This window comes from Citrus sinensis, chromosome 4 (genome assembly GCF_022201045.2).
Source record: "Citrus sinensis cultivar Valencia sweet orange chromosome 4, DVS_A1.0, whole genome shotgun sequence".
NCBI lineage: Eukaryota > Viridiplantae > Streptophyta > Magnoliopsida > Sapindales > Rutaceae > Citrus > Citrus sinensis.
In genome coordinates this window covers 14,771,090-14,843,178 of record NC_068559.1, presented here as the reverse complement: position 1 = coordinate 14,843,178, position 72,089 = coordinate 14,771,090, and the positions used below count along the sequence as shown (strand labels likewise).

The 72,089-nt window shown below is 32.6% G+C and overlaps 5 protein-coding genes across 14 annotated transcripts in view; 4 read left to right on the top strand and 1 right to left on the bottom strand.

Moving 5' to 3' along the window:
• The window catches only part of LOC102607083 (tobamovirus multiplication protein 2A), a 7,215-nt gene extending 1,904 nt beyond the window's left edge, over positions 1 to 5,311 (top strand). For both annotated transcript variants that reach the window (XM_006485343.4, XM_006485344.4), the window contains exons 3-7: positions 1 to 27; positions 434 to 514; positions 605 to 709; positions 3,715 to 3,924; positions 4,954 to 5,311. The exon at positions 1 to 27 is cut by the window's left edge and continues 73 nt beyond it. In XM_006485343.4, the coding sequence (XP_006485406.1) occupies positions 1 to 27; positions 434 to 514; positions 605 to 709; positions 3,715 to 3,924; positions 4,954 to 5,061 (531 nt within the window). In that variant the 3' untranslated portion in view covers positions 5,062 to 5,311. The remainder of the gene's footprint in view (positions 28 to 433; positions 515 to 604; positions 710 to 3,714; positions 3,925 to 4,953) is intronic.
• Positions 5,312 to 14,396: 9,085 nt separating this feature from the next.
• On the top strand, positions 14,397 to 21,464 carry LOC102607565 (type I inositol polyphosphate 5-phosphatase 2). Of its 6 annotated transcripts, XM_015532430.3 has the most exons (12): positions 14,397 to 14,748; positions 15,416 to 15,527; positions 15,627 to 15,732; positions 15,829 to 15,921; positions 16,580 to 16,667; positions 16,760 to 16,864; positions 17,582 to 18,428; positions 18,966 to 19,150; positions 19,464 to 19,572; positions 20,078 to 20,226; positions 20,327 to 20,562; positions 20,973 to 21,464. In XM_015532430.3, exons 2-12 carry the CDS (start codon positions 15,498 to 15,500, stop codon positions 20,996 to 20,998), a joined length of 1,974 nt encoding a protein of 657 aa, XP_015387916.1. In that variant the 5' UTR covers positions 14,397 to 14,748; positions 15,416 to 15,497; the 3' UTR covers positions 20,999 to 21,464. The 6 variants fall into 6 exon arrangements, with proteins under 6 accessions (XP_015387916.1, XP_006485411.1, XP_006485410.1 ...); XM_006485348.4 differs by lacking the exon at positions 14,397 to 14,748 and having other exon boundaries at positions 14,859 to 15,547; XM_006485347.4 differs by lacking the exon at positions 14,397 to 14,748 and having other exon boundaries at positions 14,860 to 15,527; positions 20,327 to 20,550.
• A 580-nt stretch (positions 21,465 to 22,044) lies between these two features.
• LOC102623466 (peroxidase 20-like) lies at positions 22,045 to 23,167 on the top strand. The gene is made up of 2 exons (XM_052439883.1): positions 22,045 to 22,299; positions 22,982 to 23,167. The coding sequence occupies exons 1-2, from the start codon at positions 22,045 to 22,047 to the stop codon at positions 23,165 to 23,167; spliced, it is 441 nt and encodes a 146-aa protein (XP_052295843.1).
• Positions 23,168 to 28,211: 5,044 nt separating this feature from the next.
• LOC102608653 (uncharacterized) lies at positions 28,212 to 31,030 on the bottom strand. Of its 3 annotated transcripts, none has more exons than XM_006485350.3 (7): positions 30,775 to 31,030; positions 30,550 to 30,639; positions 30,237 to 30,391; positions 29,370 to 29,490; positions 28,912 to 29,031; positions 28,756 to 28,826; positions 28,212 to 28,660 (listed from the first exon to the last, which is right to left on the bottom strand). In XM_006485350.3, the coding sequence occupies exons 1-7, from the start codon at positions 30,880 to 30,882 to the stop codon at positions 28,417 to 28,419; spliced, it is 909 nt and encodes a 302-aa protein (XP_006485413.1). In that variant the 5' UTR covers positions 30,883 to 31,030; the 3' UTR covers positions 28,212 to 28,416. The 3 variants fall into 3 exon arrangements, with proteins under 3 accessions (XP_006485413.1, XP_024957250.1, XP_024957249.1); XM_025101482.2 differs by having other exon boundaries at positions 30,237 to 30,300; positions 30,775 to 30,832; XM_025101481.2 differs by lacking the exon at positions 30,550 to 30,639 and having other exon boundaries at positions 30,237 to 30,300; positions 30,703 to 30,842.
• A 30,325-nt stretch (positions 31,031 to 61,355) lies between these two features.
• Positions 61,356 to 67,406, top strand: LOC102622757 (putative ubiquitin-like-specific protease 1B). 2 transcript variants are annotated; one of them, XM_052439228.1, is made up of 16 exons: positions 61,356 to 61,623; positions 61,785 to 61,869; positions 62,195 to 62,330; positions 62,398 to 62,458; positions 62,602 to 63,135; positions 63,387 to 63,593; positions 63,685 to 63,822; positions 63,927 to 64,433; positions 64,535 to 64,719; positions 64,837 to 64,921; positions 65,059 to 65,151; positions 65,271 to 65,366; positions 65,507 to 65,641; positions 65,742 to 65,927; positions 66,467 to 66,703; positions 66,859 to 67,406. In XM_052439228.1, exons 8-15 carry the CDS (start codon positions 63,933 to 63,935, stop codon positions 66,692 to 66,694), a joined length of 1,509 nt encoding a protein of 502 aa, XP_052295188.1. In that variant the 5' UTR covers positions 61,356 to 61,623; positions 61,785 to 61,869; positions 62,195 to 62,330; positions 62,398 to 62,458; positions 62,602 to 63,135; positions 63,387 to 63,593; positions 63,685 to 63,822; positions 63,927 to 63,932; the 3' UTR covers positions 66,695 to 66,703; positions 66,859 to 67,406. The 2 variants fall into 2 exon arrangements, with proteins under 2 accessions (XP_052295188.1, XP_052295189.1); XM_052439229.1 differs by lacking the exon at positions 63,387 to 63,593.
• The last annotated feature ends 4,683 nt before the right edge of the window (positions 67,407 to 72,089 follow it).

The window sequence follows — 72,089 nt, the reverse complement described above, 5'->3', positions numbered from 1 at the left end:
ACACGGAATGGATGTTGCCTGACTTGTGTATCCTTAGTACTTTAATAATCCTTTTTAATTGTAATTATAGGGATTTTGATTTCCATCATTCATCTGTTTCACATGGCAATGACAATATTATATTGATATCACGCACTGCAGTCTTTCATCATTTTAATAAGAGTAGTGCCATATATTCCAAAAGTTATTGCCGAAGTGAATCCCAATTGGTGTGATTGGTTGATTTGTGCAATAAGGTACATTGAAAATTGTGAATCCACATGATGAATGCTGCAGCACATGCCATCTTATTTGGATGCATTTTTCCAGATAAATTTTAAACATGTACTAGTAATCTTTTAATTATTCTAATGGCTAATTGTTTCTAAATGTCTTATGTTGCTTATTCCCCTCTTTTTCCTTGGTTATTAATGATTTCCTTAAGCCCACATAGTATTCAGTGCTGGTGATCTTGTTGATCTTGGTTGAGTTGGGATGTGCAGCCTTCTTTTACTTTGACAAATCCTGGAGAGAAGTGAGTAGTCTTTTGACTGGATTTTTGAATCATAACGGTATTCATTGTTATCTGAACTGTACAATATATGTTTTCTTTTGTTTTCTCCAGGAGATTCCAGCTGACAGAACTGGTGATTTTAACATGATATATGATTTTCTGAGAGAAAACTGGAATATTGTGAAGTGGGTCGCTCTGGGAGTTGTTATTTTGCAGGTAAGATAAACATCGAGTCATTTGCTTTATGAGAGGATATAAGAAAAAGATACTCTCTCACTTGCACCCATCCTGAATATTGACAAGCATTCTGATGTAGTGAGACATTGTTCATTTTTTAAAATGTATCTGCAGAACAGGTTTAGGATGGGTCGGGTAGATCTTACATTTAGATTTGCCTTGGTTGTAGAGAAATAAAATAAACCTCTAATATGTGCATTTTCTTTTTCATTTGTGCTTTATAGATAGTCTTTATTATTCTTTTGAAAGTGAGATGTGATTTTTTTCACATAATTGGGCCTAGAATATTTGGCAATTCTTGCGTTCAACCCACTGTGTTGGAACCACTTATCTTATTTATCATTAATAGGATAAGGGTTTACCATTCTTGATTGTTTAATTTTCTGTTATAAGGCCGATTTAGGACATCCTAAAGGTGCGCATACCATACATATTCTAGACGTAGGCAAAATTTGCTCAGATCATTTTTGTAGCTGTGTTAGGATTTTCTGGGACTTATTATAATACTAATATATCTTCACGAGATATTTTATTATAAGAAAGTTATTTTTGCTTTATTATTATGACAATGCCTTTTCTTATTGATTAAGGTTTTATTATTATAATATTACTGTTTGGATTAATATGTATATACAAGAGCCCTTAAGGCATGAATGAATTTATTTTAAATATTCCTTCTCTCAATGAATTCTTTCTAGTTCTTCATTTCTTGTCTTATATACTTTGTAAATATCCCTCGTTTCTTTCTAAAGTTCTTTATTTCTAATAAGCTTCAAATCCTACAAAAATTTTGATGCATGGAAACATACAACCATATTTGATACTTTTATTCCATGTAAAGAAAAAAAAAGTGTGAGCCAGTGAATGATGGAGGTAGAATATGAATGTCATAGCCATATCACCGATTATTAGGTTTTAGCTTAAGCCAGAACCTCATCCTCATCTATTTACTGTAGCTTAGGTGGCTAAGATGTCCTTACACTTCAGTCACTGAGAGATGTCTTGTTTCTCTCAAATTCGGTTCTTACTCTAAGGATATCTATCGTGATAGTGTTCCTATGGACGTCACTCATATTCTGTTAGTCAGGTCATGGATTTTGATCACAATTTTAAGAATTTTGGATGAGATAACATGTGTGTTCTCCTGTACTTGTAAAACCATTGCCCTAAAGCCTGCTACACCTGATGACACAGGGAGTTAATCACCGAAGTTCAAATAATGGTGGAGGTGAGTACTTTTTATTAGGTGATTTTGAGGGGTGTTTTATGGGTATACACTTTGGAGACAGTGATAGAACTAATTAGTATGGTTAAAATTGTGGTGGCAGTTTGAGTCACGGCCAGTGGCTGGATGGTGGTAGTGGTGTTTAAAAAAGGATATAAAAGAGAAGAAATGGAGGGAAAACTAGAGAGAATTCATAGAAGGAAATATTCAAATTCAACTCGTTCGTGTTGTGATTTATATTAAGCACTCGGTCCCTGTATAGAGGGGAAAAAGGAAACATACCTAAGTAGAAAAAAGGGATATAAAAATATTAAACCAAAAGGCAATATTATTATAATTAAACCTTAACCATTAAGAAAACGAATTATAATATCAAACCAATAAGTAATGTTATTATAATAAATTCTCCCATAAAAATACATTATTATAATCATACAAGTCACAAAAAATCTTGATATAACCAGGGAAAAAAAAAAATTCTAGCAATATACTAAGTCCTATGCCTATGTCCGGTGTATGTACGTAGATCTCTAGGATGTCATACATCAAAAGCTTTTGGAGGGGACGAAAACTATAGCACTTATTGGAGCATTTGGTTGAGTATAATCCAAGATCCAGAGGAATCTGTGTAGTTTTGGTTTCATATGTCTTCAACTTCTGGATTTACTTGTTTTTAGGCATTCTTTTCCTACTTAAATTCTGCTACTGTCTTCCGTAGTGTGATCCATAGCACCCCATCATTTTGGTGTTCTTTGAATATGGTTATTTTTTATGTGGATGTAGCTATTTTTTATGTATGTATGTACTTCTTTCCTTACCAATTGAAGTATTGCTTCGTGGCGAATCTGTTTATGGGAAATTGTAATTCTACGTCTTATGTTTCAGCTTTTCCCATACTTCATAAGACCAATGATATAGGTCAGAAATAGTTGGAAATTTTCTGTTGAAGTTATTGAAAGGGAAAATCGGTAGGCTTTTGAAAATTAGATGCTGCTATTATCTAACATAATAGTCCTGCACTCCTGTGAACTTGTAAAATCAGGCTGCAACTTGGCTGAGTTTTATGAGCTCAAAGTATCTGTTTCACCTCTTTGCCCAAGACCTTCCTCATGTTCGAAATCAATTGAACTAGTGTTTGCCAAGCTGAGCTCCACTAATTGATATATAGAGATTTGGTCATGGATTCAGTTGTTTCCTCTTGGGATGAGAAAAGGGGGAATTCATAAATCTGATTGAAGATGAAATCTACAATTAAACACTATTTTAATTTGTAGCCCATCAGACTGCAGAAATGAACCTGAAAAAAACCTGGAAAGAAGGGGAGAGATTTTTTTTTTTTTTTTTTTTTGTGTGTGGGGGGGGGGGGGGGGGGGTGATTGTGCTGTGGGAAGAAAGAAAAAAGAAAAGGCTGTCAATTTGGCTCTCTTTTTTGCACCCTTTCCCCTCTCTTTCTTGGGGTGATTACAGTAGTGGAGCATCATACCTAGTTTGTTTTCTTATTCAAATACACAATTATGTTCTATTGACTTTAAGGGCATGAAGGCAGTAGGATATGCATTCCAAGATGTATGTAAAATGCAAAACATAATACTATGGATTTGAGTTGAGCTTCTTAGTCCATTAATCTAAGTCTGGTCGTATATACCACACTGCTTTTTTCTGTAAGTGCAGTGTTGGACTGGACTAGTCATGGAATTTTTACCTTCTAATGCTCCCGTATGGCAGCTCTTATTAAATGAATGAACCTTGGAATTTGTAGGCTTTGATTTTCCTGTTAGCTATTATAGTCAGAGCAGCAAACAGACCAGTGGAGTATGACAGTGATGATGAGCTCATTGCCCCAAGGCAACAGATTCGGCAGCCTTTGATCAACAGGCCCACACCTCCTGCCACAGGTGTGCCTGTTGCTGGTTCCCTTGATCAGCGTCCTAGCAGAAATGATGCTTGGAGTACCCGTATGAGAGAAAAGGTGTGTGTCCTTTTCTTTTCTTTTTTAATTTTTTAATCTAGCAATTTTTTTTTAATAGTATAGTAAAACCTCTGTATAGTGATACACTATATAGGAATAACCTATATATAATCATAAAAAATATTGGTCCTAATTTGGGCCAATTATAAATAAGAATAAACCGTACATTGTAAAAAGTTATATATAATTTTTTTTTAGATTATGTCTTAAGGAATTTGTCTCCGCAAAGTAATAATTATTTTGTATATTCCAAAATGTATGTGCTATTTTATATTAAAGGTTTAAGATGAAAGAAAATTATTTTTTTGAAGTTGTTTGGGGCAATGATTTATACAATGTACAATAGAGAAAAACATATCAAAGAGATAGACTTTTAAGATGATTTTGCATAACACTACATAGATACATATACCAGTTTTTTGAAACTATGCCTATCTCTTTGATCCATACGTTGGATTTGACATGTTCCTCTAATTATTTATTAATGTAGTGCAAACTTTGTATCACTTGCATTTAGGATAACTAAGTCAAAACATTAATTTTTATAAGTACACCTCTGTTAAGTTATAACCTCTTGTTAGTAATAAAATTAGTTTGGTCCCAACAATATGACAATAGAGCGTTTTTATTGTACATAGATCATACAAGTGCTTCATCTGGCTGTAATCATGAATAACTTTCAAGAATGATACTTGATATTCAAACTCTACAAATGAACTAACCTCTGCCAACTGAGGCAGCTTAAAATTAGTGAATTGAAAACACAAAGGTGAATGAAACAAGTGAGAATAGATGATGGGTTGATAATATAATAATGCCACATCAATTCATATGAAAAGAGATTTGTTGGAGTGTTTGTAGTTGTAGAATTATTCAACTGGGGGATTGTAGCTTATCTAGGCGTTATATTAAAATATAGAGTGCACATGATAGGTGGATATTCAGGTTGCTATTTATCATTAAAATGAGTGTTATGGCCAAGTTCTGTTTCTGACACTGTAATGTTGTTCTTGAATTGACATAAACCAGTACGGGCTTGATACGTCTGAGTTCACGTACAACCCGTCTGAGTCACACAGGTTCCAACAGGTGGCTACACAGCCAGCAGAAGAAAGGAGCCGCTGCACCATCATGTAATGAGTTTCTGGATGTCCCTCAGAATCTAAACTGAATTGCTTTCTTCGAGTATTGCAGAAGACGGTCTTTTCGTTTTGTTGAGTTTGTGTAGAAAACACATTGTTCAGGAGTTATAACCATTCCCCCACCTGTCTTGTTCCATTTTTCTTCGACAAAACAAATCTTGATCAAATGGACTACCGATTTGTGTGTAAAAGTATAATGCTATATTAGGGTTTATTATGGTGTTAAAAGTCCGAGATTTAGCTTATATTCTTTTTTCCACAGATTGGATGATATTTTTCGTCCACAAACAAGAACACGGTACAAAAGCACGATATCAGCAGATATTTTTACATAATTACCAAAAAATGTGTAATAGAAGTTGATTTTGATGATACATATTTCATTTCATGTTATTTTCTTTCAAAAAGGTTAGAGGGTGGATAAAGGTTAAATCTACTTTTTTCTTCTATAAATCCCACACTATTCAAATTTAGCCTGCTTGCTTGAAAACTTGTTTAATCGCTTGGATGAGACGGCCCATGATGAACCAATACAAGTAACGTGTGTTCATTTTCCATTTCATTTCCCTAAGTACTATTACCTTAGTGGGAGTCATTTTCAGTGCTTGGTTTGGTTTTGATTTGTTTAATTTTTGTTCTCTATCATCATCTATCTGTTTGACATTGTGGTTCAAACGCGGAAAAGATAATTGATATATATATATTTTTTTTTGAGTTTCTTGTTGGATTACAAGTAGTTGGTGTTGGTGAAGAATGATCTCATATCCCTTTTGTTGGAATTATAATTTGTTTGGTGACAAACTCTTTCTCCATTGCTCTTCTTCGAATCATTGACACACGTTCGCACACTTGACACTACAACAACAAGAAGACAACTTATTATTATTATTTCAAACAAGAGGGTATTTCTTATCTTATCTCGAATCCACTTAACTTTTATCTTAGATTTAAAATTTATCCCAAATATTTAATATTTATCGATAGTTAATGAGATAATATAATTAATTTACTTAGATAATATAAAAAATTATCAACCATCCAATTATATAATGATACATGTATAAATTTCTTTGTATAATTTAAGATGACAGGTCATGTGACCTGGAAAAATCGGTTAAAAAGTAAATGCACTTACCAGAAATAATGATGAGTATCTTAGGACAGTTTCATTTAACCACCTTTTGGCCACGCAAGTCGTTATAATGGATTATAGGAAAAAAAAAAAAAATCATACGCACAGATTTGTACATGTATCATCATTTTTCAGACATTTTCTTGTACCCAACTGCATGGATTTACAGTGGGGAGTCAAGTACCTATATAAATCGAGCAGAAAGATCTGTACTTTGTACCTTGTGTTCACGAGCTCAACACTTGTGCTCCAGCTCACTGTTACTTCATGTCATACTTTCTAGACAAATATAAAATCGAAATTGAATAATAGAAAATTTAGTTTTACATATCATTCTTTTTAGGACAAGAAAAAGACACCTACACTTTTTAAGTTTAGGAAAATGGTTATAAAAATTTTTAAATTTTTAATAACGGATATTAAAATCCTCTTTTAATCATAATATTCTTTAACTTTATAAACTCTAAAAAAGTTAATCCAAAATTTTATAATAAATAAAATTATGACATTAAAATAATGTAATAATATATATTTTTAATATTTTACAATCCACTAGACATATTTTGTTATATTAAACTAATTCTTAATAATAAATAGAAGCATAATATTAAAAGAAATTAATTAAAGTTAAAATAATTTTGAATATTATGTAGAAAAATAATTTTAATATTATTAATGGGAGATATTTTTTTAATTGTAAAATCTATTTAACCCAAAGATTTATTTAAAATCTTTATAATAAATATAAATATATTATCAAAATAAATATAATAATTTACAATTTTAATATTATTTTTAAATGTTAAAAATAATTTAATATTATTAGTCTATTGGATAGATTATATTATTTATATTATATTTGTATTAATTAAAATTTTTTAAAGTCAATGTTCTAATTATTATATTAAAAAAATTATGGTAAAAAAAGGTTTTTGGTATATATTTTTTTTTAAAACTTAGGGGTTTTTATGATCATTTCCTCAAATCTTAGAGGTGTAGGTGTCCTTTTTTCTTTTGGGACTAATACACAAATTTATCATCAAGATTTGTACATAAAATTGAATGACATTATCAAAATTTCATATTCTTTTGCTCTATATAAACCATAAAGTAGTAATATAAAAACACTAAGCATTATTACTATACACTTTCGATAATCAATTGGCAAAGCTATCTTAAGTTGATGCAGGAGGCCTAAGGTTCCAAATCATCGGATGGAGAAGCATAAATTTAAATTGGAATTTTTATGCTTTGAATATATATGTTTATTCAATTAAATTATCTTTGTGTAGGTTGCATAATTAATCACGCTGTTAATTATCAGAATTATGTTGATAAGGCAGACTTATATGCCTTTTTTTTAATTTAAATTTACTCTCATTTTGTCCAGATTTATGTCGATGAGGGAAAGTTATACATTATTAATTCAAGATTTTATCACTTTATTCAGATTTTTTAAAAAAAGAAAAAAAGAAAAAAAAAAAAAGAAAGAAGGAAAAGAAAGAAAGAAGAATCATATTAATTTAGCCACAAATACACAAACATCAAGCCGCGTGTGGCAAGGCGGCAGTCAGCCAGCGTGCATTATTAGTATATAGGGTGGTGGGCAATTTGGCGTTTGCTTAATTTGTAGAATCGCCAATCTTCGACTCATATTTATTCATATATCTTGTGGCTTTACATTGACCTTTCACTTTCAGTGCCCAAAATTATTTTATTAATTATAGAATGTGTAAGCTGGCTTCATGATCTACAGCTGTTCTTTAGATATTTACATGCCATTTTATCCAATCTAATATGTTCTAGGAGGTATGCGAAAGAGCGTTTCAAATACGCCTAATTTGAATTTTTGGCGTCGGATTTGGATGTATAATATGATTTCTTTTTTTTTTTTTTAAGGAAGTTCTCGATAAGTTACCATTTTGTTGTTTTCTGGCTCAAATTCAAAGTTGAAGCGATTTTTTAATGTCCCTAAAAGTTAGAAAAAATTTAAAATTTTTTTCATCATTTGTTAGGAAACTGATTTGATTTGTTGCCGTTTTATTTGTTATTATTATTATTGGATTAGATTACAAATCCAATTATTGTGTCACATTTAGTAGTATAAATTAAAAGCCTAAAGGCCTTAGGTGTGCCGTTCTTTCTTCAAGCTATAGCTAGCACATGATACCATGCAACATATAAATATTTATAGCATAGAAGATCGATAAAGAGCATGTTAGTTTGTCCAATGTATTTAAACAAAAACTTTTTCTTTCTTTTTCCCCTACTTTTTCATGTCTAGCTAGGTCACTTTAATGTACATAAAACTAACCCTAGTTCTTTTCATCTTCAGTGTGTGTGTGCCTATATATATATATTTGATACTAATATTACAATTAAATTATTGTTAATATTACATTAGATAACTATTGATATTTATAATTAAATAATTATTGAGATTAATTTACATTAAATTTTATAAAGTATTATTTAAATTTTTAAATATTTGAAAGATATCTACTTCACTCACATTTCTATAGAGAGAAAACTATCACCGGTCAACCATTCAACAATTGAGAGAGGAATAATGTTCATACTTAATAAACGAAACCAATAATGGCTGTAAAGGGTTACTTTGAGCTAAGATATCGGCAGCTTTTTGCAGATGCAAATTGGAAGCACTGGTTAATGCAATGGACATTGATGATCAGTTAGTAAAGAAAATTAAAGTGATTCTACCTTTATTCAGTACCATCTAAATCCAAGTCATTTCATGTGCCTTGTCTTTAATTTGATCTCAACTTTTTGTTTGTGGGCACCATGCATAAAAAATCAAAGAATAGAAGAATATAGAACTCAAATTAATTATCTATATATACATACACACACACACATAGGAAGTTTTCTTTTCATACACAAATTTTGACATGCGATCTTACCCATTAATTACAACAATTTTGATGGTTAAGGTTATTTTTTCATAGGTATTAGTTTGTGAATAAATAAAGTCAATTAATAATGGATCCCACAACTATTGTTACTACTCTTTAAGTTCTCTCCCATTTACTCTTAACGAATCTTTTTATATTCACTCCCTCGTCTTCCTGCAGTGTTGTCTTCTTCTCTGTTCTTAATGTGCATGATAAAAAAAAATAATGATGAATCGTTTTTTTTCCAGTTATTATTTCTATATATCAGAAAATTAAATAACATGATACAAAAGATTAAACTTTTTTTTTCTCTATTTTTCACCCAAAGGATCAGGATCTGAGCTTCATATTTCTGCAACTATCCTTAACCGTCTCGTCGAAAGCTACCTCATCAAATATTGTTATAATCGTTGATAAGATAATTTTTATGTTCAATATTTTTTTTTTCCTAATGTTCATGTTCTATATTGCACTTGGCTAGACTTGGTTGTTTCAGAATTCATAACAATGGCTCATATATATCAAGCAAAGGGCCTGCCAAAATATAGTTTAAACCAATGCCTCTGTAACGATCGTTAGCACACAAGTCTATAGTATCACCTACTAAACAATTCTGAGAAAATCCCATCATGACTACTCTATTTGAATGAGAACAGAACAGTATATTCGGTTTAAAAACCAGAGTAATTATCTGTGTTTACAAGATAAACTCCTATATTGGTAATACTAGAGTCGATAGTAGGGATAATCGGAGTATTAATAATAGCTGTTGTGTCCACCAGTTGACTTTATTTTTTTACAAAATAATCCTTATCCGTAATAATTTTAGCCATCAAAATTAGTGTAATTTAACGAGTAAGATCTTGTGTCAAAATTTATATATAAAAATAGGGGCTCTAAAAAGAATCTTTCCACAACATTTTTTGATTTAGGGGACCAATTGAACTATTATTAAGTGGAAGAGAATTAATTGGGTGTTAGAGTAGTGGAAACACTTTATATATAATCCATGGAATAAATAATAATATCCTAGAGCCAAAACCAATAACACCTTTCCTTCTTTTCATCTTAATTTTGTTTCTTTTCTTTATAAAAAAAAAATGAAAAGAAATTAAGCATACATAACAATATTACAAATTAGTCGTTGTTAATTAATTACCATGTTTTTGCTTCTAATTAAAATTAAGCATTAGATTGCGCAAGTGGTCCCAAAATTCAAACACTCTCATTTTGAAATTAATATATACCACTTATTCTCTAACTATTTTTATAATAACCAATAATTTCCCTAATAGGATAATTTTGCAGTATTATCTTTATTTTTAAATACAATTTTATTCATATTTATTATAAATTAAATAAATGATATTAATAGAGATTAAAATAAAAATTGAAGTACTGAAAATAAGAAAATATATGTTTTTTTGAGTGAATAAAAAATTACTAATATGATATTTTTCTTATAATTTTTTTTATTTTTAAATTTTTATAGTAAATATATATATTTTATATTTCCAAGTTAAACTACCAAGCAAATAACCCATTTACTCCTCTTTTCCATTAAATTTATAGTGCCAGGAGAGTTTTTGGCTATTATGAAAATTGTAATAAGTAAGTAATATCTATTGATTTTAGTAGGAAGAAAATTGACAATCTCCCTATCAAGGGTGACATTAATTGTGTGTAAATTATGTGTGATCGTTTAAGTTCTGTTTGTATCATGCCAAACAATGGTTGCATAATAATATTTAGGACGATACGAATTTAAATTTCTTTATTAATCAAATCACGAATATTAAATATATACTAACCTAGCACAATTATGAAAAAAACCTACAATCGCATTGTTACTTAAATATATCTTTTAAAAATATTTGTGGTTTTACTTACCGAACTCAATTTTAGTCCAAATATATAACTAAATACTTCTTAAAATACAACAAATGTAATATAATATCATTGCATAAAATACAGGTCGACAGAACAGGATCAAGAGTCAACAATATAGAATTATAAGATTGTTAATTATGTCATATACATATTCATTTATTGAGAACTAAACTCCAGTCCGACATTTTATAGCTCTAACTTATTTAACTTCGTGTCAAAAAATACAAACCCTAACGTTAATAATTAATTCTCAATCTCTCTTTTTTCCACTTACCAATTTGTCCAGTTGATCAAAATTCACACTAGATTTTTTTTTAAAAAAAAAACCCACTTGCTTAAACTTATATAATATAGCTAGTAGCCAAATGTAGTATGCAATTAATCATCATGCAATATTTTAAAAGGCTAAGAAAACTCTTGATTTGTGGTCCATTCCATTACGTAGGTATAACATTGGCATGCAATGAATAATATATCATTTTTTTTTCCGGTATCATATTAACTTAACCATCTAAGCATCAGATCTGCTAATTATATAAATATGTATATTCATAGAATATTCAAGTGGCATAAATATTCTAAATACTCAAAGGCTTGGTGGGTTTATTAGCTTCCTCGTCATCAACACAAAGAGATAATAATGTGTACAATTTATTTGTATTAATTAATTATGTGGGCTACAATGGACATGTGTATTATTATATAGATAAGTCAACTTAGCATATAAAAAAGCCAGTAATAATTAACCAGCCATGCATGCACTAATCCCATCTTTTTCAATCAAATAGAGCTGCCCTTTTAGTCTTTACACTTACGTCTAATCTTACGTTATATGCTAATTTATACATGTGGATCACGATTTTTGCCATTAATTGTATTAAACAAAAATAAAATAAAATTGCAATTCGAATTTAATGATTGAAGTGAGAGATAAAGAAGAAAAAATCAATAGTCTCAAAAATGAAATTAATTTTTTCTTAAATTATCAAAAACTTGACAGTGACTAAGGTTCTGACTCCCTTTTCTAGGTAAATCGTGAATTATACAAATTTATTTATCAAAATAGGCCAGTTCAAATTATTTTATCATGATAAATTACTACTGATTGGAATAAATAAAGGAAAGAGACAATTTAAAATTGATTATAAACTATTTCACCTTTATTATATAAGCTTAAATTTTGGACTTTGACAATAGAAGTTAGAGAGTTTTTTTTATTTTTTTTCTTAAAAAAAAATAAACTGTTTAAAATACCCTTTGTTTCACAATTTTGTCCCTTTATTTATTTCACAATTTCGTAACATACTTTAAAAACTTAAGTAATTTTACAATTTTGACTAAAAAATCTCATTGATAACTAAACAACTAATTTTTTTAAAATAAAAATTCTACTTAAATAAACTCTATTTAAAAAATTATGGTGTGTGTATAATTATTCTCAGGTGCATACTCCCTCATTTTTTTAAATGCAAACACGCTATTAAGCGTACAGTTTAATAGTATTAAAATCTGACTTCACTAAGCTCTATGACTTAAAATTATTTTTGTATGAAAAAAAAAATAAGAACACCCACGTTAAAGAAGGACTATATATACACAGCTTTTTTAAACTTTCCAAGGTTATGCGAATTTTGGTAAAAAATTAACAGAGATCGCAGCAATATAAGCAGCATGTTTCAATCGTCTCGTCTGGAAGTTTGACAAAATCCCACACGTCCTCGTGTTATTTTCACAACCTATTGAAAATAAGTAGATTGGTTTAACTTGGAAAACATTTTGCATGAAACTTTTAGACCCGATACATTTTGACCAAATCATTGCAATCAAGAAAAAAAATAAATAAATAAAGGGATGGTTTTGTATCAAAATGATTGACTTAGTCAAATTAATTAGGCTAAATTTTAGAAACAATCCTACGATCCAGCAAATTGACCCATCATGACCCAACTCAATAATGTAAAACTCGACGATTATTTATTGGTGGTGAATTTTTTCACTCCACTCTCAAGAAATAATTACAGCAAATTTTTATTATTTTAAAAAATACAGATAAAAAAGAATTTTGAGATTTAATCATATAAAATTAAATACTTAAATTAAGCATATTTTTAAGGATAATTTAGTCCTTTTTATATTTGGATAAAATGATCAAATAGAACTTAGAGTGAGACTATTTAAACCCATTAAATTTCTCTCTCCATCTATTTTTAAAAATAAATTCGTTATTATAAATTTAAAATTTAAAAAAATCATAATTACCCTTCACTAATCTCTCTCTCTCTCTCTCTCTCTATCCTATAATTATATATTTTTTCTCTACTCTCACATTCTGCAAATTAGATACTCAATTTCACTCTCTTTTAAATTATTTTTGATAAAATTTAATTTTTTGATATTCATTTATTTTTATGACCGGTAAAAAATTATTAATGTTCATTTCTAAACAATAGGTTTTGTTCCTTTTAATTAATAATACCAATTATTTATAGCTAATATAATATATTTGAATGAATTGATGAGAATATGTGAAATTAAGAAGAGAAAGTAATTTTTTCAAAAATTATTGAGATAATAAAATTCTTAATTAAAAAGAGGGTGCAGAGAGAAAATTTTGTGGGTTCAAATAGCTCCACCCTAAAACTTATTTTAAAACAATTTTAATGATCAAGAGTACCTATATAAAAAAAACTTATAATAAGAAATTAATTGATTAATTGTCAAAAATTTTATTGGTTTGTATATTTTAAAAACAACGGGAGTTTGTTTTGGTATAAACTTCTACAAGACATATACTTTTTTTCATACAGACGTATAAAGGAAAAAAAAAAACACAAATTAAATTTTTATTTATAATTAAACACACGTGTTGTACGAACAATTCAAAAATCAGCAAAGTCCGCACCAACAATACAAAAAAAAAAAGAAAATCATAATTCAGACATGCAGTGTAATTGAACATTACTCTGTTCCCTCTACAAACAGTATACCTTGCCGTACACACTTCCAGCTTATCCACATCTTTAGAACTTCCAGCTGGTTCTGGTTAAACCAGTTTGATTTTTTTTCCTAATTAATTGACATACATTAATAAATCTTCAATAGGTTAGTTTGTTAGCCCTGAATTGCAATATACGTTTAATTGTAATTCAGTTAATTAATATTCACTTAAATAATAAATTTTTATTAATTTATCGAGATTATACTATAATTCGAAAGGTATTGAAAAATAAAGATCTTGCTTGCATGGTTTTCTTATAAAAGAAGTCTTCTTTATTCTCAAAATCAACTTCTTCAGTCACCTCACCACATCATCCAACAATTCATAAACAAATAAAAACAAAATACATATAAAAAGTGGACTTTTTATTATTATTTTTTTTATTTTTTCAACTGAAGGCAAGTCATTTACTTTCACATATAGTGCGCTGAGCTTGAACCAACCTTTTATTATGTGAAGCTGGTCCCTTTGAATCAGTTCTAAATTCATTAATCAATCTTTTCATGCACATATTTTAGTATTATTTATTTATTATACATATTTCCGTTAATATGATAACCGTCCAACCAATCTGTTCACAGCTGTCCTAATTCTTTTTTAGTCCTTTGTTTTCTTTCTAATTGTAGTTTTTTTACTCATTTTGATTACCCCTTTGACTTGAACTTCCATTTTTTAGTGTCAACCTTTGGTTAGTTTAACTGGGTAATTACCTGTTTCAAGCATGGTGGGGTCTTTGCCAATCTTGTAATGGTATGTATGATCATTTAATATTATCATTATTTTTTTACACTTTGTTTTTCTTATCTTTAAATGATTGTGTCGTTTTCAGTATTTGATTTGTCTTTAGTTGTATATAACTGTGTAAGTTCCTAAATTTGCTTTTAGACATCTGGTGGGGATGGATACCGACTTGTTTAAAGCTATATATATTTTATTTATTCGGGGTTTCAATTTGTGTGATTGTTAATAGCCCGGTTGGATTTTCTTAATTCGTAGGTGTAATCAGCTTCTGGGTTAACCCAACTTTTGTTTTTCTTTCTTTGCATTGCTGAAACTAATAATGGCTGTGGCATCTTTTAATTTTTGGATTAGACTTTACCATTGTGTGACAATGATAGTGATATTTTTGATTTTTTATGGGTTTGTTTTTATCTTCAGTTTTATTGATTTTTCAGTGATAGTGTTGCTATGATGTTTTGGATATGTGAGAGGGATGTCCCTTGGGTATTTCTTTTTGAGCAAGTTGAGGCTGTGCGTGTATGTCTGTTCAATATGTCCACACTTTTTTCTCTGTCCTTTCTATTTGGTAACTTAGTGTGAATCTTCCTTGTGTTTGGCACCAAACTTGGCCACCGTTAGATCTTGTTTTTTAATGGTCTCTAATGCCTCTTATTTAAACATTAATGCCCTTAAATAGTCAGAGTTGGATTCCAGTGCCTGGTTCCATATTCGAGTAGTTGTTAGTTGGATTCCATTCGGAAATTTGATCCTGTGAGACAATGAGAACCCAGAGAGGAAAGCGTTCTGAGGTGTGCCTTTTGGCTCTCTGGTACTTGTTCTGATATAACTTTTTGTGATTTTTAGGAACCAGCATTTAGACTCATTCGAAGATTCACTTTCTGTTGCAGGCTTTTTGGCCTTCCATTGTGATGAAGAAATGGTTGAATATAAAGCCAAAGGTGTATGATTTTAGCGAAGATGAGATTGACACGGAAACTGAAAGTGAAGATGATGGTACGGTTGCGAAATGTTTACATTGGTTGGTTGTTTCTGTGTTTCTGGTGCTTTTTTTGTTGTTGATATTGTTTTCTGCCAAAAAAAATTTTCCAGCTTGCTCTGTTAAAGATGCAAGGGTGCACATACGAGAAGATCATCTACATAAGGCTCAGGAGAACCATTCAGATTGTCAAAGCCAAATTTCAGGTTGTATTCTATATGTCTACTTTGGTCTTGCTAGGATCAAACTCTTTTTCTTTCTTGATTATTATTATTATTATTATTATTTTTTACTATCAAAAGCAATTATTTTATCATCTCTACTATTATCAGATTCCTGTATCTTTCCTCCAGTGTTCATTCCTACAGAATCTCGATATGAAATTCTCGTGCCTTTTTTTCCTTTTCTTGTTTATAAAACATTTTTTTTGTTATTTGGTGCCTTGCTATATAAATTATCTATCTCTTTTTTCTTTGCTCTGTTTTTCTTTTTAATATCTAATTGTTTAAGTATCAGTCGCTCTTAAATTTGGGTGAAATTCTAGAATTTTGGTGTGACCATGAATTAGTCTAGGACTTGAAGATGAGCTCAGGTATTGATTTTTGTGATGGAAATGAAGAAAAGAAGCCATTTAGAAAAATCCCTGTTCTTGTTTTATTAGTTTCTGGGTGAAAGACATAAATATCCTTCTTAAAAGTGTTTAAAAAGTTTTTGTTTCATTTAAATCTCTGGACCTAAATAGAGTCCAGTTCCTGCAAAGTTTTTAGTCAATTCCATGAGAAGTTTAATTATCTTGAAGACCTAATCAGTTTTTCACTTGATTACTTGTGAGTCTCAAATTGCTTTGGTGTTTCTTTGGTCCAGAGACACCTTCTAAGGGCTATCACTTAAGACACAGGAGAGGGAAATCAGAAACACTGCGTGTGCAGTATATAAATACCAAGGATGTGAGGTTTGGCTGTAACTCGCTTAATTAGCTAACTCAGCCATAACTATCTGTGTGATTCTGACTGAGAAAGCTTCTTGATACTCGGTTGTGTGCAGGGTAACAATAGGGACTTGGAACGTTGCTGGAAGACAACCATACGAAGATCTTGATATTGATGACTGGCTTTGCACCCAAGAGCCAGCAGATATTTACATTTTTGGGTGTGTATTTCATACTTTGGTGAACAGTGAGTGCATCCTGTCTGCCTTTGTTATGGCTGTCGTGTCAATCTGTCCATCGTGCTATTCAGTTAGCAACATCTTGCTTGAAGTTCCAGTTTGTTTTTCATAATAGTTCCTTGTGCATGTGCAGTTAAATAGATTGGAATAGTTCTATCACATCACAAACAACATTGTAATGCTTGAGTTAATGGAACGCGCAGTGTAAACCTTAAGGCTGCATAAGTTTGAACAATGAGACTAGGTTAGGTTTAATGACCTATTGATCTGTCTTGGCAATAGATTCCTCATCAATCAGATCAATCGGCATTTTTAGAATTGGGTCTTATTTTTTTAATGCTGCTATGAGGCACATACATCCCTTTTTAAATCTAGCTAAACTAAACACATGTTTTAGGTAAAATGATTGGCTTAATGCTTATGTCATTTTAAGGGAGTACTACTGGTTTCAGACATGAAAACTCCCAAAATCTAGATGCAGATGATGGATTGGTGTTGATTTGAGGTATTTTAAAGGAGTTATTCTACACGTTCAAGCTATTTATTGAAACTGACTTGGCATAAATTCAATGGAAGTGTCAAAAAAAGAAATAAACAAAACACAATCTAAAATAAATGATATTGTAGCACACAGCTGTGCCATATTATTATATGCATTGGAGGTTTTAATCTCATGTTAATAATATCTACTTTTCGCAGCTTTCAAGAGGTAGTCCCTCTGAATGCTGGTAACGTTCTGGGGGCAGAGAGTAGCAGGCCAATTCCAAAATGGGAGGCAATCATTCGCAGAACCCTGAATAAATCTGCGGAACCTGAAAATAAATACAAAAGCTACAGTGCCCCACCTTCTCCAGTGCTAAGAACCTCCTCTGTTGCTGACGAACTTGCTGATGAACTTGCTGACGAGATTGATGATCTCCCTTTGGGGATTACTAGCGAGGAGTATGCTAGTATTACAAATGGTTGCAATGTTGGACGAGAAGATTTGAAGAAAGTTATTAGTATTGGTAAAAACTTACATTTGAGTAGAATATATGGTGTCGACTACGATCGTAGATTAGACTGGCCTGAACATTCATTGGATGCAACCCCTCAAGTCATCTCATCCAATTTGAAATTGCGGAGGGTGTTCAGCAGTTCTGCAAGAATCGGCTTTACTTTGGTGGACAATCCGCCAATGTTGAGTCCTCAACATTTTGCAATAAATGGAAATGGATTGAAAAGGTCACACCACAGCTATGGAAACCTAGTCTCAACCTGGATGGAGCAGCAGGAGGAGCCTGAAGTTGTTGAGTCCGTATCTGATGTGTCCGATGGTTTTTCTGATGAGGAGTTTGATGCCTTCTCTGAGACACCAAAGGAGAAACATAATGATGCGGCCATTAGAGATACTGCAAAGTCACGTCCTAAGTATGTCCGAATTGTCAGCAAGCAAATGGTTGGGATATATGTGTCAATTTGGGTGCGTAAGCGGTTGAGAAGACACATAAACAATTTAAAGGTCTCACCTGTTGGAGTTGGTCTTATGGGCTACATGGGAAACAAGGTAACACAATTCTTTCATGCTAATAGTGCTCCACCTTACAAACTAGAAATTATAGGGAAGTTAAAGTATTTGTGGTTGTATTTTTTCTGAAGCACAAAAGCATGGATGCATTTTTTTCCCCTATAAACACTAATATAGTAGTACATTTGTGTCGTGATTGGGACATTTAACACCTCCTAAACATTAGTGAATATGACTTTTGACAACCTGTCCCAGGAATTACATTAATTGGGATCGTGTTATAAGCAGTTATAAAGTGAAGATAAACTAGAAATTATAGGGAAGATAAAGTATTTGTGGTTGTATTTTTTCTGAAGCACAAAAGCATGGATGTATTTTTTTCCCCCTATAAACACTAATATAGTAGTACATTTGTGTCATGATTGGGACATTTAACACCTCCTAAACATTAGTGAATATGACTTTTGACAACCTGTCCCAGGAATTACATTAATTGGGATCGTGTTATAAGCATTTATAAAGTGAATATACTTGCTGTCACTGCAATTTACATCTAAGTTGAGGTTTCTGATGCAGGGATCTGTTTCAGTCAGCATGACTCTGTTCCAATCACGGCTGTGCTTTGTTTGTTCTCATTTGACCTCTGGTCAGACAGATGGGGCCGAACAAAGGCGTAACTCTGATGTCTCTGAAATCATACGACGTACCCGTTTCTCATCAGTCTTCGATACAGATCAACCACAGACAATTCCATCTCATGAGTGAGCATTCTTGGGATTTGAGTTTCAAATAATATATAATTTATTTACACAAGCTCCATTTGAAATTTCTGTGGGGCGCATAACATTAACTTGATCAAGAATCCATGTTTTTGTATATTAATATGCTTTCATGGAATTCAAGGTAATTTTGTATGATATTTATTGCGGATTATCTTATTCAACTAAATTATACAATCAACATCATTCTGGTAATCTGGTACTCAAGTATTGCTGATAAATTTCACATTTGTACCTGAGAAATTTTATTAGTTGCATGGAACATGTGTTTACTATTTTCCCCTTCTTTAAACAGTCAGATATTCTGGTTTGGGGATTTGAATTATCGTCTCAATATGATGGACACAGAAGTTCGGGAGCTTGTTGCTCAGAAGCGGTGGGATAAGCTTATCAACAGTGATCAGGTAGACTTGCACACAACGTTGACAAAATTATTCACTTTCCCTTTTTGTACTCACTAAGCTAGCAGTTCATTTTTAATAAACCTTTCCTGTTTATCACATTTTGGTATAACTCGGATGCTATAAACATAATCAGATTTCACTCACAGTAGAACACGAATGACCTTATCACTTATTAGGTAAAGAACTGTTGTGAATTCGAAGAACAAATTTATTGCCTCTAAGCATTTTTGCTCTATAGCCTCTCAACCAAAAAAGGAATCATTTCCGAGGTGAACGATTTTTTTTTAACATATGATTTTTGTGATTGCCTAGCACAATTACTTGTTAGTGGGTTTTATATTTTATTAGACAAACCTGATTTATAATCATTACAGATGATTTACCAAAATTGTTTGAGTTTCCATGTAAGTGATGTCTGCCTCTAATTCATTTCAAAATTTTGTAGTCGCAAACATGCCTTATCTTCTGATGGTAAAATTGTTTAATTGCTTTGTTTTTTTTGCAGCTAAGCAAAGAACTCCACAGTGGGCATGTGTTTGAGGGATGGAAAGAGGGAGTGATAAACTTTCCACCAACTTACAAATACGAAATAAATTCTGATAGATATGTTGGTGAGAACCCAAAAGAAGGGGAGAAGAAAAGATCTCCAGCATGGTAATATATGTCAGCCTTTTTGTTGTACTAGTGAATAGACCTTTATAATTATTATATCTTGAATGATCAGGCTAGTTCCTTTACATGGAATGTTATGCAGGTGTGATCGTATACTTTGGCTAGGAAAAGGCATAAAACAACTTGCTTACACGCGGGCAGAGATACTACTCTCTGATCATCGGCCTGTTAGTTCAACGTTCTTGGTTCAAGTTGAGGTCTTAGACCATCGAAAGTTGAAGAGAGCACTCAATGTCAGCTCTGCAGTAGTACATCCTGATATTTTCTTAGATGAAGATGGGGAACTAGAGCTTCAGCAATTACCAGGTAGAATACCAGGTAGAATATGTCGACTTTCGTTTAACATAACTTGGGACCATGTTCTTCAACTTGAAATTAAGCAATGGTTGATCTCATGTTGTGACTAAGCATCAGAAATCTTCTTTCATCTACGGTTTTTCAAGAAGCTGTTTGTCTTAATCTTAGATGTGACATGGGGGATTTGTAACCCCCTATTTAGACTATTGGGCCCTTCATCTTTCTGAATCGAGGCCCGGCCTGGGCCCAGCTTGCGTTGTTTCATAGTTGTAGAAAAGTCAGAAATTGCATTTTTCTTCGTTTCTATAGTTCTCTGGTCATAGTTGTTTTACCAGAAAGGACATAGTTGATGCCACTTTATATAAATCTACTTACTCTTGCATACATATGATAACACTTCTTTTTTTCTTTTCTCCCCCTTCTTTCTGTAGCAGGGGACCGCAAGTTGTTTGGCTAACATTAGAAGTTGACATCAAATCGATATACGGGTATCGACATCCACCTTCAGGTTGAAGCACGAACAAAATCAAATCCTTGTGACAATAGCAAGGAAAAGAAGTGTTCTGTATAGCCTTGAGTCACATAATACTTGATACATAGTCAATATATAGATATAGCAATGTGCCAAAATACTTGTTTAGGGCAGGTGAATCTATAGACCGTAAACAACATTTTTTTTTTCTCTTTTTTGGCTCTTCTTCAGATAGCTCTGAAAAAGAATAATGCTTCTAGTGGGGTCTATCAGTTTTGACTGGGATGCTTGTGGGTCTGTATGTCGATAGCTTTGTCAAGTATTAAACTTGTAAATTTTCTTCCCTTTTTGGGATGGTGTTGGAAACTCATTTTCAGTCATCTAGTTTACAGTTCTAACTCCATTGTGGTTCACAGACAATACAAATACCTGATGTGTTTTTTTCTTTTAATTTGTCCAGTTTTTCTCAAGTTCCTTTGAAAATTGGAGAAGGAAACACTCAATTGAGTTTGTTTTATGGAATACAAATTCAATTGAATGAGGAAAAATTTACTTTTTAACATTTTTTTTTCCCTTGGGAATATTATACTATATGGTTAGGCTGGAAAATTGACTAATAATATTTTGATACCAAAGCCATGAGGCTATCTTAGATATTCTGGTTTGATGATGTTGTATGATGAAGATTTTGCGCATAATATTGCACCAAGCTACCTAGCTATAAACCCTGGCTGGCCAATTTTCACAACCCAATAGACTCTGGAAGAAACATCTTTATAAAATGACCTAAAGAAAAGAATAATTAGCTTCAGTTAGTTGCATCAACTTTGAATATTAAGAGCCAAAAGGGATTTTTTGCAAGAGAAGTTGGTTTTGACACATAGTAGCAATATCAAGAACAGTACAAGAAAACATCATTGTCAAGCTCTGCAGGCACGATATATATGTGATAGAGATGTTAGTGCAACAATCCTCTCCGCGTGCACTTGATCTTGAACCAATTGTTTAACTTGTACGTGCTGAATCACTCAATGGAGAATATAAGGATACTATTGTTGATTGTATTGATGTTCATGTTGCATGGAAGAAAGATTTCGGGTGAAGGTGATGGAGTTCTTGTTCAGGATTACTACAAAGAGACATGCCCCTTAGCAGAAGAGATTATCAGACGTATTGTCGAGAATGCCGTGGTTAAAGATCCTCGCATGGCAGCATCACTCCTACGCTTGCACTTTCATGATTGCTTTCTCATGGTTACATTTGATCCCATCATCTCTCTTATCTGTGTGAGGATTCGAAGTGATTGATGAGATCAAGTTCATTTTAGAAGATGCATGTCCCCACACAATTTCATGTGCTCTGATATTCTAACCATTGCCGCTCGTGATGCTGTTGCTTTGGTATGTAATGTAACTCTCTCCACATTTCGTTTTGTAGATATTCGTGCATATTCAACATTAAATCTGAAAGCGTACCTAACCTTTTTGATCCCCGAACGCATCTCCAAACGCAGAAGCAGGTTATGTCACTGTCTCTATTCAGCGGATTACAATAAGTTACGTTGCTTTGGCATGAGAATTTAAGGAAAAATCCTCATGCCAATGTATGTTTATGCCAATGTTTATCGATTCGATCCGAGATCTATTATTGTATGTTTAGCCAATGTTTGTTGGGATATTACTATCGATTCGATAGCTATTATTGTATTTTCTAATACGTTATATATACTTCCATGTCTTATATAAACTTCCATGTCTCTCACATACAAAATTTAGGTACAATATGTGTATTTATATAAAAGCTAATGTAAGTGATAGAAGTTAAAATAAAAGACTTCATAACTCTTAGAGTTCAATTAGACTTGCAATAATGATATAGATTGTTGTTTATGTTCGGCCGGGCCAACTCCAATGCTTCTCTTACAAGTTTAGTGATATACTTACAAGCCTCTGACTTTTATATTATCAGAGAGGAGGACTGACATGGAAGGTCTTGCTTGGAAGGACAGATTCACTGAAAGCGAGCTTTGACGGAGCCAAAAAGTACATTCCTTTTCCCAATTCCTCTCTGGAGACTCTTATTGCAAATTTTGAACATCAAGGTCTTGACATTAGAGACTTGGTTGCTTTATCAGGTTCAATCAAAATAATGTGAATTAACAAGCCACTATCTTACATCCCAAGTTTCAAATTTTGTGGTAAAATGTTGAAATTGACTTGAAAAAAATAAACTGTCAATAGGTAGCCACACAATTGGTGAGGCAAGATGTCTGAGCTTCAGGCAAAGTATCTATGACGTTAACATTAAAGAAGAACATTATGATAAATACAAAATATAAACAACATTTCGGAGAATCGTACGGTCCATATGCCCTGAATCAGGAAGAGATAACGAAGTGGCGCCGCTTGATTATACGACTCCTGCAAGGTTTGGCAATCATTAGTACCTCAACATTCTTCGAGGAAGAGGTCTGCTGCCATCAGATAATCTACTAGTGACTCAAGACCATCGTCAAGGAGAAATAATTCAGCTAGTGTGGGCACATGCCTCTGATCAACAATTCTTCTGTGATTCATTTGTAAATTCTATTGTCAAGGTGGGAAAGATAAATGTACTCACTGGCCACCACGGGCAAATCAGGAACGACTGTAGGTTTGTCAATAAAGAGAACTAGCTACGCAGGGGAATAAATCTGCTCTGATTGTATTCTTTAGAAAATCTTCTTGGATGCTAATTTATGTATGGATTTGGATTAAATGTTGAGTTGACTTTTATAATTGTATATTTCTATACTATACATGAATGTGTGATCGAAAATTATGAAAAGTTGAGCAAAGATCAGCTAAGTATTTAATCTAAATCCTTTATATAGAACGATTTATTTAATGTAATACTAACAAAAAAAAAATTCATTAATTTTAATTTTAATTTTAATTTTAGGGTTGATTTAATCAATTACCGTTTTTTTTTCTTTTCATTAATGTCTCAAGATTTATGTAAGGGTATTATTATAAAAGTTAATAAAAAAAAGAGTATGAATGTAACTTTTATATTTAATACTCTAAATTACATGCATGTACCTTACAACCCTCTCACATGAATAGTGAGTGGACCCACATCATTCACTATTCATGTGAGAGGGGTGTAAGGTACATGCATGTAACTTAGCATTAGTCTTAATAGTAAGGATGTTTCAGAGGCTTTTTTCAAAATACATAACTAAAGTGACATTTAATTAACCCAAAATACATAAAATTACTTGATTACCTCTCCAATATTAGTTATAGTAAATAAGTTGTTCCTAAATTTTAATTTTTGAAAATTTAGATTTCTTTGTTTGTTAGTTTTATTAATTAATGCTGGCCTTTGAATGAACGAACGAAACCGAAAATTTATTTGCGTATTTTTGTGTGTGTTAATTTTTTCCCCCCCCCCCCCCCCCACCAATTTGTGCAGCTCTTGCCATAACGTCACTATTTTTTTTTTTTTGTCACAGCAGATCACCCTAAAAATCTTGCAAAGCGTGAGACTGAACTTTCTTTGAAAACATTTCATGTGCAACAATGTTTTCAGATGTTAGAGTGCTTTTGAAATTGAGATTGGGCAGTTGTAACTCTAAGTTACAGCATTAAAGTGTTTGATAAATACTAACTGCTGTAACTTATAAATTATGTTGATATGATTTTTCACTTGTATAATGAAAAATCCATTATATTCTTAATAATCTTTTTAAAATTTATATTTACTATAAATTATTTACTTTTGTTTTATAGTTACAATTTTTTTTCCACAACAATTGTAACTTAAAAGTTACGGCTACTCAATTTTAGATAAGACCTTAGATTATTTAATGTAAAAAGACTAATTTTCATGATGCTTTTTTTTCCCCTTCCCCTCCCCTAATGTGGTAGAATAAGTCCATGACGATATGCAAATGTCTATTTCTTAAGATGCCGATGGCGTTCTCAATTATAGGTGTTGTTAATTGTCTATTTTGTGCTCTCTTTTATTGTTCTTTCGTAAATTTCATCCATTACATTTATATTTTTTAATTTTTGTAATACCCTTTCATGATAGATAAGTATTCCTCTTATTTCAATTAATAAATTCTCCCTTGCACCGAGTTTTACCCAACATGTACATTCCTTTTGCTATGTGAACTTAGGGGTGGACAAAATCGAATTCAAGTCAACCCGATCGGGTTTCGGGATTGTTTGGGTTGGGCAAAAATTAATCCGAATGCAACCCGAGTTTATAATCTGACCCAATCTAATCCGATATATATTCGGATCGGATCGGATTGGATCGGGACAAAAAATCGGATTGAATCAGTTAGGATTGGGTTTGGATTTTCTTGATTTTATTGCTAACATTTAAAAATATATAATTACAACAATCAAATACTAAATGCTAATTCACTACACAGTAACCATATATACCATCAAAGCTTCAAAAGTCAAAACTCAAAGTCTTGAGAAACTCGGGTCGGGTTGGAGGCTTGGAGTAGTAGATCGGTGGCTATGCGCGCGGGACAAAAAATCGGATTGAATTTGGTTAGGATTTTCTTGATTTTATTACTAACATTTAAAAATATATAATTACAACAATCAAATATTAAATGCTAATTTGCTACACAGTAACCATATATACCATCAAAGCTTCAAAAGTCAAAACTCAAAGTCTTGAGAAACTCGGGTTAGGTTGGAGGCTTGGAGTAGTAGATCGATGGCTATGGCCGCACAGCAGAAGATCGCAGACGGGTGGGTGGGCAGTAGCAGGTCCCGAATGGTTGGACATGTAGCCGATCAGGCGTGGAGACTAGAGAGTGTTTTCTTGCTTCTTGAGGGTAAGGTTGTGACTTGTGTGGCCTCCATTGGCGTTGGGTGTGATTGTGTATGTGTTTTGTGTAAAGAGGAGGGTTGTGACTTGTGTTTGTGTATGTATTGTGAAATGTGAATCTGTGATTTGTGTCTGTGGTGTATGTGTGCTTAGGTTTAGGGTTTTTATTTTTATTTTTTAAGCAACTCGACCAGGTTTTCAGATAAAACCCGATCCGATCACAACCCAATTGGGTTTCACTGTTTTCATCCGATCAGGTTTCTTTTACAACCCAATCCAATGTGAATCCAAAATTTTTCAGGTTGGATCGGATCGGGTTGGGTATTTTGCCCACCCCTATGAACGAATTGCAAATGGCAATTGCTTTAGGTAAGCAAAACTGTGCCGAGTATTGTATCAGCTGCGCGAGCCTGTAAAAATTTTCCATTTCCTTTTTGGCATGCTGCCTTGCAGGACAGTATCTGTTGGAAGAAGCACCTTTACAAAAACGACTAAAGTTGAGCTAGTACCAATCAACTTTGATTATTAGGTGCCTAAAGGATTTTTTTTTTTTTTGGCACGATAAGTTGGTTTGAAAAAGCATGGCGCCAACAGCAAAAACAGTAATATTATACAGACGTTGGTGTACGATATTTCTCTCCCATGCGGGCATGCACTTGAGCTTGAACCAGTTGTTCAACTTTTACATGCAAAATTGTCCAATCACTAGAATTTGAAGAGATCCATCAACAAGCAAGTTTGGTTCTCTTTTTTGAGTGCTAAATAGTTGATCAATCATGAGGTACCAGAAAAGGTGATTGAGAAGATGAAGATTGACATTGAGGAATTATTTAAGCTGCCATTAGAAGAAAAGATATTGAAGGTCATGGGCAAGCTTTCATTGTTTCCGAAGACCAAAAGCTTGACTAGGGAGACATGCTTTTGCCTTCTCACTCAGCCTGCCAGAATTAGAACCATGAGTCTCTGGCCTACAATCCCTGCCACTTTCAGGTAAATCATGCTTTTGTTTTTCTGCCAATATTAGAACTATATTAGAACAATTCAATTATGCATCCGTTGGAGATTTTGCTAATGTCAGAGCGATCCTGAAGGAATACTCTTTCGAGCTGCAAAAGAGTACGATCTTTGTGTTGAATTTGTAACAACACAAAAAAGTAAAGATTGATAAAAGATAGAGAAACAAAATTTCTGAATAATTAGAATAGTATTGATAAGAAATGAACAAAACTAGGATTTTGAACTGCTTTATACTAATTTTAAATATTGTAAATTTATTAAAATAGGCAAACTTAGAATATTATTTTATAATAAAAGTCTCCTAGTCTAAATAAGAAAAACAAAATAAACGATACTCAAATTTGATATCTAAAAAAATAAAAATAAAAATTCTGAAAGTAATAGAAAAAATAACAAAAAATATAAATGGCAAGACAACCCCGAAAGAGACGAAATGTCTGGCTCAACCACGGGCAAACGGCTAAAACTTCAAAATAGTATATTATATGCATCAAAGGATACCTATAACTCCAGTTATGATTCAAGAAAAGTACCATTCTTACCCTATGCAACCATCCTACATCAATTTGAGAGGATTGAACATGGGAAATTTGCGAGCTTCTTTGAAGATGGGACACAAGGAATAAGAATGAATTATTATTATCCACCGTTTGCCCAGGCCACCAAGTTTATTAGGCTCACGCCACCCTCTGACTCTATTGCATTAACACTGTTGACTCTATTACCCAAGTCAACATAAGGACATCTATTGACTATTGTACACGCCAATCTTCATAGAAACTCCTGACAACTAAACAGAATTATACCAAATAAAAGAAACAAATATAAATTCAAAGTCAATATAGGAAACCAAATGTACCCAAAATTTGGAGCAGTTTCTCTCTCTCAAATCTTTCTTCAGTATGATAACCCACTTTTTATACCATAAAATGCATGTTCTGAAGCGGGATATTTTTGTGTCTTATGAAAGAAAGCAGTCGCCAAATCCCTCGGAGCCAAATTCTGGTTGGCAGAAGAGCAGAAAAAACAGTGTTACTCGTCTGCATTACCCCTCATAGCATAAACCCAAAGAAAGGGCAATGCTGTTGGATAAGGCCGATGAACGTGATGATTAGGTAGAGGAGGACAACAATGATGAAGAAGCCAACAGCTTGTGGTTCGATCTCTTTTGTTCGTGGTTGGCTTTGGTGATTATTTGATTCTTCCTGCTCTACAGGTTGCCCGATATTATGACTTTCGGCTACAATAAGTATGCCGTATGCGCTTGTTATCATAGCTGTCCATTTCGGTTATTATGACTTGACTCCATGGTGGAGTTGCTCCACCAAAGGAGGACCCAAACAAAATTACAAGTTAGAGCAAATGAATATAAATGAGGTACACTTGCCTTTTCCAGCCAGTTTGATTGAACATAGCTTCATGATTAGTGTAGAAGGGCAAAGCAACTGTGAGACACAGAATAAGAATCCCTGATAGCTGATAAGAGATTAAGACCAAAAGGTTGTTGTGACAAATTTGAATGCATAGGACTCTTAAAGAAAACCCTACTAATTTATAGTGTCTTCATCTTCCTCGGGCTTCACAAAGAACTCAATATAGGCAATTCGACTGGGTTGCTGATACCCAGCAGAATCAGTATGAGGGTGTTGATTGGATGTTCTGGCAACAGAAACCAAGTGCTGGACTTTCAACATTCCCCCTCTTCCAATTATCAGCTTACTTCCTCTATTATCTTTAATTACACTACCAGGTAAGTTGGAAGTTGTTGCCCGGAGAAATTTGTACTTATACCTGTCCACAACATAGGTTGAAACATCAAGACCGGTTGCTAGAAGTGTGCGCTGATGCATAAAATATCAAGAATATACATTCAAACTTAAGGATACCTGTAAGAGACTTCGCGATCGCAATGAAACGCTATCAAAAGGTCAGTATTCACATAATACATGAAGTCTATCTGCAGAAAAGACAACAAATATTGCTTGTAAATTCTAAAAACCTTGGGACAAATATTTTCGAAGTAAGTGAAACTGAAATTACACCTGCAAGTCTCCATGACCTTCTCCTTTGAAAGAAACAGAAGGGGGGACTGGTTGCAGTTTAATCTGGATGCTTGACCCTGGCCACTCAAGGTCATCAATTGCTTCCTTTAATGCTGCGGACTGCAGTGTCAACAGACCGCAGTCTGTGATTATTCCACAATCTTATATGAATAAATATTTCTTAAACAAATGATATTTATCATCTTACAATGGGAACATGTGTCAAAGAGTCATTTCCATTTGTAAAATTATCCTCTAATAGAGAAGACATTTCTATAAAATTTATTATGTATTACAAAATGCTGGGTACAAAACCTTAGAAATGAAATTGAAATTATAAACATTAAGACATTTGATGATGTTTTTTGCTATAAGGATGCTTCAAGTGTAGCTGATGCATACAAATGACTAAATGAAAATCCCAGCCCTCCCTTATAGAGTTCTCTATGGGAGTGTACCTTGACAGTAAAAGTGAGAGGTGTGCTTCCTGCAGGTTCAAAATTATAATCCCATGAAATCATGTCGGGAATTCTTGTCCTTACTTCTGCATAAATGCAAGCATCCGGTGAATCAACGGACCTAACATGGCATTGAAGAAAAGGAAAATGTAAGTAATGGCATAATTTTAGTTATTCTACTATATATAGATTCAAAAAATAGTTGAATTATGAAGGTGAGAGTCCAGCAGCCTTCAACAAATTGCCAATTGTCCCCATATAAGTATTTTAACACTTAAAAGTACTGGCTTTCAAATTTAGGTGGCAAAGCACCCTCTGCTTAGTCAATCAAGTTTATTGACTCTTGATCATTGTCAACTACTAAAATTGGGAAAAGAGATATATAGACGAAACAAAATTTGAGAATTTTATAGAAGAAATATTCAAAGGTCCTCCATCTCTCCTATTTCAAACTGTATAATCTGAAATATTTTCAACGTAATATAAAAATAAGGCTTTCTAATTGCAGAAAATGCAAGAAATGACTTCCACCACAACTATCCCAACCATTGCCGGAATTTGAAATAATCAAAGAATAACAATAATAGACATCCCAAAATTTTATCTCAAATTTCATCCAACTGTTGTGCAATGTGCTGTGCCATTCATCAAGTGATTGACAATTTTCACAAGTTCCAAGTGAAATAATAAGATGGCACAATATTTGGGATCAAATTTTAGGATGGCTAGCACTACTCATAATCAAAACCACATTCAGTTAGTCATTACAAACTGCTTTAATTACAATCAACAATTGCTTAGTTTGCTTCCCTGTTCACACTACTCATAAAAATTTCGAATGCTGATAACAAAGAAACAGGAGCATACTTGACAAGGAGCTGCATGTCAGGTCCAGGATATCGAATTTCAATCAAGCTAGAATGGCCGGGAGCTGAAAAAGTATTTAAGCAATCAGCAAAAAGTCCCAAGCTCACTCCAAACCTAGGGCGCCCTTGTGCGCTATACTCATATCTTACAAAAAGCTACAATCACAACCCAAAAACTCTCAGTTAAAAAAACACAAATTCAATTCAATTCCATTCCATTCCAAACTCCAAGTGGCAGATTAGAAAAAGAAAGTGGGTGGGGCCGGGGGGGGGGGGGGGGTTAGGAATGAAACAAAACGACGCCGTTTTGATACCTCGCGCTGAAGATACACTTTGGCTTGGAGACAACCGGTTTCCTCAACGATCAAAATGATGCCGTGTTCGGATAATTCAATTACCGCGTCCTACTTTCAAAAAAAAAAAGGAAAAAAAAGAAAACAAAGATAAACAGTTATATATAAGCTTACTTTTTCACATGATTTTCCTAAGAACCAAACAGAAAGTCATGACGTAGATAGTCCTCGTGGTTGCTCTCAGACCTGGTGGCGTTTCCATCTGACTGCGGAGAGGGCGTCGACTAAACCTTGAACGTTGTCGAGCTGGCACACCAGATCCGGTGATTCTGCGTCCATCGCCGACGAGCTCATGATTTTCTCTCGTTTTTCCCGCCAAATTTATCTGTACTTCCCCCTTACTCGTTTTCTGTCTCCTCTCTTTTTTTATGCGTTGGGCTAGAGAGTACAGGGCAAGCTTCGTTCGAATATGGGTGGGCAATTTTTACTCACCTCCCCCGAGGCTGTGGCTTTTCTGAGATATTATCGTTTTATTATTTAATGTTTTCTAAAATATCACTTTATTATTAAAGATTTATAATAATTATTTTTTTCAATTAATGCTTCAGTTTTTACCACTTTATTACTAAATTGTTAACTCCATTAATAAAATACTGATGCTGAAAGTGTATTTGAAGAATTTATTATAGTCAATATTTTAAGAATTTAACAAGGTATAATATTTACAATTTTATCAATTGATTATTTTATCTAAAATAATTAATTAATAAAAGTATTATTTCTTTATATATAATTAAGTTTGTATCTTTTAATTTATAGGGTTAAATTAAGTTTGGGTCGTTTTAATTTATAGGGTTAAATTAAACTGACATAGTTTAGGGTTAAATTAGACTTTTATTTTAATTTCGATTAAAATTCTATTAACTTTAGTGATTTAGTAGTAAAATGATAAAAATTGAAATACTAAGTGAAAAAAATAATTGTAAAAAAACTTTATAAATAAAGTGATGTGAAAAAATTTTAGATTTTAAAAACTTAAAATAATAATATCTCTTCTAGTTAGATAGAATGATAGATTCTTTCGTTTTAATTTCACATATCTCCCTTGAGTGTTAGTGAATTCGTCCATTAAGAGTCAGTTGATTGTCAAAATAACAAAATCGCTTAAGCATTAGGGATGGCAAAAATTCCCACGGGGACGGGTACCCTCGGGAATTTTCCTCATTCGGAGAGGGTATGAAGATAATTTCATACCCAATTTCTTATTCGAGGAGGGAATGGGGATGAGGTGGAATCCCCATCCCCTACCTATTTCCCCATTTTAATTTGTAATTTTATTTTTATTTTTTAAAATTACTAGTAAATAAATTATAAAATTTGAATTATAAAATTATAAATATTAGTAAAAATAAAAAATATCAAAATATTTATATTATTAAACTTTTAGGCCTAATTAACTAATTAAAATCCTAAATTTTTATTTAAGACATTAAAAAAACTGGGTAAATTCTATTAGCCCAAAAATTTTGTTTTGATTTTAATATTCATTAAATGTTTTAAACTTAAATCTATTTTTTATTTATTTTTAGATGTTATAATTGTTCACAACGAATCACAATTTTAATATCTAATTTAATCTAATCTAATTTAATCTAATATTTGCTCTTGATTTGCTCCGACTTAACTATTGTGATGTAAAAGGAATAGTCCACATTTATAAAGTGCCCACGCCACCATTGAAAAAATTAATTTTGAATCTAAATTCGATTTTATTTGTAACAATTTTGTATTACATTATTAATTTATTCACAATAGTTTGTAAAAAAAGTTTGTATCCCTTACATGCTGCGTTACTTACTAATTTAATGTATGTGACTTTTGTAATAGATATTAATGTAAGATATATTTCAAATTTTACTTTATTTGAATTTTTTATTTTAATATGATTAACTCAAAATCGAAAATAAAAAAATGTATTAGTTATTCGGGGATCGGGGACCCTTGGGGATCCCTTGTTATTATTCAGGGAGGGGATGTGGATTCTCTCAAATAATTCTGACGGAAACGGGGACATATGCAAAATATCGGGAATGGGTGCGGGGAGATTGGTCCCCTCCCCATTGCCATCCCTACTAAGCATCAAAAGCATAGGTACTATAAAAGGCAAAAAGATCATATTTAAATTTTGGCCCAATTGATCTAATTAAAATTTTTCAGTTTTAACCTAAATTTAAATGTCATAGATCAGGCTCAGGCTAAAATATTATAGCCCAATTAAATTCGGGCCAGGGTCGGGCCTTATCTAACTCGACTTGACCCTACCTTTTATCTAAATTCGGGTTGAGCTTGACCTAAAATTCAAATGATTAGTCTTTTTTTCTTTAGTCCGCTCTTTTATTTCAATGATCAAGCAAGGCTCAGGCTTGACATTACCATCCCTAATAGATACTGACACCTACAGAAAATTTTCAATAACAAGAAAGAACTCACTTGTGATTAAAAGAGTTTTTTTTTTCTGAAGAAAAAAAAGTTTTATAGGTTATCAAATTTTCTTTTTCGAAATTCAATTTTGTTAATTCAATTCATATTAGTTTTAAGTTTTTAAACACTAGCTATTTGTTTCCCACAGGTCCAGCTGCTTTGCCCCGAGGGTAACGTGCCCTTATTTTTATCATCTTGCGGAATGACCGTTAGATTGCAATCAAGACTTGCATAACGTAAACTAACGGCTGCAATTTAAAAATTAACAAAATAATTAGTTGCGAGCCTATATACAAACTTTGTCGCCAAAATCTATAATGGCAGAGAGTAGTGTCCAAAGTTAGTGGTTCTACACTGGTTGGGAGCTGCCAAAATATCGACACCAAGGTGCAATTCTATTGTCCTCTTCAAATATAATTTGATGTGGTTTAAATTTTGCAACTAAGGAAATATTTAGTCAAATGAACAGTTTGTGTCATTTTAGTGTGTTATATGGTTGTTTTTACCTGGGGAAATCCTTACATATGGTTTCTGTTATTAGGTGGGTATGCAGATTGCCAGGGAAGTAGCAACAGCCTATCGTCTTGGGGAAGAGGTATTGCCTAAACTTTCTCTTTTACATGTTTTTATTGTTCAAAATGTTCCTTTACTTGTGTTCCTCTTTAAGTTTAGGTTGTAGATGCTCATTATTATGTGACATTTAGGTGGCAATTGTTCTTGGAAGTTGAAGCTTCTTTTTGTGGAGACTCATGTGTTTCTGATACTAGCTTCAATAGACCCATAACCAAATTTGGCAATTCCTATGTTATTCACCTTGTATTTTAACTGCCATCTCCATCTTTCAGTTATAGTTGGAATCTATCATGTTGATTGTATAGTTAGTGAAGAATTATGATGTTTTGTTTATTATGTTAAAGACTATGCTCATATGGTTGGTAAAGAGTGAGGAAGTTTTGTTATTATGTTAACATATTGACCATGTTCATATGGTCAGTACAGAATTAAGGAAGTTTTGTTTATTGTGTTACAAAGTTGGCAGTTCTATTCTTATTTTCTCCTATTTAATGCTTCTATTTTGTTAATACAGTGATGAAATTGGTTTGCTAAATTATAATGGTCACTGAATTTGTCACCTTGGTCAGGCCTTGGACGCCTTTGGTGCTCAAATGATCCATATGCTTATTAGAGGTTGGTGACCATATAGCAGGTAAAGAACCATGCGACATATTGAAAAAAGAAGAGTTGTGATATTTAGTGGCATTCGTGCTGGCACTGGAAATCCATTCTTTACCACTGATGCCGCTGTTGCTCTTAGAGCTGCTGAACATAAGCTTTGTGCTACTTAATATCCTTATTTCATTTTCTTGTTTCAATGTACAGTATATCACTCTGAAACCATGATGTATTGGTGTTCTTTTTGCACTCGTTTATCCCTCAGCTGTTTGTACATGTGGAGCTTTACTTAGGGAATGAATAATGACAATGCTATGCCAATATTTTCATATCAGTTAATGCAGATGCAGTGCTTAAAGGTACAATTATTAATGGTATATATATATATGATTGTAGTAACTTGCAAGGAGGTAGTCCCTGGTAAATTTACCTCCATGGACACATTGTTCATTACGTTGTGTAAAGAGAATGGGATTTCTAGTTGTTATTTTCTTTTATCGTATTTGTAGCTGTCGCAACTCAACCCTTTGGCTTTTCTTAATCCATATGTATTCAGTCTCTGTAGTTGTAGTGTTTAAGGGCCTGTTTGGTATTGTTTTTGAATCTGTATTTTCTGAGAATAAAAACGAAAATGAAAATGGTGTTTTGCAGTTACTGTATTTCGAATTTAAATATGCGTCTGGTATCATTTTCTGTATCCTATATTTTAAAAATGAAAACAGTAATATGCGTTTGGTAGACATAGTTGAAAATGATAAAAACAGAGAATATGCGTTTGGTAATACTTTTTTCAAAAACAGTTTTTACTAATCATTTACATTATATTTATAGTCATAAAATAACTATTTAGCTAATACACACAAATACAACAAAATAATTTAACCAAATTTAATATAAAAAATTACATGATAATAAAGTTTAACAATTAGCATTAATTAAAAAAAGTTTGACATTGTCATTGTTTTTACACTATATAATTAAGATATATATTACAACACATGATTTAAACAAAATAATTATAAAAAAACTACATGATACACATTACGCATTACGTATGTAATCATGCCACATAAAAGCTGCAATTCCATCTCTTGTAGCATTCATCTCTGCGACACTTGCTGGAGATAAATCAATATTAGTAAGTGGCCTACTAATGTCTCCTTCATCGTTGGTAACCAAATCTTGCACATCAAAGTCCTCAAATAACCTATCACTTGCATTTTCTCGTCGAATAAAATTATGCAAAGCGCAACATGCAATTAGAATTAGACGTTGCTTACGTAAACTATAATTATGCATGTCCCTTAAAATTGAAAATCGCGCTTTTAAAGCACCAAAGCATCACTCAATTACATTACGCAATGATGAATGCCTATAATTAAACAATTCTTGAGGACTTCTAGGAGCTCGACCTGGTCCTCTATAATCACGTAAATGATATCTCTCACCTCTATATGGTGTCAAAAATCCCTTCATATTTATGTATCCAGAATCCACAACATAGTAATATCCTAAAATATAGAAACAATAAAACATAACTTAATTAAAAAATAAAAGCCAAACATATTACCACACACACACACACACACACACACACACATATATATATATATATCAATATTCTTACCTTCTTCCAAAAGTGGAAACCCAGATTCTGGTCTATTTAAGGCATCCATAAACACCCTTGAGTCATTGGCGGTACCTTCCCAGCCCATATATACAAATGTAAACATCATGTCAAAAGAACATGCACACATAATATTTTGAGTCACTTGAGTCTTTCTATCTCGATATGATATATATTTCTGTGCTGGTGACCATGCAGCAATGTGGGTTCCATCAATTGCACCGATACACTTTTGTGAAAATATGAAAAAATTAATAATTTACTAACCAAATGTTAATGTCACATAAATATTGAAGTAACGTGTATTAAATTTCTTACCTTAAAATATGGAAAAAAAAATTTGGAATGTTTCTAATCTTTGATGGCGCTTCCCCTTGAGGTTTTGGTTTTATAATGTGATTTGCCAAGTGACAAAATACTTTTAACATACGCTTAAAGTGTGTAAACACAGTTTCCGGTGAACGTTGAAAACGCTCAGCTACAACCCGCACAACAGCACCATGGGACAATATATACAAGCACATTGTTACAGCCTCCTTGATACAAACATGTCTATCATTCTCTAATAATTGTAAATGTTCAAGTGTATAACATAATCGAATAAAAACTTCTTTATCCATTCGAAACATGTTATACATCCTGTCCGGATGACCATTTAACAACTCTTGAACAAATTCAATTCCAGACAATTGTCCTGTATAGCATTTCCTTCTAATAGCACGCTGTTGTTTCTCATAAATTTTTATAGCAATGGCTACCTCTAAAACATCTTCTTCAATATCCGTTAAACTGTCAATATCATCATCTGCATTGTTGTTTTTATTCATTTTTTTGATCTAATTAAAAAAAAAAACCTAGATTATATTTCAAGTATATGATAATTGATCTAAAAAAATAAAAAATTCCAACTCACAAGAATAAAATAAAATAAAGTTCAACAAACACATTTCAACTTATAAAAATAACATAAAGTTCAACAAACACATTTCAACTTATAAAAATAACATAAAGTTCAACAAATAAAAGTATTACAAAGTCCAAACTATAAAATAAACAAGCACACAATTCACAACGAATAACATCCAAATAACATCCAAGTTAAACACATTATATCTTAAACAACAAACTATAAACTAGTTAACCAATATTTTTTCCTATGCTCAAGCATGCTCAGAAATGCTTTCTCCACTCAATACTGGGCACTAGCTTATCCATCAATTTGTTGTATGTATCTCCATCAATGTCTCCCAATTTCTCCATAGCTTCAATACACTCTTTAATAGACAACTTTTCAACACATTGAGAAGTTGACTCCGCACTTTTGCACTTAAACATCTCCATTCTAGCATTCATCACTGAACTAGCCATTTTAAAGTAACTGTCAAACTCACTCTTATTTTTTTTACCACGCTCAGTTGCAATTGGCCGACGAGGCCTTTTTTTTGTCCTAGTCTCGGAAAGAGGTTCCATTGAATCGTCATCCTCAATATCAACATGAACTCCATGACCAAGGAAATTCTCTTCCAATTCGCAATCCTCATTCGAGGACAATGGAACTTGGCTAGATAAAAAACGCAAATGGCCAGAAGCTGTGGTGGTGTTGAATATCTCCCCTAAGGTTTGGTAGTGCTCTAATCCTTTTTTACGATATGGCTTCACTACAGGCACTCTCTGTAGAAAAAAAAAAAGTGTATAAAACCAAATAATAATACTTTAATTTTATACGAAACTATTTAATATACTGTAAATATAATTTTACCTTAATATATTAAGCCCAAACAGCTTCCGATGTTGTGACCGTATTTGAAATAGGATCCCAACCAAACCTAGTATAAACTACTAAGTCAGAAAACTCTCGATGTTTTTAACGCAACCTATTAAACTTGGACTTAAGTTGCCCTACATTGAATCTTTTGTGGGATTGTTCAAATAACTCATCACTTATAGTGGTCCAAATTTTCTTAGTAAAGGTTGATGTTTGTAAATCACCCTTTTTAACATGGTCATGCACTATACGAATAAAAGCATTTTCGGTCCGGCTAGACCAATCGGCCTTATCCTCAACATCAACATCATGTGGATCCATATCTTGAAAAATTAAAAAAAACAACACATATCAAATATTAATTAAATTCAACATAACATGAAAGTAAGTTTAGCAACATGTCGTAGATTACAAAATAAATGTTACTCGAAAGATCATGGAGTGTATGTGCATGTCGGCATGTTTGTGTAGAAAAAGACATGTTTCAAATGTGCAATGTTATTCCAAATTTGACAGTCCAAACCTTATTACAAGCCCTATCCAAAATTCTAATAATCACAACTTCATAAAATGAATAAAAAAAAATCAAAGTAAGTGCTTGTAATTAAGCATACAAATATTGTTAAATTAATAGCTACACTAATTCTGCCCTAAAACTTCATATTGCTTCTAATAATCCAATGATAGACCTGTAATTCAGCATACAAATAGCTACACACTAATTCTGCTCTAAAACTTCATATTGCTCCATTGTAGGTTTTATCACGAACCTTTGAAGAGATAGTTTCTCACTTTCAATCTACCAAGCATCCACACGGAAGCAAAATCAAAATTCAATATTGTTAAATTAAAGCTGGATAACATGTAAAAGAAACAAAGAAATGAAAAAAAAAGCATAAGCCTCTCTATTTGGAACTGGTACTATGTAACTCAATATATTCTTTCCAAGATAGGCATTTTCCATCATTCTCATTCTTGACAGGTTAAGCCAATGTACAGGATGCAATTATCTAAAAGAAAATTCTAGCCAAGCACAATATATATTTTATAGAGTGGAATCATTTGGGAAAGAAAACAAAGAATTCACAGAATTCAAATAATCAAAAAGCTCCACAAAAGCAACTATAGCTAGCGAAGAAGTAAATTTAATCCTTATTCATATACATAGGCTTTTTTGGTATGAAATGAAACAATTTAAATAAGCTCATTGCTACGACCTAGAATCTGAAACAATCCAAAGAAAATAATCAAGAACAGTTTCCAATTTGTCGAATTGAACATGCCACTTAAAACAGTTTCCACATGCCACTTAAAACCAGAGCAAATCTTGCACAAGATAATCAAGAACTACACCCAATTAATTTGCATAAAAAACTAATTGAACATAACAACATCCAATTTGCCCAATTGAATCCAATTTGCTGAATTGAACATGATATGGGTCCAAGCTAAATAAAAAAAATTACACTCAAAATGTAGCCAAATAGAAAAAAGAAAGAAATATACCAGTAAGTGGTTGCAGCAAGCGAGTGGAAGAGCAGATTGCAGCAAGCACGCGTAGCTGGAGCAAAGAGCAAGTGAAGAAAGCAGCTGCAACAACCGAGATCTAGCAGCAGCAGCAACGAACTAGAAGTAGCTGCAGCAGCAACGAACTGGAAGAGCAGCAGCAGCAGGATCTAGCAGCAGCAGCAACGGACTGGCAGATCGAGTTAGAGGGAGAGATATGTGTTGTAGATCTAGAGAAAGAGGAAGAAGAGAGTGATAATGAGTGCGGAGAGTTTAGATCAGGGACTTTGGGAGCTGTTGATGAAGAGAACGCGAGCCACAAATGTTTGAGATTTGTTCAGTAGTTTGTTCTTTAGTGTGAACTGTAAATTCATTTGAAAACACATTAAACACGTTTTCAACTTTACAACTGGAAAACTGAATCCGAATTTTTTGTTTTATAATATGTTTCTGAGTTTAGCTCACCAAACGTGTTTTTCAATTGTATTTATAAAACAAAAAAATGAAAATAGAGGTTTGAAATCGGTACCAAATAGGCCTTAACATGCTCGATCCTAGGAATATTTCAAGAGCGTACGTTATGTGGAGACCAAGTGGGCATGTTGATTGACTAGACAAGAGGAATTAGTTGATGTAAAAGTCATGTCTATTGGATGTGCTTTGAGATATGATGTATAATATATGGTGCAAAATAAGAAGAGCATTGGAACGTGGCAATCACAATACAATGCATTAATTCGGACTCACTCTTGTAACATAAATGACTGAGTTGGGAGCATATCCCTTTGTATTATGTAAATCCTGTAGTAGTAGGACTACAACCTACCCAATTTGGTGAGTAAACAAGATTTGCTAGGGTTAGGGAATGTTAGTATGAGGTAAATGTTTATTTAGATCCTATATTTTAAGTTAAGTGTACGTCTAGTTTTTTTATATTTTGAAAAATACTTTAGGACATTCTTACTATTAATTCTATCACATTTCTATCTTTATTTTTTCTTTACTTTTACATTATTACCTTTACACCATTCTTAATAGGGATGGCAAAAATCCCCACGGGGACGGGTATCCTCGGGGATTTTCCCCATTCGGGGAGGGTATGGGGATAATTTCATACCCAATTTCTTATTTGGAGAAGGGATGGAAAAATTTTTTTACCCAATTTCTTATTCGGGGAGGGGACGGGGATGAGGTGGAATCCCTATCCCCTACCCATTTCCCCATTTTAATTTTTAATTTAATTTTTATTTTTTAAAATTATAGTAAATAAATAATAAAATTTGAATTATAAAATTATAAGTATTGGTAAAAATAAAAAATATCAAAATATTTATATTATTAAACTTTTAGGCCTAATTAACTAATTAAAGTCATAAATTTTTATTTAGGACATTAAAAAGACCGGACATATTCTATTAGCCTAAAACTTTTGTTTTAATTTTAATATTCATTAAATATTTTAAACTTAAATCTATTTTTTATTTATCTTAAATCTATTTTTTATTTATTTTTAGATGTTATAATTGCCCACAGCAAATCACAATATTAATATCAATCTAATATAATATTTGCTCTTGATTTGCTTCGACTTAACTATTGTGCTGTAAAGGGAATAGTCCACATTTATAAAGTGCCCACGCCACCATTGAAAAGTTAATTTTGAATCTAAATTTGATTTTATTTGTAACAATTTTGTATTAGGCTATTAATTTGTTTATGATAGTTTATATCCCTTGCATGCTGCGTTACTTACTAATTTAATGTATGAGACTTTTGTAATGGATATTAATGTAAGATATATTTTGAACTTTATTTTTATTTGAATTTTTTATTTTAATATGATTAACTCAAAATCGAAAACAAAAAAAATGTATTAGTTATTCGGGGATCGGGGATCCTCGGGGATCCCCGATTATTATTTGGGGAGGGGATGTGGATTCTCTTAAATAATTTTGACGGGGATGGGGAGGGGACGGGGACATACGCAAAATATCGGAGATGGGTACGGAGAGATTGGTCCCCTCCCCTCCCTCCCCATTGCCATCCCTAATTCTTAAGGACATTAATGAAAGAATAATGCTACACATGAAAAAAAGTTAATTTACTAAATTTATTTTACTTTTAGGATTAATGTGGTAAATTATTATTTTTTCCTTTTGATTAATGTTCCTAATATTGTTGCAAAGGAGTAATTTTAAAATAAATAAATAAATAAGGGCAAGTATATAACAAAAGTAAAGCTGTGATAGCTTGAGATATATATATTTTTTAAATACCTACTTTGAAACCTATTTACTACACCCATATAATAATCCTCAATTTTATTTTTCCCAATTTCATCAATTTTAGTCTAGAATTCAAATGTTTGGCATTTTTAATTTTTAAATATTTATTTCGATCCCGATTTCATGAGCCATGAGAATTACAATCTTGCATATTTTATTTATTAGCTTATAAATGTGAATTACGAAGGATTTATACATTTTGTAGATTCTTTGATTGTATGATCCAAATCATGGTGGTAGATTAATGTTGGGAAAAGATGGTTCAAAAAAATTCAATGTTCTTCCAGATGAGATGAAAAGAGCGGACTTTTTTCAAATGATATGAAAAGTTTTTGAGGCGAATTATTTATATATTTAACAAAAATATGAAACCAAAAAATTAAAAATAGGCACCATTTCGGTACTTAAAGGGTGTGTTGGGTAAGAATTTCATATTTAAAACTTATGATTAATTGTGTATCAGAAGTAAAATGTTGTTTAGAATATTTTTTATGGTGCAAATTGCCTTACTTATTAAATAATTGTATTTGCTTAAATAAAAGAGATCAATAAATAATTCATTGATAATAAAAAAAGATTGATAAATAACCTCACCCATTAAATAATTATTTTAGCTTAATTATCTTCCAGCCACAACTGCAACTAGGGGTGGGCATAAACCCACAACCCATGGGTTTATCCAAACCCAAACCAAATTAAATAGTTTGGGTTGGGTAAATTATGAAAATAGATTAGATGTGAGTTTTATATAAAAAACTATTTTATTATGGGTTGGGTATGATTTATCCATGGGTTATGGACAAAACCCCAACACTTAAACTTATTGTCTAAAATCATAACTAAACTAAAATTACAATATTAATGCTCGCCGGTCTCAATTCAACTTTATTTTAAGTTTTTCTCGTTTGGACAGCTTTAGTTTGCAGTTTTGTGGCATCCTAATGTTTCCCCACATTCTGTATCTTGGTACTCTTCAAAAATTAATTTAATCACATAAGTGAGCTTGACCAATGACTGATTCGTAAATGATTTTGCATTGATCTGGAGAGAGAAATGCTTTGTGAGTTAGCTTATTATTTAGTTTATTTCTTACTTTAACAAAATAAAAAAAAACCCTTATTAAAAACTTACTCTATGTGTATTTTTTTTCCTTCTTTGAATTTATTTATTGATGTCATGTTTGTAAAAGCTTATTATTAGAAGTTACATTCTCATTTATTGAGAAAATAATACTTTTCATGATTAAACTTTATTTTAATTTTCTAGTATTCTTTAATTTAAGGATGAAGTTATTGTAAAATTTATTATTTATAATTTTTATCCACTATATTTTTTCATATTTTAATATCAATTTAATAATTAATAATTATTATAAATTTAATATAATTAAATTTATCAAAATAAAAAATATTTTGATAATAAAATTGAAACCAAATCCAAACCAAACCCAAATGGATTGGTTTGGGTTGGGTTGGAAATATTTGAGTTGGTTTGGGTAGGACCCAAACTTTTATGGTTCGGTTTGGATTGACTCAAAACCCAACTCAAACCAACCCATGCCCACCCCTAACTGCAATTACCATCTAATTGCGCATTGGCCTTCTTCAGTGGCGAGCTCCGAAAGCCTTGCTGTTGACTGCAACGGCTAAGGGCGGTGTCTCCGCTGGTAGAGTTGTCAAGTGGTTAGGTTAAAAACTTTGGTAGGACTGAATTTGGCATTAGTAATATTTTTATAGCATGAATTTGCATGCATGTGTTATAATATATATATATATATAGCAAAAAAGATTATGGTCGCACGTCATCGTGCTACATATCCAATTAAAGGTCAATGATTTATTCTTATTAGGGTTTAAGATCCAAAAGCTCTAAAAATTTGATTAAGAAAAATAATAGTCAGACTTTATAACAAAGTAATAATCTACCATTGTTTTATTTTGAAAATATTCTTTAAATATCTACATAACACTTTACTCTCTTCTGTGCGATTCTTTTTTTTTTTTTTTGATAGGAAAGTAAAACTTTCATTACTTCAACTAGGTGAATACATGTCTAATCTCTGGTGGGAAATTTTCCACCCAGACAAAAGATTCCAACTTTTCCAAAGCTACTTTAGCTAAAAGATGAGCACTAATATTACAAGCTCTAGGCACATATTTTGTTTCAAAAGAACTGAAGGTTTTCTTTAAGCTCTGAATTTCCGAGATAGTCTAGCAAATCTCTGTTAAATTTCTCTCTCTATCGTTTATCAGGTCTGCTACTTCTTGAGAATCTGTTTCCAGAATTATTGATTGCATACCCATCTGCTGAGCTATTTGCACTCCCCATTCAGCTGCTTCTGCCTCCACTATTGATACCCCTCCGCTGAATTTTACAGCTTTTATGCCTGCAGCCATGCATTTTCCAAAGGAGTCTCTGATTATTGCACCTAATCCAGCGCAACTCTTTTTTGAATCAGTAGCTGCATCAACATTGAGCTTTAGCCATCCCTAGGGTGGGTGAGTCCAAACTGTTTGCTTTAGCTTCTGCAATTTTCCTCCATTCGTAATCTCTGGGAACTGAGTTCTTCTGAAGGCCTCATTAATTGCTTTAGCTTTGGCCATTGATAGTCTTGGATCTAACTTCAAATCTTCAAAGACTAGTTTGTTTCTGTCATACCAGATCACCCAGAGAATAGTCATCAGCATTTCCATATCGTCTCTACTTAACTTCTTTTGCACCCTCATTAAGTCTCCCAAGATATCAGTATTTCCCATTTCTTGAAAAGAACTTGCCAGAGGTGTGAGTTGCCAAACTTTCTTTGCAGCTTTACAAGTAATCAGGGCATGTAAGGTGTTTTCCACTCTATTGCCACAACGTTTACAGTAGGCTTCATGAATAATCTTTCGCTTCCACAAATTTTCAGCTGTGGGCAGAAGATTTTTTACTGCCCTCTAAATAAAAATCTTGATTTTAGCAGGGAGAGTGAGCTTCCAGATGACATTCCAGTTACTACTACTACTGTTAGAGCAAGTAGGAGAGTCTGGAAATTTTAACTTTAGAGCCACTTGGTATCCACTTTTCACTGTATATTTCCCTCTTTTATCGTAATGCCATATAACTTCATCTTTACTTTGTCTCCTAGGCAAGGGAATGCTTAGAATGGCTTCTGCATCATCCTTCACAAAGTTCTGCTGAATCAGGTCTGTATTCCAATTATTTTCGTTATCTACCAGCATTGAAACAATGGCATCTATAGGCATTTTAATTCTGGAGAGTGGTTTGAATGTTGATGGTCTTGGGATCCAGTTGCCTCTGTACACTGATATTTTCTCTCTATTTCCAATTCTCCATCTATGTCCATTGTGAATGACATGCCTTCCCCACATTATACTCCTCCAAATATAGGATGGATTTGACCCTATAGAGGCTCTAAGAAAATCAATCCTAGGGAAATACCTTGCCTTCAGTACTCTAGATGCTAAGGATTCAGGATTTTGAATTAGTCTCCAGCTTTGTTTCGCAACTAATGCTTGGTTAAAGCTTGATATGTCTCTGAACCCCATCCCTGCTCTGATCTTGGCTTTACTCATTTCCTCCCATCTTGTCCAGGAAATGCCTTTCTTGTCTTTCTTCTTGCTCCACCAAAAACCAGCAATATTTCTTTGAATGTCATCACAGAGCCCCACTGGAATCTTAAAGACGCTCATAGCATAAGCTGGAACAGCTTGTGCCACAGCTTTGATCAAGACTTTTTTACCCCCACTCGAGAAGAGCTTTTGCTGCCAGCTTGATATCTTGCTCTGAATTTTCAGTTTGATCTCGTTGAAAAAAGTCTTTTTCTTTCTCCCGATCATAGATGGCAGTCCCAGATATTTCTCGTGTCTTGACACAACATTAAGCTGGAAAATTCTTTTAATATCTTCGGCTTGCTTTGTTGGAACATTTCCAGTAAAAAACATGCAAGATTTGCCATAATTGAAGATTTATCCAGAGGCTATGGCATAGCACTCAAAAATGTTCTTTAAATGCTGGCAGTCTTTGATTGAAGCTTGTGAGAAAATCAAGCTGTCATCTGCAAATAAAAGATGAGAAATGGATATTTGTTGTCCAAATCTCAACCCCTGAATTTGGTTTTTCCTCTCAGCTGGTATCAACAAATTTGAAAACGCTTCATCACAAATTATAAACAAGTATGGGGATAGCGGGCAACCTTGTCTCAAGCCCATTTGAGGGGTGATCATCCCCTGAGGGACTCCATTGATGATTACAGAAAAAGTTGCAGAGGTAATGCACTTCATTATCAGATTAACAACATTCTCCTCAAATCCTAATCTACCCATAGTCATCCTTAAAAACTCCCATTCCACCCTGTCATGAGCTCTACTTATGTCTAACTTCAAAGCTACCAATCCTTTTTTTTCCCTTTGCTATGTCTAATCTTATGAAGGCATTCATACCCAACTATAATATTGTCAGTTATCAATCTGTTGGGAATGAAAGCACTTTGAGAAGCATCAATGACATTATGCAAAATAGTTTTCAATCTTTTAGCCACTGTTTTGGCAATGATTCTATAGATTACATTGCAAAGGCTTATTGGTCTGAACTCAGTCACTTTCCTAGGCTTGGCACACTTAGGGATTAGAGCTATATAGGTGTGGTTTAAAGGAGCAATTGTACCTGTGTTATTGAGGATGTGAAGGCATGTAGATATGACTCATTCCTTTACAGATTTCCAATGCTTCTGATAAAAAGCAGCAGGTAACCCATCAGGTCCGGGAGCCTTAGTTGGACACATTTGGGCCAGCGCTTTTGTAATCTCCTCCTCTGTGTATGGCTGGCTCATGTATGCGTTCATTTCTGGTGACACTTTTGGCTTCAATCCTCTCAGGGAATCTTCCATTTGATCTTTGGTGGGGCTGGAAGTTGAGAATAAGGCTGTAAAATACTCACAAAATTGATTAGCAATTTCTCCAGTCTCTTTGATCCAATTACCATGAGCATCTTCTATTCCCCATATTTTATTTTTCCTCTTTCTAGATGAGGCTTTGTGATGGAAAAATTTTATGTTTTTATCTCCCTCTGTAAGCCAATCTGCCCTGGACCTCTGCTTCCAATAAATCCCTTCATCCAGTAAGAGATGGTGGATCTGTCTTTCAACGCTTCTCAATTCTTCAATACTTTCACCCATCCGTTTGTGTTGCTGAATATCCTTGATTTTGTTGACTAGCTCTTCAAGCTTTTTTTTATTACCTCCAAAAGTCCTCTTGCTCCAGTGAATGAGACCAGCAAGAGAAACTTTGCTAACAAGCTTAAAGAGCTGAACTACATCAGCCCCCTCTCACTTCCCATGCTTAGCCCAATTCTCCTCAATAATTTCTCGGCACTCATCATAAAAGCTCCAAAAGTCCTCGTAGTGAGTTCGAGAGAAGCATTTCCTCTTATAATGCCCTTCTTCATCATTGCTTTTAACAGCCATCAATACTGGGTTGTGATCATAACACCATGTAACTAGATTAGTTGCAGCTTGGTCCTGGAAGAGATTTGACCATTCTTTGCTGCATAAGAATCTGTCTAACCGTTCCTCAATGAAGTGGATTCCAGACCTCCTATTGGACCATGTGAATGGGTAACCATTATATGCCACATCTCTAAGATGGCAATCCTCAACAGCTTCTCTAAAGTCAATGATCATACTAGGCTCCCTATCATTCCCTCCATTTTTCTCATTCAAGTGCATTATTTCGTTAAAATCACCGAAACAAAGCCAAGGGGATGATGACAAACCTACTAGCCTTCTTAGTAGAGTCCACGTGTGTTTCTTTTGGTTTATTTTTGGATGACTGTATATCCTAGTACATCTCATCTGGTCTCCATTTTCAGTTACTATCTCTGCATCAATGTGGTGGCTGCTGAAAGAGGAAATATTCACATTTGTTTCTGAATTCCATAGCACAGCTAAACCCCCGCTCTTTCCTTTACTGCTCACTACAAAACAGTTTTCCATTTTTAACTTTTTGCCAACATTATTCATACATACAGTAGTCAGTTTTGTTTCACACAAGAAAATCAACTGAGGCTTGTACAAATTGAGGAATTTTTTCAGGGTTATGAACGTCCGGTCATTCCCGAATCCCCAGATGTTCCAGCTCAAGATTTTCATGGCTGTCGGCGGGGTTGCTCCCCAGCCTCCGCCGATTGAGTTGCTGCATGGTGGGTTTGTTCCTTGTCCACTTCTTCCAGACCCTCCCAATGAAGCTTGTGTTTGTGTGGAAGCCGATTGTAAATGTTGGCTTTGGCTAAAGAAAATTCTGGTCTTTTTATATTTTGGGCTTGGCTTTGGTATTCCCCCCCCCCCCCCCCGGCCTTTTTCCTCTAATTGGCCCATATTCTGTGTGCCTTTTTTTAATTACATTCCTAGCCTGAAGTTTCCATTTTCTTCGTTTGGGCCCAGCATTTTTTGTTCCCCGCCTCTCATCTACCACCTCCTTTTGCCTGGGGCTTTGACTAGAAATTGTGTGTGACTCCAAAGTTGCCGCTACTCTCAAATTGGCTCCCTCCCTATTTTCATTTCCCGCTTCTTCTCTCTGTTTCCCATAGCCACTTGGGCTGTCAGCTATGTTTGCAGCAGTAGCTATGCTGGGTTGCTTCTGCATAGTGTCATACTGCTTCCTTGGTTCCAGCATCATTTGCATTAATTGCTCACCTGTCTGTTCTGTTTGGCTTTCCTTCTCACCCAAATTTGGTTTATTTGACCCGAATTCGTTTCCATCTGGATCCGAGCCATTCTGATGTGGTTGACTTCTCCTCTGGCTCTCTTGCTCCTTGAAGCCATGATTTTACTGCTCCCCCCTCTTATTCCATTTGTCTCTTCCGCGGTTTATTCTGGTTTTTTCTGCTTTTGATAGTTCCCTCATATAAACCCCGTAAGGCAGATTTTCTTTTGATTGCCCTTCATATAAAGCACATTCTTTGAACTGATGCCCAATAGTACCACAACTGAAGCAGAAGTCTGGAAGTCGTTCGTACAAGACCGGCAATTCCACCTCATCGTTATCATCCAACTCCAAGAAGACCATTTTTTCTAATGGTTTTGTAATGTTGATGGAAATTCTGATTCTCGCATATGAACCAATGCATTCCCCATCCTCATCCGTTTCTACTTCCATAACCTCTCTTATTAGCTCCCCCAGTTTTTGAACGTTTTCTCGATCCATACATACTATAGGCATATTATGAATTTGCACCCAGAAAGCTGCATGCGTGAATTCCTCCTTTCTCATATTTCCAATCCCACCAGGTTCCTTTAACACAATCAAAGATCTGTCAAAGTGCGAAGGTCCTCCTGCCATCACCTTTTTTTTATCTGTTTCCAGACCAAACTTAAAAAGGAAGATATTGTTGCCCAAGCTTTCAACTTTCACCTCTTTTATTGTTCTCCATGCTTGTGCTAAGGCGGTTTTGATTCCTTCTATATGTATGCTTAGAGCCAGCAAAACTTTGCCTACTAACGAGTTTGCCATTATGCGTCCCCCTTGCCCTTGAGTTCCACCTCTAAGCAATAGTTTTCTTTCATGGCCGTCTCGTATGGAGATAGCTTTGCATTTCCGTATTAACTCCTCTGTATCCATTGTTATTGAACCACACCTAAACTCCACCTATTAACTTCCCTGAGATTCCAGTACTCTTTACAGTCTCTCGCTTTTATAAATGCACTCCCCTACTACCATTCTCTGAGAAAAAACAGAACTAATCACTCAGTCCAAAGAGTGAGAAATAGAGCCATTAAAGCTCACAATCTACTCCATTCTTTTGTTCTCTTTTGGAGAGAAAGAGAGCATTCAAGAAAGAGACAATTTTTCTGTGCGATTCTTTTACCATCACATTTTACATTGACTTACTTATATGCATGATTAAACTAAATATGCTCGTAATCATCTGTTTTATTAGATAGACTTGTAACGTTGTTAAATTTCTAAGATATATATACCTCAAACATGCTTTAGTTTCAACATATGATAATTAGTTTTTTTTTTTAGAAAAATAAATAACAATATTAAGTTTATGACTGCATTCCAATTTCAATCGATTCTAATTTTTAAAAAGTAAACATGCCATTTGTGCTTTCTTTTTCTTGCTCATTTTATTAAATCTTATCCCTCTCCCCTTGTAACCTCACTAAAACGTTTCAGTGAATAATTTGTATAATGTGTCTGAATTTTATTATTAAATTATAAATTAATTAGGCATTACGCATATATGGATGCAAAAATGACCTGTAAATTGCCCACTACATAAATGTGAAAAAAATAGCTATAGTTTGAATTTTACCCGTTCATTTGCATTTTAATGTATAAAGTAAAATCAGTAATAATAGACAAATTAAAAAATAAATAATGTATTGGATGATGAATAATTGCAAAATAATATCTATTTTATATTTTTATCATATTTTTTTTTAAACGACAATTAAACTTTTTTTTTAATTTTCATTTGCTATTGAAAATATGGTATAAATACATTTATAGTTAAAGAATATCATTGTGAAGAATACCATTTTTTTTTCTAAAACAAGGATGGAAAACACTAATTTATCAAGGATAGCAAAGAAACCTAAATTTCCATAAATGAGCCCAAGACAAAATGACGAGAAAGATTTTTGGCTCTAATATATTTTGGGAATTATGTAAAAAAGAAATAAATAAAACCTTACTCTTCAATAAAGTTGCAAACAAACCTTACTCTTCAATAACCAACTCTATTATCAAATAAATAAGGAAATTGGTGATGATTTGACACTAAATATCCCAAGGTGTGGAAAAAGCAGTTGTGCAAGCCCAGCAACCTTTTCCAGCCATCGGCCACAGCCCCACTTATTGCTACTCGCCTAAGTGCTTAGAATAATAGATTTCGCTGTTGCCATCCTTCTCTGATTTACGTTACAACTGCACGGTAAGTTTAGTACTCCAACTGCTTTTACTTTGTTCGATATAAGGTTTTATTTTTCCATACCTTGGATTAAAAATAGAATTGGTGATGTTTATAAATTAAGTTCAATTTTTTTAAAGCTTATTTGGATTTGATGGGTTCTATAGTAAATAGGAAAAAGAAACAGAGAGACACAACTCTGCAATTCTTTCTTATTATTCAAAGATAGTGATCGGTAGAAATAAATAGGAAAACCAGAAAGTAATTCTAGGGCTAATTTTATGACCATAAAATCAGAATTATCTACTTTCTTGATTTATGCTATTTTCCTATTTTATTCAAATGGCAAGAAAATAGCTAAAAATTCTTAAATTATCGACACTCCCCCTCAAGTTGGCACAAAGATATCAATCATGCCCAACTTGCTAACTTGAAGTTCAAATGGTTGTCTCATTAAGCTCTTGGTGAAGATATCTGCAAGCTGCTTCATGGTGGGAACAAAAGGAGTACAAATTATCCCTTCATCAAGCTTCTCCTTTATAAAATGTCTATCAATCTCAACATGCTTTGTTCTGTCATGTAACACTAGATTATGTGCTATACTTATAGATGATTTGGTATCATAGTACAGCCTCATAGGGAGACTAAATGGTTGTTTAAGTTCTTCTAGAACCCGTTTCAACCAGAGTACTTCACACACTCCTTAAGCCATCGAATGAAATTCAGCTTCTGCACTACCTCTGGCAACAACACTTTGCGTTTTGCTCCTCCAAGTAACCAGATTACCCCATAAAAAAGTGTAGTATTCAGATGTTGATCTTTTTTCAGTGATTGAACCTGCCCAATCTGCATCAGTATAAACCTCAATTCCTCTCTTCTCATTTTTTTTTTTCAAAAAATAGACCTTTCCCTGGAGTTGCTTTCAGATAATGAAGAATTCAAAATGCAGCTTCAAGATGTTCCTCATAGGGAGAATGCATAAATTGACTTACCATACTCACAGCAAAAGTTATATCAAGTCGAGTATGAGATAAATAAATCAACTTCCTAACTAACCCTTGATATCTGCCAGTATCCACATGAACTCCTCTTTTCATTTCTCCAAGCTTCACATTTAGGTCTATTGAAGTATCAGCTAGCTTACACCCACTCATACCAGTTTTTTTCAAGAGATTCAAGGTATATTTTCTTTGTGACACCACTATACCTTTCGTTGATCTCGTAACTTCCATTCCTAAGAAATATCTCAATTGCCCTAAATCCTTTATCTCAAACTCCTTGGCTAAACAATGCTTTAATATGCTCATATCTTCTGTATCATCTCCTGTCAGAATTATATCATCTACATAAACGATCAAAATTGAGAGCTTGTCTTTGGTAAAGGCTTTTATAAAAAGAGTATGATCCGCTTGTCCTTGACTATAGCCTTGACTCTTCACAAACTTTGTAAACCTCTCAAACCAGGCTCTAGGTGACTGTTTAAGACCATATAATATTAATCTACATACTTTGGATCCAAACTTCTCAGTAAAACCAGGTGGAGCCTCCATGTAGACTTCCTCTTCGAGATCACCATTGAGGAAAGCATTCTTTACATATAACTGATTTAAGGACCAATCAAGATTTGCAGCAACTGACAAAAGAACACCAACAATGTTTATTTTCGCTACTGGAGAGAAAGACTCAAAATAATCCACTCCATAAGTTTGTGTATAACCTTTAGGTACCAGTCGAGCCTTGTATTGTTCTAAGGAGCCATCAGAGTTATATTTCACGGTGAATACCCACTTACAACCAACAATAGCTTTTCCTTGTGGCAGATCAACCTTTTTCTAAGTAGCATTCTTCTCCAGAGCTCTCATCTCCTCGAAAATAGCTTCCCTCCATTTAGGAACCTTTAGATCTTCCTGTACATTATTTGGAATAACCACACTAGAGACTCATAAAATGAAAGCACGAAAGGAAGGGGTCACATTGTTATAAGAAATAAAGTTGGACAGAGGATGTTTAGTATAGGACCTATAACCTTTCCTAAGAGCAATAGGAAGATCATCTTGATTTGAGGAATTTAACTCATAATTACCTAGAGCATTCTTGTCATGAATTTAATGATTCAACCTCTGATACGAAATCCCACAATGAAACTTTGAAACTCACGCTTAAATTGTAGTTTCAACTTCACAAGAAAGTTCTAAATAGATTTATGACAAACAAAATCTTGACCCAATGCTTAAGAAAAGCATGAACCAAAGGTATAGAAAATGATATTGAGGCCACACTCAAGAAATAGATGAGAAGGTGAGTGATAAGTCTAAATTTGGAACGCCACAAGAATGCAAATTCTTGATAAGTTCACTAGTTCTCAAAAGAACCAAAGAAAGAATAATCTTTCAAATTCAAATAACATTAATCTCTAAATTGTCATATATAGCAAGGTTGCTGAGTTTAAATAGGCTAAAAGAAACCCAAGATTCTAAAAATACAAATGGAAACATTGGAACAACCCTCCAAGTATATGTTTGTCAAATGGTGCTTTAAAAGCCTTCACCAACCCACCATTATTAATGTTAGCATTGAAAAACATAATGCTAGCCCACCATTATCAATGGTAGACTTACCTAACACATTGATAAACTTGACACAAAACAAATAAATGAAGTTGAATAATCAAAGGAGTCGTTTGAATTCCCAAGCCTGAACAAGCTGTAATAAATTGATCATAACTCATTCTAGAGAACTCCAAATTCAGCTCTGTAAAATGCATTGGAAAGATAACTTAAATATCTTTCCAAGGGTATATAGCTTGCACATTAATTCTAGCTCAATCAATACCAGATTTATTCTGAATTTTCCCTTTCTATATTTGATCCAAATTGTGTATTTGGCTGCCCAATAGCTTGAATAATGCCCTCAATGCCATGTCTTCTCTCCAAGCCCAATTCATGATGTCTTACATCTTGAATTGCATTTTCAATCCATATTTTCTCAATTTATCCATTTAATGCAGCTTGCATCTTTTTGGCTCTAGCTCTTGTAATTGGGCCTCCATGAATGTGCAAAAGATCACTCGAAGCTTTAATGATATTCCCTTGATGGGTCTCATCAACCTCTGGTAAGATTCTTAGTGATACTGTAGGACAATGCTCCTCTTCCTTTTTTGTTCTAGGTCTCTTTTGAATACACAAGACCTTTATACTGTTTCATACACATCTCTGACTTTCCAGCATTTTGGTTCTGTGATGGCATTAACGGAGGTTGTCCAAAATTTTCACCAGTTAATTCATTTGTATTTCCTTTCTCATTTTCTTCAGGCAAAACTTCATTATTAATACAATCAAATTCAATGGTTAAGTCAGAATCATTTAAAAATATATCATTTTCACCATTGTTTTTCTCCCCCTGAAAATGAAAATTATGATAGTATGATTGTCCTTCAAAGAAAGTGACGTCTGTAGAAATAAACATTTTTTTTTCAAAACTGGATTAAAGCATAACCTTTTTTTATTTGTAGGATAGCCTACAAAAATACATTTATGTGCCTTTGGATCAAGTTTTGTCCTTCTTTATAACTTTTTTTCAAAACTGGATTAAAGCATTTATAACCTTTTTTATTTGTAGGATAGCCTACAAAAATACATTTATGTGCCTTTAGATCAAGTTTTGTCCTTCTAGAGTCATGGTTATAAACAAAAGCAATACTGCCAAAATTATTTAAGGGAATACTCGTTATTAACCTTGAAGTTGGAAAATATTCATTAAAAAGATCTATTAGTGTCTTAAATCCCAAAGTTCTTGTAGGCATTCTATTTATAAAAAATGTGGCTATCAAAATAGCTTTCCCTAAAGGGATCAAGATTCTTTCATGATCTGATCATGTCCTGAGCAAATAACTCAATCATTGATTCATTGTTAATAAATAAAAAAGTAAAAGAAGTTAAATTTTACTCATACACTACCACTAAAAGATACATGACAAAAGACTATTAAAAGCTCAGTAATGCTCAAATCAGGAGAGGATCTTGTTCCCTCCCCAAAGATACTTTGGAACTTTAGTTGTAAAGCTCAAGGCCCTAGCAACTTCAAGGAGATGCTTATTCTTCCTTTCAACTACTCCATTTTGTTGAGGAGTATTGCTACAAGAACTTTGATGTATAATTCATTTTTCATAAAAAAAAAGTTCCCTAACACATGATTAAAAAACTCTCTGCCACTATCACTTCGAAAAATTTTAATATGGGTCTGAAATTGTGTTTGTCCCATAGTATAAACAATTTTTAACACACTTTCAGCATCAAATTTATCTTTTAGCAAAAATACCCAAGTAACTCCAGTATGATCATTAATAAATGTAATAAACCAGCGTTTTCCAGAAAAAGTTTGCCACTCTAGACAGACCCCATACATCACTGTGAATCATAGTAAATGGTTCTGATATTTTGTATGGTTGTGGTGGAAAAAAAACACGATGATATTAAGGTAATTCACAAACTTCACATTGGAAAATAGAAGCATTTCTATCCATGAATAATTTGGGTAATAACTACTTTAAATTTTGAAAATTTGGATGTCCTAACCGAAAATGCCATAACATAATCTCATTGTTACTCGAAATAGAAATAGAATTGAAACAAATCTACTGGTCTTGCCTTCCAAAGTTTGAACCATTATTAAAGAGGTAGAGGCCACCGTCTTGCCTAGCATTCCCAATCGTCTTCCCCAAGATTAAATCCTGAAATTTAAATGAGAAGACCGAAAATTAATTTGACAATTATGATCACGAGTTAATTTACTGACCGACAAGAGATTATAGGATAAATGAGGAACGTGAAGAACATCTCTTAAAGAAAAAAGAGGAGAAATAATAATTTTTCCTTTCCCTACAGCAATTGCAAAGGAACCATAAGCTATTTTTACCTTTTTATTTCCTGCACAAGGTGAATAAGAAGAAAACAACTGCGAGGACCCAGTCATATGATCAGTTGCTCCTGAATGTAATATCCAGGAGGTGTTTGGATTGATACAAGTAAAGGTTGTGGTGAAAAAATTACTTGATTGGGCTAAAGAACAAGATGAACTAGAATTTCCTACAGATTGCGATTGAAGCATCTTGTACAAGTGCTTCATTTGTTCCTTAGTAAAAGGAATAGATTCTGAGGATGATTGATGCTCTGGATTTGTAGTGCTAGCCTGAAAAGCATGAGTATCTCCTGCTAGCCGAGCATCATCACCTGATTTCTTTTTCCAATTGTTTTCCATAGAGTTTCCAATGGCTTTCTTGTGTATGGCACGGTTTCCAACAATGATCACACCATGGCCTTTGTTTGCCTCATCATCAATCTCATTTTGCTCATTACCATGAGCTACAAGAGCTTAACCATCCAGATCAGTCTTTGGTTCCTCTACTGTCTTTAACATTACATGTCTTCGAGCCTCCTCACGGCGAACCTCTGAAAATCCTTCTCTAATAGAGGGCAGAGGTTTTCAACCCAAAACTCGCCCTCGAACGTCATCAAGGTCTTTATTTAGACCCGCCAGAAATAGAACACTCAACTTTGCTCAACCTTTTTCTTGTATCAAATGCTGTCATTTGGATTCTCTCATACCTCAACTTCAAACATATCTAATTCCTGCCATAAAATCATCATGTCATTATAATAGGTAGTTACATCTCTATCACCTTGTTGCATTCGCCACATACGAGTGTTGAGAATGATTCTCTAGGTCAGAGTACGTCTCTCTAATAGCCTCTAAAAAATCATGAGCGGTTGGCAGAAACATGAACGACTTTCCCAAAATTGGTTCCATGGAATTAATAAGCCAGATAGTAACCATCTAATTTTCTGATCGCCATTGCAGGAATTTGGGATCATCAATGGTTGGAGGTTTGACTTCTCCATTTAAATATCCAAGTTTTCCTTTGCCATCAATCACCAAACGCACAGAGTGAGACCACGCTAAACAGTTTTTACCATTTAACTTGTGAATGGTTATTTGCAAAGTGCTTTCACTGACTGGCACAATTGGGGATGGCTTGGAAATCCCTTCAGATGATGTCGCAGTACTGTTAGCGTCGGACGAAGTCGAATTAGAGCCAACCATGGCTGCTTTGTAATTCATGATTGAACCGTAAAGCTCTGATACCATGTAGCAAATAGGAAAAAGAAACATAGAGACAAAACTATGCAATTCTTTCTTATTATTCAAAGATAGTGATTGGTAAAAATAAATAGGAAAACAAGAGAGTAATTCTAGGGCTAATTTTAGGACCATAAAATCAGAATAATCTACTTTCCTGATTTATGCTATTTTCCTATTTTATTCAAATGGCAAGAAAATAGCTAAGTATCCCTAAATTATCGACATGTTCAATTTTTAGTTTAACATTGCTAATTGGATTTTATGGCTTAGCACTTGTTGAATTTTATGTGTACAAATTCATAGTATACCATTTTATGTGCTCTTTTTTGGTTTTTTGCACTTTTAGATCAAAAGTGTATAAATTCTTTACCATTTTAGGCAGCATTTCTTGGTCTTTTTACCTTTAAATCAAAAGTGTATGGGTATTTTGACAAAACTTCCCACATCTCCAAAAATTGAAGTGCATGAAAAGTGTACGAATTCATAGTTGACCATTTTAGGCCGTCATTTCTTGGTCTTTTTACTTATAAATCAAAAGTGTATGGATATTTTGACAAGACTTTCCACATCTCAAAAAATTGAAGTACATGATTTAATTTTTAATTGACACTAGATTTTAGCATAGAGAAGTACAATTAACATCAAATCTAGTTGTTAATTGTCTTACCATCATCTTTAATTTATATATTTTATTCTTAGGACTTGTTGAATTGTATGGGTTTACTAACATTTAGGGCTTGGTTGTAATTTTTATATGGTAAGATTGGCCTACTTTACTAAAAGATAATCCTTATAATATAAGCAGGCCCAACATAATCCTGCAACAATGATAAATATTTTTGTGGTTGGACAAATAACCCAATTTGACCCAGTTTGATATCTCTATTATGGTTGTCGTTAATTGTTATCATTCTTGCTATTGGAGTGATTTTTTATTTATTTATGAGAATTTATGGTGAACAAATTTAGAATGAATTAAAATAAAGATTGTAACAGTGATGTTGTTTAGAGGGAGAAGGAGTAATAAGAAAGAACATGGTCATGACTATTTTGGATTTATATATATACATACATGTATGTGTGTGTGTGTGCGTATGTATGTATGTATGTATTTATGTATTATATTTAAATTCTCTATCTCATCTTAATTCTTATACACATCTAGAATTGAAATGTTTATACTGAATTTCTTTCTGATTTCTCTTTGCAGTTCATTAATGGAGGTTAATTGGTAAGAAGAAATTGGCAGCTCGGGTATGGGCTCAATTGTGTACAGTGGCACACATGAAGAATGTTGGGCAAGTGTTAAAATATTACCAAAAGATTCTGAAAGATATTTAAACCATAATCTTGATAAATTGAAGAATAATTATGAGGGAAAGATTGTCCATTTTTTGAGACAAAGATCACGAAGACCATTTAGAGATATATATGAAATAGTGCAACTTCAGGCTTCAGGATTATTTTTTATTCAAGAAAAATCTAAATTTAGTGACACTGTCCAAATCCCAATAGCATAAAAAAAAAGATCCATGGTCTCGTCCTTAATTTTCAAGAAATAATTGAGTAAGTAAACTGAATATTCAATTATTTATGTAGTAAATTATACTTATTGAATGTTTATGCTTAGTTTATCGATTGGAATTGGCATGACTGTGCAATGATTTGAATCTTGTAAATATTCTACTAAAAAGCAGAACTAATAGGTGGCAAGCCAAAATTGATATAAATATAACATCATTTCAAGGAAAGAAATCATAATTTTAGAATGTCATAACTGTCAATCACTTAGGATTTTATATTAAGATTTAGGAACTACCTACATAAATAGGTATAGTATAAGCATTTTCATAAATTCAATTGTTGAATAGATAAGTAATAGTTTGCAGTGATTTACTTGGCATAAGAGACCATTGTTGGTGCCACAATTTTGTGAAATTGATATGTTGCTTAGCAATACAATTATCCATAAGTTTGTTAGCATAATTTACCTATGAACATATTTTAAGCTTACCGTTTGTTTTTTATTATAGGCATTGTGTGTTGGCAATCCACTGAACTTTACTGATGGCTATCATTGACAAACAAATCTAATCGTTACTGCATTGAGATAATGTTATTTTATTGCCTTACCGATGAGGAATATCCACTTGAGGGCATGACCGACCAAAAGAGTGAGCAGTACTGAACTGAGAGATTTCATTTGTTGGATGCCATTGTAGGAGGAAAAGTGTATGAATTTGTAGTACACCATTTTAGGTGCTCATTTTCTGGCTTTTATTACTTTTAGATCAAAAGTGTACAAATTCATAATTTATCATTTTAGGCCATCATTTGTTGGACTTTTTTCTTTTAAATCAAAAGTATACAAATATTTTGATAAGACTATCCCACATCTCAAAAACTTGAAGTACATGATTTAATTTTCAATCCATGCTAGAGTTTGGAAATTATTCGAGTTTAGAGAAGTGTAAACTGCAATTACTCTAACTGTTAATTTTCTTATCACCATCTTTACTTTTTATCTTGCCACAATATCAACATTTACATGTTCTATCCATAGGATATGTGAATTGTCTTATCAATACAACATGTGAACTAAGAGGGAACTTAAGCATGACGAAATACAAATAACTTTAAATCTGGTTGTTAATTGTCTTATTTATCATTTTTACTTTTGATTCTCGTTAAGGTTTGAGTTTAGGGTTTGGTTGAAAGAAAAAAAAGGAAAACAAAATAGATAATGAAAGAAATTAACAAAGTCATAGAGAGTTTTATTAAAATTGAATAAATATAGAATCTATGTATAACACACTATTTATAGTATACAAACTTGATGTAACAGACGCTAACAAGTTCACTACTAACTCTCTAATAGACTTGCTAACACAAATTATATCTATAATTTAGTTATATAGCTGGTAGTCATGCTAGAAATACAACAAAGTCAATGAGTAGATATCATATCATTCTTATCACAATGTCCACATTTAGATATTTTACTGATTAGTTTCGATGGACTGGCAATCTACATGAGCTCACTTTATTCTTTAATGTGAACCTCAAGAAATTGGTATATTAAGTATAGCTTGATTGTTTGGAGAGGTGTACAAGAGGAGCATCATGAAGCTATCAAGATATTGATGTGGGCATATAGTTGAACCAATTTTTTTCAAATGTCAATAAAATTTTGACAAAAGGATTGTTCATTTGAGGATACAATAGAGATGCAAACTAATTGTAATTGTATAAATAGTTAGAGAGAAAAGTAGTTAAAATTGTTTATATCAATTGTTTATTATCTACCTCCATAAGTAGGGAATTGCACATGGTGATTTGAAGCACGAAAATATTCTACTCAAAAGTGGAACTAATAGGTGGCAAGCCAAAATTGATATGAATCTAACATCATTTGTGTTAGATTTAAGAACTGCCTGCACATAATAGGTATAATACTAACATTTTCATACATTCAATAGTTAATTAGAAAAGTAATAGTTTGGGAGTGATTTACTTGGCAAAAAGAGACAATTTTTGATGTCACAACTCTATGAAATTAATATATTGCTTAGTAATACAATTCTCCATAAGTTTGTTAGCATATTTTACTACAAACGTGTTGTAGGCTTACTATTTGGTTTTTATTATAGGTACGGTGGGTTGGCGATCCCTTGAACTCTAAAAATGGTTGCCAACGACAAATAAATTTAATTGTGATTGTCTTAGGATGGTGTTATTTAATTGTCTCACTAATGGGGAACATCCACATAAGGGCACAATTAATAAAGAGCATGACAGTTCTGAATTGAGAGATTTCATTTGTTAGATGCAATTCTATGAGCATGAGCAGTTACAAGCTCTTTGATGCATCGTAATTCAAGGAAAAGATAAACTCAAACCAATATTAATCAATTTTAATTTATAATATTCTTGATGAATATTGAAAGAATTGATTTGGGAATATTAATAGTAACCCCTTTTTGCCCAAGATGCTCTGCAATTTTCTTACTCAGTTTTAATTTATAATACTCTTGGTGATTGATTATTGGAAGTAGCATATTAGTGAAGTCCTTTGGTGAGGTTTTAGAGATGTTAATCCTTTTGTCCATAAGATTTTAGAGATTTCAATGCTACCATTTTCTTACCCTCTGTGTGCTTGCTTTTGCTTTGCTTTTTATTTGTCGTCTCCATTTTTTTATGCTTAGACTCAAATGTGATGTGATAAATGCAAAAGAGTGGCATGTTCATTGACTGACACGTGGACTAAATTTGACATGTGTCACAAGTCTAGTTTAATTAACTACTGTGGTTTTGCACATTGTTTAATAATTTTTTATTTTATTTTTGTGATTGACAAAATTTATTGCAAGCTAATAACAAAAGGCATGTTGAGAAATTCATTTTTTTAGTTGCCTGAGAAAGCCATAGACTTTATTATGCAAGTCAATGATATATTAGTAGAAACTAAGATGAGTAAAACTTTTTTAACAAGCATTGGATCAATACAAATTTGGATAAGAATGCACAGCGATTAGGTTATGGCATTAGGGTTACGAATGGGTATAGTTTGAAGGGAGACCATGGCTGCCCAACTAGTGTTTAGTTATTCTATTAAATACGTAACATAATAAAAAAAAAATTTGTTATCACATCTGAGTCTTTTTTCTTCTAGACTAAAAGTGTGTGAATATTTTGACAAGACTTTCAACAATCTCTAATTTGAAGTACATGACTTATTTTCAGGCTCCACCTGTAATACAACGCTGCACCACATACATCGTTATTGAATTTTTTATTTAAAAATTAATTGGCCTTTGGATCGCACTCAAAAGTAATCCAACGGATTATATTTTTTTTGGCTAATGTTGGCTACCGAAAGTATCAGTTGCGATTGATTGAGATGTGGTATAAATAAGATATTTTTTTTACCCGTTCTCTTTTCATCTGTCTCTAAAGCTCAGGCAATTGGGCATTCAATTGCTATCCCCTTTTAATGAAAAAATTGATGGTGTGGTGAGACTGGAAGTTGGTCGGCTTTCTCTGAATCTCTTTCTCAAATCCAAAATTACAAATTGACCGCCCAAGTACCAGCACTAAATAGTATAATTTCAACGAAGAATCAGCTCAATCAACGAAGGATCAGCCTCAATCAACGCCCAGAACAAAAATGTAGTTAAAGAAATTCACCTGCAGCTTAAAGAAAACTAATGGTACGAATTTTCATATTACTGTTGTGTTATTTATCGTGTTTCAAATCTATGAATACCTTTAGAATCGTGATTAAATTCTCTTTCTATAAGGTAATTTCTTAATTAGTTTGAAAATTTTTCCTATTGTCTTTATGTCTTTATGAAGTCTGCATTTTAAACAGATCAATTTATTCTCAAAAAGAAACAACCTCAACTAACGAGACTATGTAAGGAGATTTCTAATTCAAAGAAACCTTCCTGTAACAGGTACGTCTTACCAAATTACCACATATCCTTTAGAATTGCGAGTTAAACCATTGGTATAATTTTTTAATAGAGAAGAATTTATTAATTGAAGGGTATAATCTAATAAGCTGTGTGGGGATATGCTGACCGAAGGGGGAAAGAATTAACATGTGTTTATATGATATTCATATGAAGAGAATGAAAAAGAAAAAGCTTAAAACGCAGCAATAAAGTATATTGTTTAAATAGGAAAGTAAATTTTGGTAAAATAAATAGAATGAAATAAGTAATTTTTTTTTAAAAATGTTATAGGTTTTAATGGATGGATTTTCAATGTTTTACATAGGAAAACGGATGGACAATCAGCTACACAAGCGTAAACGAGAATCAATAAACTTACAAAAGAGTAGTACTTGTCTTCCGAAAGTAAACAATGAAAATGCAGTTCCTAAATCTTCAACATATGGATTTGTCTCTCACTTGTAAGTAACTATATTCATTTATTATCCGACACGCATACTAGATAACTACTAATTCAATGTCATGCAGTTGCAGCGATGAAGAAGAGCTTTTGAGAAGTCATAATTTTAATTTGTCTACCACTATTGGGGTCAGTATATGTATAGATATTTTTTAAAATTAGTATGTTCATTAATGGCAAGTCACAAATTAGTATTTTTTTAAAATTAGTATGAGAAGAGCTTTTGAGAAGTCATATGTAAATTTTTTTAATCTTTATTACTTTTGTGATAGTTGAGGAAACACACTAGGAAAACCAACAGAGAACTTTCAGCAGAACATAAGGCAAGTCACAAAAAGCAATGTGAAAGGATTGGCTGTGCAGATGCATATTCGGATAACAATGAATCAAAAATTATTAAGGCAAATAAGTTAACCTTGGAAACTAGGTGTGCGCCTGACCGATTTTGTTCTCTTGTTGGTAACTTATCAGAAGACAACAAAAATGCAATAAGAGATATAGGATTTGGAAGCCTACTTGAAATCCAATGTGGTCGACTAAGGAGGCAATTATGTCGTTGGTTGGTGGATCAATTCAAACCTGAATGCAACATTATTGAACTTCATGGTCAAAATTTGAAACTGTGCCACAGAACATTTTCAGATGTCATGGGTGTAAAAGATGGAGGTATACCAATACAATTGGGTGGACCAAGTGAAAATATTGCTGAATTACAAGATATTTTTCAATCAACAGTCAAAGGGATCAACATCAAGACGCTTGAGGATATTATAAAGCAAGAAGATAAAACCAGCTGGATTTTCAAGGTTTGTAACAAAGTTGATTTTGGCACATTTATGCATACACCCATTATTATATTAAATCATGAATATCTGTTATTTTTCTTTCATATTATATTCTATTCTGACACCATTTGTATTTTTTCTATAATATTTGCATGCATAATTGTATAAAACATTTGAAGTTACTGTGAAATATGAGCACATATCAGCCATTTATCAAACTCATTCATGTTTGCTATTGTTCATTTTACAAATAGTAGTTTTGATATGAGCAGGTTGCGTTTACTTTGTTTGCACTAGCCACGTTGTTATGCCCAATAAGTGGTTATATATCACATTTGTTCTTGCATCCGTGCAACGATGTTCTCAATGTTAAATCACTTAATTAGGCTTCGTTTTGTTATAAATGGCTGGCAAAATCCATTGGCAAATATAAGAATTGTGAAACTACATATGTTGGGGGATCTCTTCTTTTCCTACAGGTAAGATGATTTTCATAATTGAATTTTAGCATTTTTCTGGTCATGGACGGCTGTTTATACAGATTTTCTTAACTATAATATGTTTATACAGATTTTTTACCTCCATAATGTTGCATACAACTGCATTCAGCCTGATGGGACCAAAACTCCTGTGACATTCTGGAAAGAATCAATGGTGAAGAGGTTCATGAAGTGATTGAGATCTCGGGGAGGGATTGGAAGTAATAAGGTAAATTTTATTGTAGAGTGCTTATCATTATAATTACCATAATAATGTGTGAGAAATGGCATTATCCTTATTTTTTGATATCATTTATCTGCTCAATTAAACAGATTCAGATGCGTACCGCTGATACCGGTGAAGCTTCTCGATCAAAAGTTGTTAGACATCTCAATTTTGAAGAAATAATTCAGAAACAAATACTTTCAATCAGGATACTGACATTTAAGGTTGATTATTTATCTAATGCGATATCTGACCAAACTAAAATGCTAAAAGAATTGCTACATCAAAGGCAAATTATGGACCGAGTTGCTCCTCATGCCCATCATCCTACCACAGATAACATTAAAACTCCTTCCCACGAGTTTGTGTCTGCGCAAGAAAATAATGTTGGGGCTGAGTTTATTGAAATCTCATCAAATGAAAGTTCAGCCCGAGGTTATGATAAGATAAACTCTCCTTATGATGGTTCCAGCTTAAACACAAAGGAACGACAATTATATCAAATATTGAGGACATTAGAAATGGCTATGGATTGTGAAAAGACAGATGCATTACCCTCAAAGAAAATGGAAATGTCCAAGGGAAAACAAGAACTGATTCTTAAGGATTCTAAGGTATTAAAGTGTCTTTGTTACTGTTGTTTTTATATTTATCATAATTGTATGTTGTGACATTACCTCAGAATATGTGAATTTTAATTTTTTTTCTTTTGTAGGAGGGTCTTGTGATGATACAATCAACTGCAAAGGGAATGCATATTCAAACTTCTAAAGAAAAGAATGTCAATCTCAAGTCTACCCAACCCCGATTTTTTGCTGGTCCATTTTCAGTTCCCACTCCATTTACCGAGGATGAAAAAAAGCTTATTCTTTACCTTGTTTACGACAAGTTGGCTGAAATGTATGGTCTAGTAATAATGAAATGTTTTTGTAAATGGCTAGATTGTTTCGAATATAGATATAAATCTCTTAATCTTGCTTTTATTCATTGTAATAATGTTGTTTTTTCATGATAAAGGGATGTTGTTGTCCGTACAGAATACAGCAGCATAACACGGAGCAGTATACATTCCCTCCTGCCGAGAGCATGGATTGATGGTGATGTAATACTCTATGCCTACTATGTATAATATTTAGGATTCATTCAATACTAATGATGCCATTATTTTCAATTAGTATATATGTGCATATCTCTTAACTAATGTTCCACTTTGGTCGCAACTGTTAAAAAAAATTTCAGATTATTACTATGTACGCAGAGTACAAGACTATTGAAGAGGCCCAAAAGGATATCACCTCTCCTCGATGTTGGTTCTTGCCGTCATATTATTCCGTAAGATAACCAGAAATTAAATATTTTTAATTCAATCATTACTCTTTAAATGAGATCATGTAGAATGTCAACTAACAAAATGTTTTTATTCTTTTAATTTGTGCCACTTAAATTTAAAGCAAGTTGTATTGGGTGACTCGGGTGATCTAAAACCCTATCTTCGAGCTTCTAGGTTCAAAGAGCGCTACATGCCCCAGTTGGAAACTTGTGAAAAGGTTTAGCGCATAACATGATTTTTTTTAATGAACTGTTTGTGGTTTGTATTTTTACAAAGTTCCTTGGTATCTTTTTCATTTTACTAACTTGATAACAAAACATTTTGCCATTAATTGTATTTACTCTCCTACAACTGCAGATTTATGTGCCCGTACATTGTGAAGCTCATTGGTACATGCTTGTTATTGACATTCTTCGTCAAACTGCTGATATTTGGGATTCATTGGAATCTCTCAGTCAAAGAGAAAAAATGATTAATCAGTCATTGACAATTGTATGTTCTTAGGAGGATTGACTACATTTGTGCGTTAGTCGGAATTTGATTAAATAACATTCTAAATTTTGTTAACACTTATTCTGGTTGATGTTGGCAGCTCGCCTCACTGGATTTTTTGCTACTTAGAGAGGCTCGACTTCGTTTTGGTTCAAATTTCAATTTTCTGCATTTTCAACTTGGTCGTCAAACTGGTTTGCCACAACAGCCAAATGATTTTGATTGTGGATACTACACCTTGAAATATATGGACAATCCCTCTATTGTTGCTGACCAGTCTTATCAGGTATATGCTTTTTTTTTCAATCTTGAACATTGATGATTCTGATATTTAGTTCATGATCAATGCTTTCTTCAGACCATTTATCAGTCATTATGTTTAATGATTCTGTATTTAGATTAATAACAATGATAACAGAGGAGTACTGCAAAGAAGTAATAAATATTAAAGTTTTCTTTATGAAGAGTACTTTTAAGGCATAACTAGGAGTACTTGATAATTTTTTTTCCTTTTAAGGATGTATTAAGCAAGCTGTTTTTAGAAGATATCTAGTTTTGAAAGCAATAAGGCATACTTTTTAGCAAGTAAACAAGCACAAAAAATGTGAATTGTTAAAAATCTGCATATGTAAAAGGCCAAGTATTTATATTTAAGAAGCATTATTATATGTTGCAAGTCAACTACTTTTGTGAAAAAATAAGCTTGCTGCTAGTAATTAGGTAACAACCACTGGAGTCGTGAACTATGTGGACTTTGTTATTTTTATATAAATTCATCTTGTGAGCATATAGAAATTGTTGTAATTAGTGTTTCTTTTTTGTTAGCACGATTCGGATTATGCTCGCATCCTGTTGGCACTCTATCCAGCACAATCTCCACTTAATGATATTCGGCATAAACTCATGCAAGATGCTTCCAATGGATATGGAAAGTGTGGTGCTGCTGACTCGCAAAGGGCCCCTTGTAAACAAACTTCAGAATTAAGAAAAGCTGCCAGAAATATTAATCTTAACCAGACACCGTCCGAGGCTTTATTAAAAACATTACTATGATCTCTAAAGGTATGTTAAGTCGCTTGTCATTCCCATTTTTGATCTTATGTCCTATGCTTATCAATTGTTATTAAGTTGTTTTTTCTATTTCTTTTAGTGAGTTATGATGTTTTGGGTAGACCAATTAAACTTGTTATTAATCATCTGCTTGTGTTTTGAACTAGGTGTCACTACACTTGGAATGGCAACTTTTATATTTTGGTATTCGAAGCCATTTTGTTTTTGAATTTTTTTGTAACAAAACCTTTTTGGTATAGCATATACTAATCATTTTTTGGTTAGGTAGTCGAGTAACTGTTTATTAGAACCTTTGTCAGTTCATTCACCTAAAGAAGCAGATGAGCCATGTGTGGCCTTAGAAGATGGTGTTGTAGATGCATTTCGTGCTCCTGGATGCCCTCTTATTTTTTTGTGTACGAGGGTAGTGTATTTAGGTTGCATATTCTGACCATTTGTTATTAGGCACTATCGGTCAGAGATGGCTAATTGTAGAAACTTGATATGTATTTAGGGCTATATCTCTGTTAATTCTTCTCTATTATAACTGTCTTAAAATTCCAGTAAAATTACTTATTGAATTTTTTGTAGCTTAAATTTGGTTTTGTTTTGTTTCAGATTTTGATGAATTATGATGTTGAAGGGTTTCGACTCTTTTGTAATCTACTTTGCTTTGACTAATGATGTTCAATCCTACAGATATTATATCTTTGTAGATTCAATTTTCCGTTGTTAAATTTAAGTGATCTTTTATTTTTCCTTTGTGGCTTGCATGCATGCATGAGTGTCGAAAAGGTCACTGGAGTGTTATTTTTTGGTTGTTGGGCACTTGAAAAAAAAATGATCTAGAATGTCTGGTTGTTGAGCACTCAGAACCAAAAAAAAAAATGAATATTCCTTGCATGGTGAAATTAATTTGAACTACTACTTCCATTTTCAACAAAAGCTCAAACAAAAATAAAAATAAAAACCACTGCCTTTATTTCAGATTAGGCAGTATGATATATTCTACGGGAAATATAATGTCAATCAAATTCAAAATTTCTAATTTTTCACGGACAGGTACAAATTGATATTTTTATTTCCCACCTCCATTTTTGATATTTTTGAGAAGTATTACTTGTTAAAATTAGCAATTATAAATGTTGCTAGTAATGTCCACGGGTGCACATATACTTAAGATTAGCAATCGTCAAAAATTTATATATATGGTAATTGTAAAAATACAATTGATTAAAATATAATTTTTAAAATTACATTTAAAGGAAATCAACTCCGAAATGTAAATATAGAGTTTCAAACCTTAACCAATTTACGAAAAGGTGGGAAGGATATAGTTTTCCATCCAACTCTTACCTAACCGAAAAGCAATTATATTCTTGATGGTATCAAATTTTGTAATTACTCATAAAATATTGTTGTTTTCAATATCATTTAGAAACATAACTAATATTTACAGTACAATTTAATCAAGTGTTTGTAAATTCTTTTATTATTTAAAAGAGATTATGAATTTAACATTTCTTGTCGTTGTGCTTCAAATTTGAGTTTTATATTTACCTACAACTGCTATTTTGGAGCACAATTTTTTGGAGAATTCACAAGGATTGTCTATTAAAATAGGAAAAATTGAAGCAAACCTACGTATGAATTTAATTCTAACCTAATTTATTAGTTGTTATAAGTTGAGTACAGTTGCAATTCATCCTGTGAAATTGTTGAGTAATTAATGTTATGACTTGTGGAGTAGACCTTTGGACATTCCTGAAATTTTCTTATAAAATCCTTTTTTCATTGAGATTAATTGAATGTGTTTTGATCACATGTGCGAGGTCACTCCCCTTACGGAGGGTAGTGACCCATATTGCGATCTCGTATCAAGTGAACAAGTTCTTGTAATCGGATTTTTAGGGCTCACTTGGCATTGTTTTTTAGGAGATTTAAAAGTGATTTGAAAATCTAAAAATTAATTTTCATATTTGGTAAATTTTTATAAAAATCATTTTTGGCAAATTTACTCAATTTTATAGTAGATTTTCAAGTTTTGATTTTGAGAATCACTTTTACATTTAATATGATTTTGTATATATCATCATATAGCATCCAATGGATGGATGCAGCTGTGGTATGGTACCACAGTTGCACCATAGTTTTGCCCCATATATATATTATAAACTTTCAAAATTTTGGTTGATTATTAGGAAATAAAATCATTAACCTTAAAGGATTATTGTTATTATTATTATCAATTATATTGAGACAACACAATAAAAAATAAAAATACTGATACTATAAAATATTTATTTTAGTTATCAAATAATTATATATACATATTGAGAAATATTATATGTGTGTGTGTGTGTGTTTATAAATATTGAAATAAATTTCATCCAATATTATGTCTAATTTAGTTATTTACATTTTTACTGTAGATTAACAGTACGATTTACCAAATATATACAACCGCTTTTAAAACTAACAGTACTTTTAAAAATAAATTATACCAAATATTTCACTGATTCTTTCACATGTAATTGTTTCTATAACACAGTTACCAACGATTATTTTACAAGTTATAACATTACCAAACTAGCCCTTAATCCAACATTGAGCTCATTTGTAAATAATTATATAGTGTGGATTGTCTTAAAAGGTTAAAGCTACTTAACAGTAATCTATTAAATTTTCAGTAATTTAAGTTTTAATATATTTAATCGGGTGTGACATTTTAATATATAGAGATTTAAGAGTAATTTTTTATTTTTATGATCAGTTAAAATAGGAAACCTAAAAATAACATAGAAAATTATTTATATCGGTATTTATAATCCCTAGGGCACACGTAACATTTTCTTATTTTATGACATCTCATCATCACAGAGAGTGCATAGAAAAATTTAGAGGATTCTCTAACAAAATTTGCTAATTTGAAAAGCAAATCATATAACTTTAGGGAGTAATTGGACGTTGTTTAACCTGAATATTTGTTTGTTTGTTTGTGATAGAACATGAATATTGTTGAAAAACATAAATATTTCTGAAATTTAGGTGATGATTTTCAATAGATAATCATTTTCCAACATTTGTGTGTTATAGCTCTCTAAATGAGAACCAGTCTCATCGGCCATTGTTCTACGCAATATTGCCCATGTCATTAGATTTCTAAGTAAATACCAAAGACAAATTAATTTATAGCATAGAATAAAATTACAATTACACCAAATAAATTTTCAATTTAACAAACTTATTACAGCCATCCCATTTCATAATTCATATTTGTATTTTAAATTTTAGTTGAAAAATATTTTATCACTATATGGCAAATACGAGGTACGAGTTGTAAAGATAGATACTCAATAATAAGAAGAAAATAATTTTATATTTTGGCTTTATACTTCTTTTAAAAATAAAAGTTAAAAGAAGTACTAGTCTGAAAGCAAAAATAAAAACTAAGAGAAATACTATTCTTAGGTACAAGTTTTATCATTTATGGCTAGATAATTTATTAATTTACGTGTTTGTCCTTTTAAACTTGAGATATTTTGATAATTTAAAATTTTTAAGGAATGGTATAAGGATTTTATCACTATTACAAAATTTTTTAACAGTACAGACATTACACAATCAATTGTCGCTACAACCAACTATAATTCAAAGTCGGATTAACTCAATAATAGAATATGAAAAAAAAAACACAACAGTATCAATTGTCACTTCAAATAATTACCTTCCACCAAAATGGAAAAACATTTAGCGGCAAAACTACCGCCTAAATGAAATTTTCATTTATCAATACTGATTTTGTAATTTCGTATGTACCTCAAACCAAAAAACGGAGAAACCATAAGTAGAGGAATCAAACTAAAAAATTGGAATTTATTAACAAGAAATTGATAAAGAAAATGGCAAAGTCGGTAAATATGAATAGAACTTAAAAGTTCCACACAAAAGTTGTAATTGAGTTGAAAGATTTAGAATATATAACCAATGAATTGTTGGGAAAAGAGATAAGTAGCTTAACTCATAAATAGGAATAATTCACCACAAATTGGGTAAAGATTAACATAAAAAAGGTTGTAATAATTTAACTTGAAATATGTACCCATAATGTTAGAATTCAGTAGGAAAAGTAGAAATATCTAACCAAAATGTGAGGAAAAAAATAGTACAGGAGTGCAATGGAAAAATTAGAATTTATTAACAAAAAATTGATAAAGTTGATGGTTAAGTTGGTAAATACGAATAAAACTTTAACTTCCATATGAAAGTTGAAATTCATTTAAAAGAGTTGGAATATTTAGCCCATAAATTATTAAGAAAATAATTAGGTAGTTCACCCCACAATTAGGAATACTCGACCACAAACTGGATAACGATTAACGTAAAGAACGCATTTGATAATCTAATTTGAAGTATGCACCCATAATTTCAATTTTCAATAATAATAGTTGAAATAAGCAACCAAAAATTTGAGAAACCATCACTACAGAAATCCAACCAAAAATTTGGGATTTATTAATAATAAATAGATAACATAAATGGTAAAGTTGGTTAATGGAAAGACAACTTGGAATTTCTACACAAATGTTGTAATTCATTTAAAAAATTTAAAATATACAAATAATGAATTGTTGGGGAGAAGAGTTAAGTAACTGAACCTATTATTAGGAATAACTAACAATAATTTGGATACAATTAACGCAAAAAGGTATAAAATACTTAACTTGAAATATGTACCAATAATGTTAGAATTCAATAGAGAGTAGAAATATGCAAGTAAAATATGTTGAAGACAGGAGTCGAATAGCCCAACCAAAAACTTAGCATTTATAACTGCAAATTGATAAAGTACAACGTTAAATAGGTAAATGTGCAGATGACTTGGAACGTCCACGCAAAAGTTGGAATTCAATTGACAGGTGGAGAATACAAATAATAAATTGTTAGGAATAGAGAGTTAGGTAGCTAAACCTATTAGTAGGAATGTCTTACCACAAAATAAAGATGATTAACTGGAAAAAGATATAGGGTAGTCTAACTTGAAACATTTACCCATAATTTTAGAATTCAATTAAAATAATAGAAATATAAGACCCAAAAATAGATGAAACAAGATTGGAAATAATTATCCAAAACTGAGAATAACAGACTAATTTTTTGATAAATTAGAGCAGGAAGTCAGATTCTATAAAGCGAACTTAGAATATTCACCTAAAATAATGGAATTCAATTAAAAAAATAGAAATATAAGAGTCAACCTATCATGCAAGGAATGTTGGCTCTACAATTGGAATATAAAACAAAAAAATTGGTAGAAATAAGAGTTGAAGAACTTAACCTAAACGTTGGGACAGTTTACTAATGATTTGATAAATTTCAATGGGAAATATAAACATAA

Coding starts and splice junctions, on each gene's coding strand:
- LOC102607565 (XM_015532430.3), top strand. CDS start 15,498: ATGAGAACCCAGAGAGGAAAGCGTTCTGAG. Junction 15,922..16,579: donor TTGTCAAAGCCAAATTTCAG/GTTGTATTCTAT, acceptor TCTTTGGTCCAG/AGACACCTTCTAAGGGCTAT. Junction 16,668..16,759: donor ATAAATACCAAGGATGTGAG/GTTTGGCTGTAA, acceptor GGTTGTGTGCAG/GGTAACAATAGGGACTTGGA.
- LOC102623466 (XM_052439883.1), top strand. CDS start 22,045: ATGGAGAATATAAGGATACTATTGTTGATTGTATTGATGTTCATGTTG. Junction 22,300..22,981: donor CCATCATCTCTCTTATCTGT/GTGAGGATTCGA, acceptor TTATATTATCAG/AGAGGAGGACTGACATGGAA.
- LOC102608653 (XM_006485350.3), bottom strand. CDS start 30,882: ATGAGCTCGTCGGCGATGGACGCAGAATCACCGGATCTGGTGTGCCAG. Junction 30,640..30,774: donor TCAGATGGAAACGCCACCAG/GTCTGAGAGCAA, acceptor TTTTGAAAGTAG/GACGCGGTAATTGAATTATC. Junction 30,392..30,549: donor AAGTGTATCTTCAGCGCGAG/GTATCAAAACGG, acceptor TTGTGATTGTAG/CTTTTTGTAAGATATGAGTA.
- LOC102622757 (XM_052439229.1), top strand. CDS start 63,933: ATGCGTACCGCTGATACCGGTGAAGCTTCTCGATCAAAAGTTGTTAGA. Junction 64,720..64,836: donor TACGACAAGTTGGCTGAAAT/GTATGGTCTAGT, acceptor TTCATGATAAAG/GGATGTTGTTGTCCGTACAG. Junction 65,367..65,506: donor AGTTGGAAACTTGTGAAAAG/GTTTAGCGCATA, acceptor CTACAACTGCAG/ATTTATGTGCCCGTACATTG.